This window comes from Phoca vitulina, unplaced genomic scaffold (genome assembly GCF_004348235.1).
Source record: "Phoca vitulina isolate PV1807 unplaced genomic scaffold, GSC_HSeal_1.0 scaffold51, whole genome shotgun sequence".
NCBI lineage: Eukaryota > Metazoa > Chordata > Mammalia > Carnivora > Phocidae > Phoca > Phoca vitulina.
In genome coordinates, this window is record NW_022589754.1 from 7,706,042 (window position 1) to 7,778,130 (window position 72,089).

Genomic DNA, 72,089 nt, shown 5'->3' on the forward strand with positions numbered 1-72,089 from the left:
TGCAGGTTATTGGTCTGTTCAAGTTTTTTATTTCTTCCTATTTCAGTTTTGGTAATTTATATATTTCTAGGGATTTATCCATTTCTTCTAAGTTGTCCAGATGGTGTCATATAGTTTTTCATAATATTCTCTTATAACTGTTTGTATTTCTGTGGTGTAGGTTCTTATTTCCCCATCCCACATTTGTAATTTTTTGGGGTCCTATCACTTTTCTTTTTGATAAGCTTGGGTAGAAGATTATCAATTTTATTAATTTTTTTCAAAGAAAGAGCTCCTTGGTTCATTTATCTGTTCTATTTTTTTGTGTGTTTTGGGTTTTTTTGTTTGTTTTAGTTTTTATATTTATTTCTCCTCTAATCTTTATTATTTCCTTTCTTCTGCTGGCTTTAGGCCTCATTTGCTGTTCTTTTTCTAGTTTTTTTAGGTGTAAGGTTATGCTGTTTATTTTAAATTTTTAATACTTCTTTTTTAAAAAATATATATCTTTTATGTATTTTTTTTAAAGATTTTATTTATTTATTTGAGAGAGAGAGCACATGAGAGGGGGGAGGGACAGAGGGTGAAGCAGACTCCCCGCCGAGCAAGGAGCCTGATGCGGGACTCGATCCCTGGACTCCAGGATCATGACCTGAGCCGAAGGCAGTTGCTTAACCAACTGAGCCACCCAGGCGCCCTCTTTTATATATTTGAGAGAGAGAGCAGGGAAAGGGGCAGAAGGAGAAGGAGAGGGAAAGGGAGAAAATCTCAAGCAGACTCTGGTGAGGAGCATGATGCAGGGCTCGATCTCACAACCCTGAGATGATGACCTGAGCTGAAATCAAGAGTGGAACACTTAATTGACTAAGCCACCCTGGTGCCCCAGATTGTTCTTGCTTCCTGAGGTAGGCCTGTATTGCTATATACTTCCCTCTTTGGACCATTTTTGGTGCATCCTAAAGATTTTGGACCATTCTGTTTTCATTTTCATTTGTTTCCATGAAATTTTTTATTTCTTCTTTTATTTTCTAGTTTATCCATTCATTGTTTAGTAGCATGTTATTTGAGCTCCATGTATTTGTGGTCTTTCCAGATTTTTTCTTGTCAACTTCTACTTTCATAGCATTGTGGTCAGAAAAGGTGCATGTTATGACTTCAATTTTCTTGTATTTGTTGAGGCTTGTTTTGTGGACTAATGTGCGATGTTTTCTAGAGAATGTTCCGTGTGGACTTGAAAACTTGAAATGAATGTGTATTCTGCTATTTTAGGATGAAATATTCTGATTATATCTGTTAAGTCCATCTGTTCCAGTGTGTCATTCAAAGCTTTTTTTTCCTGGTTGATTTTCTGTTTAGATGATCTGTCCATTTATGTGAATGGGTGTTAAAGCCCCTACTATTATTGTATTATTATCCATTAGTTCATTTAGGTTTGTTATTGTTTTATATATTTGGGTTCTCCCATGTTGGGTGCATAAATATTTATAATTGTTATATCTTCTTGTTGGATTGTCCCCTTTATTATTATATAGTGCCCTTATTTATCACTTGTTAGTCTTTGTTTTAAATCTTATTTCCCCAATATAAGTATTTCTACTCTGGCTTTCTTTCTTCATCCATTTACATGAAAAATATCTCTCCTTCCCCTCAGTTTCAATATGCAGGTGTCTTTATGTCTAAAATGAGTCTATTGTAGGTAGCATATCCACAGGTCTTGTTCTTTTTATCCATTCTGACACCCTATGTGCCTTTAAAACAAGATTTATTTATTTATTTTCGATAGAGAGAGAGCATGAGTTGGGGGGCAGAGGGAGAGGGAGAGAGAATCTCAAGCAGACTCCATGCTGAGCACAGAGCCCAATGCAGGGCTTGATCCCAGAATCCTGAGATCATGACCTGAGTCAAAACCAAGGGTCAGATGCTTAACTGACTGAACCACCCAGGTGCCCCACTAAAATGAGTCTATTGTAGGTAACGTATAGATGGGTCTTGTTCTTTTTATCCATCTTGACACCCTATGTGTGTCTTGACTGGAGATTTTTGTCCATTTTTACATTCAAAGTAATTATTGATAGATATGTATTTATTGTTATTTTATTACTCATTTTGTGGTTATTTCTGGAGATTTTCTCTGATCTTGTCTTTCTTTTGTGTTTTGTTGATTTTCTTTATTGACATACTTGCATTTCTTTTTCTTTATTCTTTTCAAGTTTATTAGCGGTTTTTGATATATGGTTACCATTAGGGTTGTGTATAACCTCTTCTGCATATAGCAGTCTATACTATGTTGATGGTTGTTTAATTTTGAACCCATTCTTTTCTCCTCTTCTCCCCACGTTTTAGGTATATGTTATTATATTTTATAACTGTTTTGTGTTTGTGTGTGAGTTCCTTAACTGACTTTTTACAGAAATATTCATTTTTACTGCTTTTGTGTTTCCTGTCTTTATACTGTAAATTTTGGTCTCTCCACTCAAGGATTCCCCTCTAATATTTCTTGCAGGGCTGAGTTAGTGATCATGAACTCTTTTGGTGTTTGTTTGCCTGGGAAATTCTTTATCTCTCCTTGTATTCTGAATGAGGGCCTTGCTGGATAGTGTATCTGTAGCTACAGTTTTCTCCCATTCAGCACTTTGAATATATCATGCCACTCCCTTCTGTCTTGCCAAGTTTCTATTGAAAAATATCCTGCCAGCTTTATGTTTTCTCTTGTAAGTTAAGGATATCTTTTGTTTTCTTGCTATTAAGATTTTTTTCTTTATCAGTGTAGGTTGAAAATTTAATTACAATATGTCTTGGTGTGGGCCTGCTTTTGTTGATTTTGTTGGGAGTTCTCTGTGCCTTCTGGATCTAGATGCCTGTTTCCCACCCCAAATTAAGGATGTTTTCAGCTATTATTTCTTCAAATGAAATTCCTGCTCCCTTTTCTCTATCTTCTTCTGGGTTCCCTATAATATGAATATTAGTACACTTGATAGAGTCACTGAGTCCTAGGTGTTCTCATGTTGCATAACTCTTCTGTTTCTTTTGTTCAGTTTCATTGCTTTCCATTACTTTTCTCCTAGGTCATTAATTCATTCCTCTGCTTCTCCAAGCCTACTGTTCATTGTATCAAGCTTGTTTTATTTACTGCATTCTTCATCATCTCTGATTGATTCTTTTTTAACTCTTTTATCTCTGTGGTAAGGGTCTCACTGATGTCTTCCATTCTTTTCTCAAGTCCAGTGAGTATCCTATGATCATTGCTTTAAATTCTCTATCAGGCATGTTTCTTATATCTGTTTTGCTTAGATCTCTGGCTATGATGTTATCTTGTTCTTTCATTTGGGTAAATTCCTCTGTCTTCTCATTTTGTCTGTCTCTGCTTACTTCTTTGTGTGAGAAAAGCCAGTTATGTCTCCTGCTTCTCAATATAATGGCCTGATGAAGAAGAGGTCATGTAGTGCCCAGGGCCTGGCACTTCAGGGAGTGTCTCCAGAATGTGTGTTGCATAACCTCTGCTATTGCGTTCTTGCTTCTCTGTCCTTCAGACCAATTATCTGCAGAGGCTCTCCTTTCCTGCTGTGGGCTTTGTTTGGTCCTTGACCTGAATGTGGCGAGTTTTAACTAGGTTTGCCTTGGTCTGTCTGTTTGTGAAATGAGACCTGACACCACCTCCACCAGAACTGAGGCCCTAAAAAACTCTCTGGTAGGGAGACATTGTGTGGACAGGGGTTTGTGCTGGTATTCTGGGAAGGGTCCTCCACAGTGGGATTGAGGTAAGTGTGATTGAGAAAGGTAGTCCACTGGAACACAGGGGGATGGGGCTTAGTGTAAACAAATTAGGCAGTCAGTGCGCCACTGTGATGCTTCCCAGAGATGACTCTGTGTTTATGCTGAGTGGCAGGGGAGGGAAATGTTGCCAGTCAGATCCTTTATTCTTGGAGCAGTCTCTCCACAAATGCTGCCTCTCAGGGGCATGATCTGAGAAGATCAAATAATCTCCCTACTGTGTGCCCAAGATGCTCTTCAGATCACTTTTTCTATGCTGTATTCCCCATGTTGTTTGCCTGTCTTCTTTTCAAGAACAGCACAGTGCCCTCTAGGCTCTATCCCAGCCAAGCCCACTGACCTTTAAAATTCCAGGCTTTAAGCCCTGCTGATTGCAAGAACTCATGAAATTCAGCCCCTCTCGTTTTCTAAGCCAATGGTTATGGGGAAACTTTCTCCTTGTGCATTCCCCTGTGTGCTCCTCTCTCTTTCCCTTCTCCAGGACCACGGCTTCCTCCCCTCCCTAGTAGCCAGTGTCCTTTTCTCCCCTAAACCAGTTCTCTGCACTTCCTACCTTCTTTGATGTGGCCTCTTTTCTCCCTTTATTTGTGGAGTTTTTTCTGTCAGTCTTCAGGTCAATTTATGGGGTATTTAAGATGATTTGATAGTTATCTAGTTGTATTCATGGGACTAGGTGAGCCTAGGGTCCTCCTACTCCACCACCATCTTCCTGTCTTCTATTTTGTATGTTTTGAGGAAACTCCATACTGTTTTTCTCAGTGATTGCATCAGTTTGCTTTCCAACCAACCATGCACGAGGATTCCTTTTACCCCACATTCTTGCCAATGATTGCTTCTTGTGTTTTTGATTTTAGCCATTCCAACAGGTGTGAGGTGATATTCCATGGTTTTCATTTGCACTCCCCTGATGATTAGAGATGTTGAGCATTTTTTCATGTGTCTATTGGCCATCTGTATATCTTCTTTGGAGAAAGTTTTTGCTTGTATATAAATCTATGCTCTAATGTTGGGTGCTTAATTATTTACAATTTTTAGATCTTGTTGGTGTGTTGACCACTCTATTACTATATAATGACCTACTTTGTCTCTCTCTCTTTTTTTTTTTTTTTTATTATGTTATGTTAGTCACCATACAATACATCATTAGTTTTTGATGTGGTGATCCACGATTCATTGTTTTCTTATAACACCCAGTGCTCCATGCAGTACATGTCCTCCCTAATACCCATCACTGGGCTAACCCATCCCCCCACCCTCCTCCCCTCTAAAACCCTCAGATTGTTTCTCAGAGTCCATAGTCTCTCATGGTTCATCTCTCCCTCCGATTTCCTCCCCTTCATTTTTCCCTTCCTTCTCCTAATGTGCTCCATGCTATTCCTTATGTTCTACAAATAAGTGAAATTATATGATAATTGACTTTCTTGGCTTGACTTATTTCACTTAGCATAGTCTCCTCCAGTCTCATCCATGTTCGTGTATGTTAAAGTTTATTTTGCCTGATATAAGTATGGCTATTCACATTTTTTGCCCAAAATGTCTTGTTTCCATTTTTTCACTCTCGTTTATGTGTGTCTCTAATGCTAAAGCAAGTCTCTTTTAGGCAGCATATTGTTTGATCTTGTTTTTATTTTGTTTTTATCCATTCAGCCATTCTATGTCTTAGAATTGGAGAATTAATCTATGTTTAAAGTCATTACTGATAGTAAAGACTTACTATTGCCATTTTGTTATTTTTCTGGGTGTTTTATAGATTTTTTTTCCTTGCGTCTTATTCTGCTCTGTGTGTGTGTTCATGTCTTTTGGGTTCAGTATACTTTGACTTATTTATTGTGTTCTTTTGTGTAACTTTTGTAGGATTTTCCCTTGTGGTTACCATGAAGCTTATATAAAATATCTTAAACTTGTAATACCTTCTTTTAAACTGACAACATCTTAAATTCAATAGAATTTGTAAATTTTATACTTTTACTTCTCTTCCCCCTCCCATTTTAAGTTATTGCTGTTATAATTTACAAGTTTTTTTTATATTGTGTAATGAACAACATATTGCTGTAATTATGGTTATTTTTATTATATTTGTTTTATTTTTTTAACTTTTACACTGGGGTTGTAAGTAAATTATGTACCACTCTTAACCATAATGCATAATCTAATTGGGACTATATATTCACTATTACCAGTGAGATTTACACTGATGTTTTATATTTTTATAATGTTAATTAGTGTTTTTTTACTTGACTCAAAATACTATATCATTTTTTTGTAGAACAGGTCTGGTGGTAATGAACATCCTCAGTTTTTGCTTGTTAGGGAAAGTCTTTATTCCTTTTTTTTTTTTTCTAAAAGACTACTTTGCCAGGCATGGAAATCTATTTTGACAATTATTTTCTTTCAATATTTTGGAAAATATCATACTATCCTCTACTGTTCTAAAATGTTTCCTCTATGAAATATGTTAATAATCTCATGGGGATCCCCTACTATGTAACTTATCTCTTCTCTTTTTCTGCTTTTAAAATTATTTCTTTGTCTTTGACTTTGACAATATAATTATAATATGTCTAAGCATAGCCCTATTTCGTTTCAACCAATTTGGTATCCTTGGGCTTCATGGATCTGAATGTCCATTTTTCCCCATGTTTGGGAATTTTTTAGACATTATTGCTTTAAATATACTTTCTTCCCTTTTCTCTTTCTCTTCTCTTTCTGAAATCCCCAAAATGTGCATATTATTTATTTTCTTTGTGTTCCACAATTCCCCTAGGCCTTCTTTACTCCTTTTTTTTTCCTTCTCCTGCTAGATGAATTTCAATGTCCTATCCTTTCTTCTGCATGATCAAGTCTACTTTTGAAACTCCTGAATTCTTCAGTTCAGTTATATTTTTCAACTCTAGGATTTCTGTTTTTTTTTTTTCTTCTTTTTGATGGTGGCTATCTCCTTGTTGAACTTCTTGTTTAATTTATGCATTGTTTTATTAATTGCATTTAGTTGTATGTCTGCATTTTAACCTTTCTTAATGGGATTATTCTAAATTCTTTGACAGTTCACAGATCTCCATTTTTTTAGGGTCAGTTATTGGAGTTCTATTAGTGTCATTTGGTGGTGTCATTATTTACCTGATATTTTTTTATGATCCTTAATTACTTACCTTGATATCTGAGCATTTGAGTAACTGGCCCCTTTTCTACACTTTATATGTTTGCTTTGGCAGAGACAGTTCTTCACCAGTCAGTTCAGTAGGGTTTCTAGGTGTGACTACTGATAATGTCCTTGGGCAGATGAGGTCTACTATTATGGTCTATTTTTGGTTGAAGAAACTGTTTGAGCTCTGAGAGTGGGGATCTGGGGTGTACCACTGGCTAAGAATGAATGGGTAGGGCTGCTGGCTTTGTTCCTTACCCAGGCGAGGTTATAGGGTAGGCTCCACAATTGTTTGCATTCTCTGTTAAGACTTATTGGATGGTAGGGACTGGGTACTATATTTAGTAGTAGGTGGGGCTATGAATTAGCTTACCTGCCCTGGCCAGGCAACAGCATGGGACCCAGAGCCTGTACAACTTGTCTGGGGATCTGAATCAGTCAGTGTGCACTTAATTTCCTAGTCAGAGAGGGGAAGGCACAGGCTGTGTTCTCAGTTTAAGTGCCATTGTATGCACAGCTTTTGAATGGGCTATGCAGTTTTCTGTATGCTCTGGTTATGTTCCCTGGTTGGACAGCTAGAGGTTTATTCAACAATGAACAGAGCTACAGATTAATTTCTTTGCCTGGGCATAGAAGGAAAAGCAGGTCTAAGCTTGTAAAGCTCTTTGTTGTCTTAAGTCAAGCTGACCCATAGCCCATGTTCCTTGATCAAAGAGGGCCACTGACTTTGCTCTGAAAACTATAAGCTTTTGGCTCATGTGGCACTGGGCTGCACAACTTCCAGGAGATGCACCAGCCCTTCAGTTGGAGCTGAAAGACACTTTCCACAGTGGGTGGGACTATGTCACAGATTCCTTACCTGGGCAGGAGGGGGAGGTACTGAGAGCTATTCTCAGCCTTGGCTATGAATTAATTTCCCTGCTTGTACATAGCACAAGAATGATCCATACCTAGTACTGGCTTTGCTCTGGGAGCAACCAGTTCTGCCCTCCTGCCTCTCAGCTTGAGTGCTTCTGAGCTGCATTGCTTCCAGAAATTGTTGCCAGGCTTTCTTGGGGCTTAAAGACATTCTACATGCAGATGGGGTTGTGATTGGTTCTTGCTTGGGCATAGGCAAACCAGGTTCTAGGGCCAGCAAAACTCCTCATCTGAGGATCCAAATCAGGCATATCCAAACCTTGCAAAGTTCCTTAGTCAGAGTGTGCCCCTGACTTGGCTCTGCAGATCAGCAAAGCTACTGGTTAGGATTACTTTTCGGGCACTTTGTATATGATCTTGGTCTGCTAAGATCCACGTATTGGTTGTTGCAAACCCCTCCTGTCTTCTCCATCACAGTCAGATGCCCAGGGGTTGAGCCCTGCAGATTCTCCTGCAATCCTCATGGTGCAAAATCAGATTAGGGGCTCCCACAAAGCAACCCACAATGCTGAAGCGGGGTTGGTTTTCCCCTAGGTTGTTTCCCATTGTAAAAGCCAGAGACTCAGGGGAAACCTCTCAGTGTGGTATTCTGCTGGCCTGGGGAAAGGACAATGTGGTCAATGTGTAGCCATTTCTCTTACTCTTTTAATGTAGTCTGTCTTGGTCTCTGTGGTGCAGAAGAGTGCTTCAGTCTCACCCCAGTGATCTAAGATTCTCTCATTTTTCTTAAATAATTGTTAGTTGTTTTTCTTGTGAAGGGTCGTGAAATCAGAAACAAGTTATGTCACCATTTTGGTGACATTACTCCTACTATAAGTTTTTGCTTTGTGGTTACTATGATGATTTCATGTAACAACTTATGTTTATAATTGTCTATTTTAAGTTGATAACAACTTAAGTTTGAATGCATTCTAAAGCTCAAAACTTTTACTCTCCCCCCCCATGTTTTATGTTTTTGATGTCACATTTTACATCTTGTGTATTCCGTAACTAATCATTGCAGTTATAATTATTTGTACTACTTTTGTCTTTTAACCTTCATACTAGCTTTATAAGCAATTAATCCACTATATTTACCATATTTACATTTACCAGTGTGATTTATACTTTCATGTGTTTTCTTGTTACTGATTTGTGTCTCATCTCTTCAGCTTAAGGAAGTCCTTTTAATGTTTTTTGCAAGTCTGGTATAGTGGTGAAGAACTCCTTTAGCTTTTGCTTGTATGAATAACTATTTATCTCTCTTTAAATTCTGAATGATGACTTTGACAGATAGAGTATTCTTGGTTAGGATTTTTTTTTCTTTCAGCACTTTGAATATATCATGCTACACTTTCTGATCTGAAAAATGTCTGCTGAAACATCTGCGTATAGTTTTATCATTTTTTTGTATGTAACAATTTTTTTCTTTTGCTGCTTTTAAGATTTTTTCCTTATCTTTAACTTTTGACATTTTATCAAGATAAAAAGCTTCTGCACAGCAAAGGAAACAGTCAACAAAACAAAGAGGCAACTCACAGAATGGGAGAAGATATTTGCAAATGACACTACAGATAAAGGGCTGATATCCAAGATCTATAAAGAACTTCTCAAACTCAACACCCAAAAAACAAATAATCAAGTCCAAAAGTGGGCAGAAGATATGAAAAGACACTTCTCTGAAGAAGATATACAAATGGCTAACAGACACATGAAAAAATGTTCATCATCATTAGCCATCAGGGAAATCCAAATCAAAACCACATTGAGATACCACCTAATGCCAGTTAGAATGGCAAAAATGGACAGGGCAAGAAACAACAAATGTTGGAGAGGTTGTGGAGAAAGGGGAACCCTCTTATATTGTTGGTGGGAATGCAAGCTGGTACAGCCACTTTGGAAAACAGTGTGGAGGTTCCTTAAAAAGTTAAAAGTAGAGCTACCCTATGACCCAGGAATTGAACTCCTGGGCATTTACCCCAAAGGTACAGATGTAGTGAAAAGAAGGGCCATATGCACCCCAATGTTCATAGCAGCAATGTCCGCAATAGCCAAACTGTGGAAAGAGCTGAGATGCCCTTCAACAGATGAATGGATAAAGAAGATGTGGTCCATATATACAATGGAATATTACTCAGCCATCAGAAAGGATGAATACCCAACTTTTGCATCAACATGGATGGGACTGGAGGAGATTATGCTAAGTAAATAAATCAAGCAGAGAAAATCAATTATCATATGGTTCACTTATTTCTGAAACATAAGGAATAACATGGAGGACATTAGGAGAAGGAAGGGAAAGGGGGGAAATTGGAGGGGGAGACGAACCATGAGAGACTATGGACTCCAGGAAACAAACTGAGGGTGTTAGAGGGGAGGGGGGTGGGGGGATGGGTTAGCCTGGTGATGGGTATTAAGGAGGGCATGTATTGCACGGAGCACTGGGTGTTATACGAAAACAATGAATCATGGAACACATCAAAAACTAATGATGTACTGTATGGTGACTAACATAACATGATAAAAAAAAGAAACATCAAAAAAGAAAAAAATTTTTGACATTTTAAATTATAATGTGTCTTGGTGTGGGTTCATGTTATTTGGAACTCTTTGGACATTTTGTATCTGTATGTTTCCTTCCTCAGGTTAAGGAAGTTTTCAGCCATTATTTCTTGAAATAAATTTTCTGTCTCTTTCTTTCTTCTCCTTCTGGGACTCCTACAATGTGAATGTTAGTCTGTTTAGGCTTTCCCATAAATTCCTTAAGCTATTCACATTTTTTCTTTTTTGCTGCTCTGATTGGGTGAGCTTCTCTTCCTTGTCTTTGAGTTCACTGATCCTTTCTTGCTTCATCTAGTCTGCTGTTGATCCCCTCTAATGTATTTCTCAGTCCAATCAATATATTCTTTAGCTCTGTGACTTCTGTTTGGCACTTTCTTATCTCCTTGTTGAAATTCTCACTTTGTTTATTTATTTTTCTCCTGAGTTCAGTCAACATCATTTTAAAAAAGATTTTATTCATTTATTTGAGAGAGACAGAGAGAGAGAGAGCAAGGGGAGGGACAGAGGGAGGGAGAGAGAGAATCTCAAGCAGACTTTGTGCTGAGCATAAAGCCCAATGCAGGACTTGATCTCACGACTCTTGAGATCGTGACCTGAGCTAAAATCAAGAGTTGGATGCTTAACCAACTGAGCCACCCAGGCACCCTAGTGAGCATCTTTACAAACATTACTTTGAACTCTTTATCAAGTAAATTACTTATCTCTGTTTCATTAAGTTTTTTTTTTTTTCCTGAGGTTTTATCTTTTTCTTTCATTTGGAACATGTTCCTCTCTTTTTTCATTTTCCTTTACACTCTGTTTTGGTCTATGCATTAGATGAAACAGCCACCTCTCCCTGTCATGAAGGGTTAGCCTCATATAGGAAATGAACCCTATTGTTCAACCCTGCCCTAGCTCTTGGTTGTGTCTCAAACCTTTGTGATTGTCCAGGCAGCCTATTTTATTTTTAATAGCTCCTAGTAGTTGAGGGTGTGCCAAGATGTCAGTGTCCCAAAGGGGAGGATCTCAATCACCATCTAGCTTCAGTCTGATTAGAAACCAGACCCTCAGACAACAGCTTTTAAAGAATGCAAATATATACAGTCCTGTAAGACTACAAGTGTGAGCCCCCACTGGACACTAGAGCCAAACTAGAGTTGTTCCCTGAGCAGCAGTCACAAAACTTGGGCCTCCACATAAGCATATGGGCTTTATTCTGGAAGATGCCAATGAGCTATAGTGAGGTAGAGGGACAGCACAATGGTAGTGTGCCCCAGGTTATGTTTTCCGAGAGCAACTTTATAGCTCCTAGATGTGTGCCAAACCTTAAACCTGCCCCTAAGACTGAAGTTCCAGGACAAGCAAGTAGGCCTCTTTAACAGAATAGCTGGGTGTGTATTTCAGTCTGCTGCTTGTGCAGTGCCTTGGGGGTAGTAGCCTTCCAAGAACTATTTTTCTGATTGTTACAGACCTGTGGGGCCCAGAAACATAAGATTCCCTGGCCACCAGAGCCAGGTATTCAAGGATTATCTCCTGGGTGGCAGCTGCAAAAACCAGGGCACCATACATAAAAACTGGGGCACCAGATACTTATATACACTACCTCAGAGATGTTGGCACTCTGAAGCCTGGCAAAGGAAGAACATGAAAATAGTGCCACCCTCTAAGGTCTCAAGAAAGGTTTACACTCAGGCCTTAGATATATGCTTAATTAGAAACTTAATGTTCAGGCTGCAGCTATGATAATAAGCTAATTAAACCGCTTTCACAGAAAGAGTGAGGTCTTGGGTCTGTTGTCCCTTGCTGTGCCTTCAGAGTGGTAGCTGTTAAAGAATGCTTCCTCCATTGGATACAGTTCTGTCGGACTAGTGAGTGTAAGCCCTGCCAGCCACCAGAGCCAGGCAATGTAGAGGTGCCCTCTGGCAGCAGCCACAAAAATCATGGCACCAGAAATGGTATAAACTCCTTTATGTAAGATACCAATGAGCTGGAGCAAGGCAAGGGAGTATAAAGATCACACCCAAGTAGTTCTCTTTCTCAGAAAGACTAAGTGTGTATTTCAACCTGATAATCTGTGCAGTATCCTGGTAGTGGTAATATACCACAAACTGTCTCTTCAATTAATACAATCCCATGGGACTTAAAATTGCAAGCCTGCTAGGTCTCCAGAGTCAGGTGATCAAGAGACATCCCTTAGGCAACAGCCACAAAAGTCGGGTCACCAAATGTAAAAACTTGGGCACCAGATATGTGTGGAAGCTTTCTTCCAGAAGATACTAGTGCTCTGGAATGTGACAGAGGGAGAGAGCAAAAATTGTTTCCACTGGCTGCAGTGAGGTAAAGAAGGAGTACAAAGGTAGAAACTGCTGTAAAAAGAAAAAAAAAAAAGGAAAAAACAGAAACCTAAAAAGTAACAAGGGAAAGGAAAATAAGGAAAGTAAGAATAAAAAAATAAAAAAAAGATGGTGCCCTCTGACTTTAGTAGGCCTGAGGGAGAGCAGGAAGATATTGTCTTCTTGCCTCGGTCCCTAAAGAGTATTAAGAATATTTCAGCAGATACCTGACCCTCAGACCAATGTTCTAAAATTCGCAAATTAATCTGTTTCACATAAAGTCTAGACACTTTTCAAGGGGCTGCTTTGTACTGAGCCCTAAAATGGGTGACTGTGCAAAGGAGGCCTTTAAGAGCTGTTTCTCAGTTTGCCACAGCCCTGAGGGTCTCATGGAGTTGAGGCTTGTTGACCTTCAAAGCCAGATGTTTTTGAGGCTTGTCTCTCACATATCAGTCTTAAAAATTGGGGTGCCCAATATGGGGTATAAACACTTTGCTCCTCAAGTTGAAGCTCCAGATTTTTGAATCCCTCCCCACCTCAATTGTGGATCACTGAGCCAGGGTTAAGAGTTTATGGTGAGATTGCATCTCAGCTTTCCTTACCACTTTGATGTGGTTTCCCTACACTTTCAAATGTAAAGGGGTCACTCTGCCAGTGTTTAGTTTTTATTTTTGTTTTTGTTTTCCCCATAGAAAATTATTCTCTATATAGCTCTAGATTTGATATGTCCTTGGGAGGAGGTGAATTCAGGTTCTTTCAATGTTGCCACTTTGAACTGGAACCAAATCTGTAAAATTTACCACCTCATTACTTCCTACTCCCCTGTATATTTCTAGCCAAACTATAGTATTCAGTATTAGTCACCTCTCAGCTTTATTTCCCTTTCTACCTTTGGCTCAAGAGGGTTTCCAATAAGAATGTTTACTCTTCCTCTTTGGCAACAACTTGAAAACATTGCCATCATGTAAGACCCAATTCAGATGGAAATTCTCAGGTCATGGAAACCTACCCCCAACTCCAAAAGATCAGGAAATCTGCTAGTCTATAATAACAGCTACTGCAATTTTGCTACTTCCTTTCCCCATAGTAGCCGATTTGGAATTCAGCTTCTGTAAACCAGTTGTTCCCTTTCCACTTTATCAATTCCGTACATTGAAAATTCTCAAAATACCTTAATTATTCATGTGTGGTAAATTTTGAACCCTGGGAGATTAATTAACTCTTTCAGAGCCTTAGAGGATAATAGCATACTTTTACTTGTAATTACATATTGAATTTGTAATGCACCTAAAGTCTTAATATTTGGTCAGAGTTAATATGATACCTAAATACTTACTACTTAAAAGTGGAAAGCAGTTTTAAGTTTATATTCATAAGCACTAATTTTACTTTTATGTTGGGTTATAGTCCTATAAAATGTGCAAAAGAATGTAAGGAAAAACGATTTACTTACAGTAGCAATTTTATTGTAGGGAAGTTAAATTTTCAAATAAGAGTATTATGCTTAATATTTTTATAGAAATGACCACATGCTACATAAAAATAATTTATTTAATCTATGATAAGTGTTATATCTGTACTCTGCTCATATTTAAAACTTTCTAAAAGTGAACAGCATAATCAATCATGCATAAACTGCATTTAAGGTCATATAGATTATTGTACAAAGTTATTTTATCTCTCAAAACTTCTTCCTTCTTTTTACTGAAACTGTCAGGTTAAGGAATCTTTTATCAGTATTATAAGATTCTGAATGGTATCTAAGTGAATTTTGACAAGCATCTTGCAGAGATATGGAGGCAAATATATAGATTTTTTTGGTGACTTTTTAGAAAAGCTGATTCAAGGAGATATATTTTCCTGTCTTATTTGTCTTGCATCATGTCTCTGTAATAAGCATACAGATAAATGTTAAAATTGTTTGTTGTAATAACTTAAAGCAATCTCACTGATTTACTGAGCTGTTATCTCATAAAATCAAACACTGTCATCTTTATGTCAGCGTTGTATAAGGCATGCCAGCCTTTAAAATTCAAGAACCAGCCATCACTTGCTTTGATGTTATATTTTTCTCTCTTATTACAATAGGAATTCATATGTCAAAAAAGCCCAAAGATTCCACTTTAATGGTGGCCAAATGAAAAGTACATATATTAATTAGCCCACTTATCTACAAATCCTGTGTTCAAAGCTCTATCTCTAGGCAGCAACTTCAAAGTAAGTGTGAGTATTTAGAACTGAAATACCTTTTCTCTGCAAACAGCAGGATGTGTACTTCCAAATAGTTTTCTTTCAAAATTATATTCTTAGACCATGAGAGACGATGGACTCTGAAAAACAAACTGAGGGTTCTAGAGGGGAGGGGGTTGGGAGGATGGGTTAGCCTGGTGATGGGTATTGAGGAGGGCACGTTCTGCATGGAGCACTGGGTGTTATGCACAAACAATGAATCATGGAACACTATATCTAAAACTAATGATGTAATGTATGGGGATTAACATAACAATAAAAAAAAATTAAAAAAAAAATTATATTCTTAGAGTGGGGCCGTCTAGACAGTCATTCTGATAATGCTTCCATTAACTCCAAACATATCTGGAAATCTTCTTTAAGCAGTGCTTTCAGAGGTAGGTTAATAAAGCACAAGAAAACCAGTTTCATTAATTTATAATTACAGAACTCTCTTCTTCCCTAGAAACCTTGTTCTTCTTTTAATTTCTCTGTTTTAGTTTTCCCTCCTTCCTTCACCTCAGCCAGTCTGTTCAAATGGATATACTGAAGACATCCACTTCCCTTCTCCTTCTGGCATGCAAAGTGCTTGTGCTATTTAAATTTCAGGCATAAGTGATGAAAGTGATGTATTGAGTTTCATAAATGCCAAACTGAGAAGCTGAGGATTGCTTATATTCAAATCCTCCATAATGGCTCTGAAATAATAGATATAACCACTAGAAAAATGAAGATAAAGAGATTGCCAGAAGGAGGACAAATGCTTTTCTTCCCATTCATTTATGATGTGATAATGTTTTTTGTTTCTAATGAATATCTGTGAGCTCTACTGACAGAACTTTCTTAATAAACACAAATTTATTCAGTGATGTATAGTAATATTTTAAAAGAAAGAAGTTGGGCAAGCTCCAAAAAAAATCTAAATTTCACAAAATGTTCATCTCTCAGATTTTTTGCCGCCACCCAGCAACATTAAATATGTCAATTAAGTCAAGAGAAACAAAAACAAAAATAGCCTCTTGGGACTATCAAAATAAAAAAGATTTTGCACAGTGAAGGAAACCATCAACAAAACAAAAAAGCAGCCTACTGAATGGGAGAAGATATTTGCAATGATATATCCAATAAGGGGTTAATATCCAAAATATATAAAGAACTTCTACATCTGTCAGTTTCTTTCTTTCTTTATTATTTCATCTATTTATGGGTTTTCTATGACCTACATTAAGCCTTAAAATATCTTTGGTAGGGAATAATGAACTATTTGGGTTTCCTATATCTCTAATCATTAAACTGTAGATTGGGACAGTATTAGTAAAAACTATCTATTTATCATTTGATGCTTTGTAGCTGGAAGCCTGATCTGCCATTCCCATAACCCAGACTTTTCAGATAATCTCAAGCAAATTGTGTAGAAATGGTCTTGGTCTCATGCAGCTTAGCTTTGGTCTGTGTCTTCACCATTTAAGTCAAGTTTAATATTGACTTAGTAAAAGTAACAACACAAATAGAGGGAATAACTTAAGCATATGTGGTGTATACAGGACAAATTTTAGATTACCACTGTTTATCCTGAGGCAAGTTACTTCCCCTCTCTGAGGTTCTACTTATCATTTGTATTGGAAACTTCCACAAGTTTATTAGAAGGGCCAGATGAGATGCTTGCTATATTGTGAAAGTACCCAAGAAATTGATAACCCAAAATACAATAGGCATTCAATACATTTTCGGTGAATGAACAAATTCCCATGCCCTTTATTCAGTAATAGGTTTGTGGCCCTGAAATTTATGCACACATTATTTCAATCGTCACTCCCCCTTGCCTGTGCATTTATCTCTTAGAAAGACTGAAGAATTTTATTCTCATTCACAAGTAAAAGTCTTCATATAAAAGAGATTTGCATTTAAAGTTTGGAAAAAGATTCATGTATTTATTGTATCTTATTAACAATATATTTTCTAAAGAAATTTTTAAGATAAAATAATCCAATTTTCATTTGCTTGAAAACATCTGTCAAAACTTGAGCTAAGTTTCTTAAGAAAGTATCTTGAATTTCAAAGAGGAAACAGGCAAATTCTATCTTCCCTACCTCTCCCACATTTCTTACACACTGTCACCCCCATTACATCCCTGTGACCACAACTATCACACAAGATTTCCATTGTTCCAAAACTTCCATTAAACCAATTGTCTGGCTGGTCATTCTGGTCTTTGGGAAAAGCTAGGAAACATAGTTAAAGTCATAATTGAAGAGTTATTTTATTTTTAGCTAATCATTGATGAACCACTCTCCCTGCTCATAAGGCGGGAACGGGTCACAGAGCTTCCATGGCGAGATAGTTGGTCACGAAACTCTGAGGCCATGAAATAATAGAGAATTGGATCCAAAAGACAGCAGAGACTTGCAAGGCATAGACAAAAAGGGTGGAAATACAGTGTGCTTTGGACAATGGGACAACTACTAATGATGGTTTCCTTCACCATAGTGTAAAAAATAAAGTTGATATGATAAGGAGTGAAGCAGATGAAAAAGACTGCAGCACACATAAAAACCATCCGCAGTGCTTTCTGCCGCTCACTGATTCCTTGGAAAGCCATTGGTGGCTGTCTCAAGGATATAGTAGTTTTCCAAGTACACCATGCGATGATTACTACTGGGACCACAAATCCTGCCAGCTCAGCAACTGTAATCATTCCAACCAAAGCCACTGCATTCATTTTCTTATAACCAAGATCAGCAAAACAGGACTCAGTGTTGTTGGCTAAGTAGGTGCTTCTCAGAAAGGGAAATGGCAAGCAGGCAGTTCCCACGATGATCCAGATGGCAGCACTGATGCCCACATCATACCTACGCTTCCAGTCTCTGGCCCTAAAGGGCTTGAGGAGAAAGAAACATCTCTGTAGGCTGATGCACGTCAGGAAACAAATGCTGGCATACATGTTGAGATACTTCAGGTAGAAGCACAGCAGGCAAAGGGCCTTCTGGAAAGGCCAGTGGTGGCTGATGTAATAGTAAATCCGGAGGGGTAAGGACAGCACGTGAGCAAGGTCAGCCACAGAGAGGTTGATCATGAAAATGATGGCTTTATTTTTCTTGCTGATGAAGCGGCACAGAACCCACAAGGCTGCACTGTTGGCCAGAAGACCAGGGATGAATATGAGGATGTAGGTGGCTGCATAGAGGGAGTTCTGAAATGTCACATCAGTAGCATTGCAGTCAGTCTCAGCATTGCTGGTACTGTTGCTAACCATCTTGAATATTTCAGTATACTCATCAAGGTAAGCCGTGGAGTTATAATCCCTGCTTAATCAAAGAAAAAGAGTATAATGACTAACCAGTTCTATAGCCAACACCCAGATTCCTTTTTATACTTAAAGAAACAGAGTATTAGAATTAGAAAAGACCTGTTTTCAGATGAAGAAGCAGATGCTCAAGGAATATATACTACTGATCCAAGGTCACCTAATGAATCAGGAAACCATGGAATTGTCTCCAAACTGCCCTCCCAAATTGTCTAAGTTGTGTCTTGTAGGCAAGGATGTCCTGAAATATTTAGTTTATTGTTCTTACCACAACAAAAAGGGTATGGCATTTCAGTCTGTTCTTTTTGCATCCAAATTTTTCTTGCCCCAAGCCCTGCTCATTTACAATTGCAATGATAGAAATCCAGCCTTACCTTTTACATCCCCTTTCTTCTCCTTTGGGTTCTGACTTCCTACCTTCCTTCCTACAGCACTTGGAAAATGGCCCTGCATCTTTAGCCCACATTGCCAGTATACTGGCTGAATTTCAGGACTTGGAAGCACTAACTTCTTATCATTCTATCACAATAGCATAAGTGGTTCTCATACACTTTGTCTCTCTCTCTCTCTCTGGCTTACGTCTTATTCCAATTTACATGAAAAACATCATTAATACATGAAATCAGAATCTGAACTAGGAATTCCCCTTCGTGATCTGAAAGGGAAGAGACTAATTTTCTCCCTAAGAATTCTGTACTGGTGTGACATCATGTACATGGCAGATGATCCAAGGGTCACAGTAAACATTGATTAGGGAACCAGTAAAATAGGCCACAAAATCATTTTTTGGAAACAATTTAAAGCTTAATGCTTTTTTCATTAAAATAGTCATCATCATAAGAAAAAATATGAATGTCCTTAATTTTATTTTATGCTTTAGTGTGGTTTTTATTATGTAATATATATAGAACATGGGTAAAATAAAGTAATCTTTAGGGTTTCTCAAAGTCTGGTCATGGATTTACACAGGCTGCCTGCAAATAATAAGAGAGCAACGACTTCATTATTTTAGTTTAAAACTCTTGTAGAATTTTAGACTGAAAAATACCTTTAAGAAATCATTTAAGTCAACCTTCACATAATACATGTAGAAGTAAGACCAAAAGAGGTTTATTAAGGCCAAAAAGATACTAAACAGAAGATCTGGGACTTCAAATGGGATTACAAGGTGCCTAATCCTTATAAACACCCTTCTCTTCATTTGTTTTCCTCCCCCAAACAAATTTTACAAACATAGCTTCTGTTCATATTGCAAGAATGTTTACTGCATTTAGGGCTAGAAGTGGAATACAGTAGTGAGGTTGCTTCTTAGGTGAAATAACATTTTTGTTGTTTTAATTGTTTCTGTTTTTTTTAAGTAAGTTTACAAAACAAAGAAGTGGTTGCTTTTAGATTCTCCTCATAAGTAGCAGAATGACTTCTTATAGCATTTTAAGTCCTATTCCAGGGAATAGAAATGTGAATTAAAAACAGAACCCCAAATGATTAAATCACATACAAAAAAGTCAACATTCTGAGCTACCATTATTCTAAAGAGTACTTTCACTTTCCCTCCCCTATTTCATCCTTGCTACTTGGCTTGTGACATGTTCTAAAAAGTCATGCAGTCATCTTGCTTATGTATGTATGACTTTGAACAGAAGGTGGAGTGTTGTTCACAGGTGAAAAGAGAAAATAATTATCATGGTGTGACTATCAAGAATGCACCCCAGAATCTGCAATGAAATTTTTCACATGCATTATCCAATTTCATTCTCATAGCTATCATCAGAGGTAGGTACTATTATTACTCTTGTAGTGCAGATGAAGTAACTGAGGTTCAGAGAGATACAGTAAATTTTCTGGAGTAACAAACCTAGAAAATAGTAAAAATGGGATATACTATTATGGCTTCTTTTCTCCAAAGCCTATGCAATTTCCACTACACCACTTTCTTCTCTCTGCTTAGGAGGGGCTACTTAATAGAATGGGGCTTATGACATCTGGAGGGCACATTATAGAAGAACCTTTCTAATCCCATAGTGGGACCTTATAATCTTATAACACTAGGATTACTCTAGTTAGGCTATTATAATATAACTAAACACCTGTCCCCACACATGACACCCATCCTTCCTCAACACCCACTTTGAGTTCATTAATGGCAATGTTTCTACTATTATCTATTATCCATGCAAAAACTGTGAGAAACCAAGGGAAGATTCATCAAGTTCACTACAGTTCCAAGAACTGAGAACATCTCACACCCACCCAAATCACACTTCTACTTTTGTACTTTATAGACATGGGTATTTGTTCCTGCTTCACTGGTGTAGAAAGTTTCACTTACTAAAGGGGGATGTTCCATTCACAATTCTGTGTTAAATAACAGAAACTTATTAAGCGAGAACAGCGAGCTAGAGATCAAGTTCACACCTTCTGTGTGTGTGTGTGTGTGTGTGTGTGTGTGTGTGTGTGTGTGTGTGGCGGGTGGGGGGATTATGCCTCTGCAATTCACAGTTTATTGTGAGCTTAGAGATTTGCATGCTCTGCTTTCCAAAATCTCTTTTCCAGACTGAAGGGAAGATAGGATGATTTTGCCCCAAATCTGGTGACAATTAAATGTAAAATTCCCATGGTAGGGTGAAGCTGGGGGAATTTGGTTTGGGTAGCACAGAAATATAAGCTCTCTCAGGAAATATTTAGCTTACTGTGGACAATCTGTGACATTTCTGAAATTTAATAAAGGAGAACAACCTAAGAAGCCACTAATAGAAAAATGCTGAATGGAAGGGTTAAGGTTGAAGTACATTCCTTCTGTCTCTGCTTCTGCCACTGTCTCTGTTTCTCTCTCTTTGCCTCTAGTTCTGTTGTTGACTATTTCTAGTTGGCTTGTGCCACCTATGTTGCCAATTTTTCTCCCCTTAAATCTAGATATATCTTTGGTTCCTGTCTCAGAAAAATGTGTAAGATTGGTGATTCATTCCTGAATCTGAGCCTCCCTTCTCAATAAGTATCATGACTTTCCTTGGACACTCAAGCTGGAAAGTAACAATTTCGCTAACCCTTATCACTACATTTCCCCCATATCCAATCAGAAACCAGGTGATTCTCCCTCCTGAATATCTCTCCAATCCATCTATACTTCCACTGTTGCCATCCTAATCTAGGCCACTGTCACCTTTCCTCTTGACTATTGAAAGAGATTGATTTACCATACTCCCTGCACTCCAGTCTTAACCCCTGCAATCCATTCCCCATACTGTATCTAACACTAACATTAATTTTCACTACCATTTATTAAGGGCTACCATTTATTTACAGGCAAAGCACTCTTCATATATTATCTCATTAATCCTCATAGCAGCCCTATGATTATTTCCATATCACTGATGAGGAAACTGAGACCAAAAGAGGTTAAATAAGTTGCAACAGTCACAAAACTTGCTTTGTGTAGAGGTAGTATATTAGAATTGGAAACTACCCTTGTTTCCGTACTCCCTTACCTTTGCTGTGGCACTTATTAACCCCTTCTAACACTTTCTATACTGTGGCCCAAATAATCTTTCTTTGAAATATGTCATTCTCTTCCCTAAAATCCTTTGCTGGCTTTCTATTGTATGAAGGCCAAACTTTTCACCATAGCTTAAAGGCTGTAGCTAATATGTCTCCTGTGCCCTTCAACATCACTTCATTCCATTCTCTTCCTCATTCTCTATGTTTCAACTACACTGAGATGTTTTCAGTTTCTAGAACAAGCCAAGTTTTTTCCTGACGAAGGCCTCTGCACATTTATTCTCTGTCTGGAATTACCTCCCTCCAGGGCTTCACCTGTCTGGTTCCTTTTAATCTCAGTTTGCAGGTCAAAGAGACCTTCACTGCCAATACTATCTAGGTAAACATGCACATCATTATATACTCTCAAACTTTCAGTTCCTTCCTTCATAGCATCAACATTTGTAATTTAAATGTTTACTTGTCTGTTGTCTTTTTCACCCATTGTGCCATTAGCTTCATTAGTACCATAACAAGATCTGTTATGTTAATCACCATATTGCCAGGGCAGCCAGCTACTTAGGAAGCACTCACAGAAAAGTCGCATAATTGGATTGGACTGTAGACAGTAGTTTAAAGTCCCTGTTTGGAAGCATTAAGCAAAAATGCAAACTTGGATATGTTAACTAATACATTTCTGCTGCTTGCTATTTCCCTATGATGTTGTCTTCTGATTTGGGTTATTATCATCAGTGTTCCTTGCACCTACCCTTTTAACTCAGAAAGTTCATACCTGTAGAAACTTGAGAGAAATGCAAAATAATTTAGAAAGCCCAAGTGGTCAGACATATTCTATGGGTAGAAACCAGCACCACCCAAGGTCTCAGAGTATCATTAAGACTATTATCTGGAACTCAGAAAGAAGCTAGTCCTGTGGTCTACTTCTAAATGTATCTCAATCTTTTATTTTTCTTGGCTGCCATTCTGCAAAGAGTAAAACTGCCTTATCTCATCAGCAAATAGCTTCTTACTCGCCTATGAATAGGAACTTAAAGGAGAGTGAGAAGGCTTCATCTGTAGTCACTAAAGCTCTCCAAACATTAAAAGTAAACATAAAGGAAAAATAACTCTATTTAGTTTTGTTTGTTTTGTTTTGTTTTGTTTTGTTTTGTTTTTTGCCATGGCTTTTTGAGGACTCTGGCTGCCTTAATCAGCATATATTTAATACACATAATCTTATAAACTCTGTGCTAGGTCCTGTGGAAAATACAGAACTATCTGCCATAATCTCTGTCCCTGAGAAGCTTCTGGTCTGGTGGGAGAAATATTTTTAAAATCTCCAACATCATAAACAGTGCATGACAAGAAATGTAGTAAATGGTATAGGTGATAAGAAATCCTCATATTATCATGGCATCATCCCTGTAGGTAAGTGAGACAATACCAGTAATACCCCACCATAGTGTTTAACTGACAAAGAGATTTATTCACGAACAATTAAATACCTTGTTCAAGGTCACCTAGTAAGAACATGATGGAACTGAGACCAGAAGTCAGACCTGTAGACCTCTTAATGCTCTTTTTACAATGTCAGGCAGCTTTTATTGAATTCTGAGAGATAGAGCACCTCAAGCCAGAAGAGATAGTACTTGTTCCAAGCCATCTGAATTTTCTTATTGGTCCCTGTAGGGACAGGGTTGGAAAGAAAAACAGAGATGGTGACTGAGGAAGAGATAAAATTAACTTACTTTTCCTGAAGTATACACTATTTAATTTAAATCCTAATAGCTCTCTAAAGTTTTGGTCAAGTTTCATCTATTCAAGAAAGCCTGCACTGAGTATGACCAATGCTATTCATCTGGGATTCAGTGGATTATGATTTCATACAGCAAATTAAAATTCTGCTATGGGTGTATCCAGTATGTTGACTGCTAAGAATAGTAGAGCGAGGTGGGAAATTTCAGAGAAGAATAATGCATGACTGTTGTCCTCAAAATGTTTATAGTCATTTAAGAGAGATAGACATAAGAATAACTAACCATAAAGATTTTTGAAACTTGCCATGAAGAGATAATAAAGAAGTTTTTATGGGAGTAGAAATGAATCCTGCACAGAAGAGGAGGATTGGAAGTTCAACTTAAAGGTAAATCCATTTTCAACAAGCAGTTTGGGTGGGCAGGGTACTGGAGAAGAAAGGGTGGGAGAAGAATGACAGCAATGAATAGATAGCATTCAAACATCCTGAAGTTAATAAAGGACCTATAGATAGCAATAATAGGTGTTCTAGTCTAGCTGGAAAACAGAGTGAGATGGTGGGAAAGGTAGAATGAGAAGTAAGAATGGGAGAAGGTAGTAAAAGGAAAAATAAACTAAAAAAGTAGATGCAACCCAGTCATGGAAGGTTTTAGGAGGAGTCATAGAAGGATTCTGGGAAGATATGTCACATTACCATACTGATGGTTTAAAACAATCACTCTGGCAGAAGTGTAGAAGATGGATTGGAAAGATGGGACATCAAAGACAGGAAGTCCATATCAGCTGGGAGTTTGTAGAGTTACCATCAGTTTTGTTTGCTTAAGACTGAGGGTTTCCTGAGACAGGATTTTCAGGGCTAAAACTATGAAAGTCCAAGGGAAACTACAGTTGGTTACCCTACTGGTGCAACAGTTGAGGTAAAAACAGCAACAGCAATGAATTTGGCATGGCAGGAATAATGAAATTACAAGAAAAATCATGTATGGAATTAGCCAGTTTGAGATACCATTTGACTGAGGAGTCAAAGATACATTCAGTTATAGAATGTGTGAAAATTTATAAAAAGATATCACAGTTTTGCACTTTTCCAAAGCACTTTCAGATTATCCTTATTACAGGACTTTTGAAGTTTGTACTCTCTGCCAAGCATCATCAATTCTTGACTCTCTAACATTATAATTACTAAGTTTCACCATACTAGCCTGCATCATACATTCCCAGAGACTTCAAATATTTAAATCCCTCCAATTCTGATGGTCCAACCCAGCACCCACCCTTATCCTACTTCCTCCCTCACTCAGCCTACATTAAATGGTCAAACCAACTACTCTCACACAAGAAACCTCAACTTCCTTGTTCACCATTCTTCTGCTGTACCAGACTGGCAACGCCTTAATCCCAGATCAAGTCCACAATCCATTTTCTTTTTTACTATCCAAACTGCTGAATGATCCTATTAAGAATACTAGGGTTTATTTGGAATGCCAAAACTAGAAATTTATGATCTCCAGCCTAAGATTTTTTCGCTCCAGACTCTCCTTGCACATCCTTGATTAGTATGTTTTTCCATTTCCATGGTGGCCATTCAGCACCTTTACAACTTGACTAAAGCTTCTTTTCTCCTATTCTCCCATCCCTCACCTTTCTCAACAAAGAGTGTTTTTTAGGGGTTTTATTTAAATTCTAGTTAGTTAACATAAAATATAATATTAATTTCAGGTGTACAATATAGTGACTTAACACTTCCATACAACACCCAGTGCTCATCACACGAAGTGCACTCTTTAATCCCCATCACCTACTTTACCCATCTCCCCACCTACCTCCATTCTAGTAACCATCAGTTTGTTCTCTATAGTTAAGAGTCTGTTTCTTGATTTGTCTCTCTCTTGTTCCATTTGTTTTCTTTCTTAAATTCTACATATGAGTGAAATCATATTGTATTTGTCTTTATATGACTAACTTATTTTGCTTAGCATTATACTCTCTAGTTCCATCTACGTCATTGCAAATGGCAAGATTTCATTCTTTTTTATGGCTAAGTAATATTCCATTGTATATATACCTATATCACATCTTCTTTATCCATTCATGAGTCAATGGATGTGTGTGCTGTTTCCATAATTTGGCTATGATAGATAATGCTGCTATAAACATCTGGGTGCATGTATCACTTTGAATTAATATTTTTGTATTCTTTGGGCAAATACCTAGTAGTGCAATTGCTGGGTCATAGGGTAGTTCTATTTATAACTTTTTGAGAAACCTCCATACTATTTTCCAGAGTGGCTGCCCCAATTTGCATTCCCACCAACTATTCAGCAGAAAGTCTTAACTTCTCAAATCACAGAGAAAATTGAGGTTATTGGGTGAGAAGTAACTCAAGTTCATCTACTGTCTCCCCCCAACACATATAATCTTAAGTACAGCTACATCTTTCTTACTTTCCAACACAGCTGCCTTTCTTGTTGCTCAAGATGAATTCCCATGCTCTCAATTTATTTTATCTCTCTCAGGATCTTCTTTCATTAATTGTTCCCTTTTACTCTAGATCATCATGCTTTCCTCCGTTCTCAGTTGGATCTTTTTCATCAAGTCTCACCAACCTCCAAAATAATTCTTTTGTGTATTCATCCTACTCTATCTCTTTGTTACTTTTTTCTCTTCTTAAATAAACTTCTCAAAATAGTTGTTTACACTGATTGTTTCCTTTTCTTCACTCTCTTCTTTATGCACTTCAAGGTGGTGTATATACCCTCACAACCTCACTGAGACTGCTTAGCGAAGTGACAAATGACCTTCATGTTGCTAAATCATGCAGGGCTTCTTTGTTGCCCCAGACACAATCTGCCCACTTCCATCTTTTTGCAAAGTTCTCTTCCTTTGGCTTTCAAACAAGAATTTCTTAATTCTCCTCTTAACTATTTGTCCATTTATACTGAGTTTCTCTCATGGTTTCTTTTATTCTTTCACATCCGTTAAATGATTGTTTTCCCTAGTTCTGCATCTTCTCTTCTTATTCATCATCTTCGTGCTGAGTAACACCACCTACATTAATGGCTTCAGTTACCACCCATATCCTGATGACTTTCATTTCTCTATGTCCAGGCCTGGTCTCTCCTAAGATATTAAACCCATTTGTCCAGCATCCAGCTGAAATTTCACATATTAATATGTGTAGGCATCTCAAAATGAATATGTCCAAAACAAAAGTCATCATAGTCCCTGACCTTTTACTTACCCACCACTATCTATCAGACTTCTTAGAATAATCCTAGACTCCTCTCTCAATCATGTTTTCTCTCCCTCCATCACTGTCACACTCTCTCTTCCCTTTCTGAATTATTGAAACACTCACTAACTGATCTATTTCCCTTGAGGATTGCCCTGTTAAAATCTATTAACTACTCTGCTATCAAAATGATGTATTAAAAATGCAAGCTGGGGCTACCATGTCACCATAGGAATTGCTTTAACAATACACTCACTGCATTATATCAAATGTTTCCATTTATGTCCATATTTCTAACTAAACTATGAGCACTTTGAAGGCAAAAACCACATCTCACTCTTTTTAAATCTCTAGAATCTAGCAGAATGACTGGTCATTCAGTAGATATTTTTAACTGAAAAAAATACTTTGCTTTGTGACAACTCATATTGTTTAACTATTTATGGATCTTTCTACATTGGGTTGTGAAATCAGAGGTCATACTCTAAATTTCATTATCTATTTTTCTCTAACTCTAGAACAAAGCTAACCATACAGCACTATTAAAACAATTTTAATTGGCTCATGGAGAGATTAATTCCAAGGACTTAATCTCATTGTTGTTGTATAATCAACTCAGCTCAGCTAACAAAAACCATACTGACAATAAAGTCCAGGCAAAATTATAACCTGTGAAAATGCCACATTCTCAGCATATACTTCAGCCCTTAGCTCTGTAGATGTGAACCACCTAGATAAAGATAAGAGCAGAATTTCCAGTGCCTCCAATATCACCCTTATCAAAGTAAATGCCTTTTGGTCACTCCAGTGTGCAGTGCTCTGTCCAGAATACATGCTTCTTACACCAAAGGCCAGGACCATGATGGGAGATGCCTCTTCTCTTCAAAGAGGGATCTGATGACAGGAGCCAATCCCTAAAGGGAAGTTTCTTCCTGGATCCTATCTCAGAGGCCAATATTTTACTTTTTCTCAGGGTTCTCTCTCAACTCTCATCTTTTCCTTGCACTGGAAAACTCTGTTATGACTGTATCCTTCTTTGTACACATATGGTACTTTTATATGGACTTAGAGCCTACACCATAACAATGTAGTCTCTCTGACAAAGGACTCTGTATCTTAGACTTTTATATTCTTCACTTTACTTAGCAGAGGGTTAGGCATGCCCTAAGTGCTCCATTCATATACATTCATTTGTAAAGACAAGAATATATAGAATAAGCACATATAGGTAGAGCCTTAGCTTTACTTCTAATATCTATCTCATGAGCAACTCTCACCATCAATGGTCATAGTCTCCTCTGCTACTGAATATATGGTCAAAGCAAGGATAATAAGGTTGGAGTCTAATAAATCTGGACACCTAAGAATTCCAAAGCATGCCACCCCAGATTTTTATTTACAATCCAACAGGAACCCCAAAAGCTTAAGTAGGAATATGGTCATTAAACATTAACTTCACAGAAATAACTAAATTTTGTCTCAGAACATAAAGGTATGTCAGGTCTTTAAATATAACTCAGTGGAGCTGAGTCCAAAAACTTAGGAGGTACCAGTAAGATCTAACTGAAGGTAGTTTTGCTTCCCAACCAACTACCTAAATGCTAGATTTCACAAATGTGAAATTACATATGTCATCAGAATTTGTACCAGATTTCTAAGTTTCAGTGAAATGCTAAGTCCAAGAAGTTTCCACATGCATCCTGTCAGTCACTGTCCAAGTGTTATTCATATGTTACGTTTAATCCTTGTAAGAGCTCTGAGGAAATTATTATTATACTCCTTTTACAGATCAGAAAATGGAGGCTCAGCAGGATTAACTTTCTCAAAGTCAGCTATTATGATTTCCATTGTAATTAAGCTGTTTATGAGCAGAGAAAGCTAAAACTTTTCTTATACAAACAATGTTTTCCACAAACAAAAATTTATTTTAAAGTGGCATTTTTATGGATAAGACTGTTCATCAAAGATGAAGCTATTATTCTCAGTTCTAGTTCTAGCACTTTTATATCTATGCATATATGGCAAATGATTGCCTACCAGGTGTCAGGGTAAGATTGCATCAAAACCAAGGATCTTTAGGAAGTTTTGCCTATGAACCCAAATCATAACAGATCTGTGAATAGAGTACTGAGACAATTTCTTTATAACAGTAGTAAGCTGAATGTGACAATATTTGCTATAGGTTGGGGAAGACTTAAAAGCAGTAGGATATATTGAAACAAGTACTGGATTTGGAGCTAAGACATTTAGAGTCTAGTAACTATTAGATTGTTCTTTTGTTGCCCTGCTAGGCCTCTTCCCTTCTGTGGTTTTCATTTCCCTCATTATTAAAATAGACAGTTTGAACTGCATGATTTTTAACTCCCTTCCAGCCCTAACTTGCTATTATTTTATGGGCATGGCCCCTTTCAACGCCTGCCTCTAAATAATACTACCAGCACTGCCACTGTCATCATTAATGCAGCAACCACCATCTTAAACCAACTACTGATTTATAATTTACAAACTATTATTATACCTATAATTGCAGTTAATCATTAGTAGAGGTATATATTATGAATGATCAGGTCAGAGAATATCATCCCCATCTCACAGATCAGAAAACTGTGGCTCAAAGAGTGACCTTATTTACCTGAAGATATAAGGTTTGCAAGTGGCACAGTGAGGAGAGTGAAACCTAGGCTTCTGGTATCAAGGTGACTGCTCTTTTCCTATACAACTCTACAAATCTTCACTCTCTCAGTCCTTCCCCTCTTTTCACCCCTCATCATTAAGTCATTAATAACACTAAGTGAACATGTTTATCAAATTTGTGTCTCTTATTTTCTTTGATAATAGGGCCAGTATGTGAGGTTGTCATCTTTGAAGGAGAAGGGCAAATCAAATAGAGAAAGGTTTCTGAGGGGGGCCCTCCCATTCCCTAAGGGACAACCTTTACAAGTCATTTGGGAACCTAACTTGATTTGCCTTACTTGACCTTTTTCTTCTTTAAACCATGAAAGTCTCACATGTATTACCTAAGCCAGTCTGACCATGACCATAGTGCTCTTCATTCAATCACAATCACAGCCAAAAAAGAACAACTGGAATTTGGAACTCTGTTATTTGCTGAATTGATTAGAATCAACTCTAAATCACTTGATATAAGAAACACTAAGATTTAGGGGCGCCTGGGTGGCTCAGTTGGTTGAGCAACTGCCTTCAGCTCAGGTCATGATCCTGGAGTCCCGGGATCGAGTCCCGCATCAGGCTCCCTGCTCAGCAGGGAGTCTGCTTCTCCCTCTGACCCTCCCCCCTCTCATGTGCTCTCTCTCTCCTCTCATCCTCTCTCTCAAATAAATAAATAAAATCTTTAAAAAAAAAAAAGAAACACTAAGATTTGGATATATTCTGTAAGTCTAGACAAGACATTTTTTCTATAAATTAGAGGAAGTAAAAATTATTTTTCTCCTGAAAAATGAATTAAAGCAATTAGACTATTCATAAACAAAATCTTAAATGTTTGAATTTAACTTCCATGCATGCATCTTTATTAGATTTTTAATCATTTAAGAACGAGGCCTAATTAGATATCATTTTTGCAGTGGGGGAAGTATTTTGGAGGTGGAAAGAATCACCTTCTTTGGGCAGAACTGGGGTCATATCTTAAGTTATCAGCTGACTAGCCTGAAGCAACTTCTTCATATCTTTGGGCTTCAGTTTCCTCATTTATAAAAGTAAGATCATAGTCCTTGCAACATGGATTGCTGTAAAGACTAAATGGAAAATGTACAAGAAATGACATATTTTCATGTCTGGTACACAGTGACATTAAATAAATGTTAGTTCATTTCCCCTTTACTTGTACAGAAAGTAATCTCCACGGGTTTTTGATTGGATCCTGTACTTTTCTGGGTTTAGAAAATCCCCAAAAATGTATGGTTATGGCTAACAGAACTAAAATAATAATTCTTAAAATGGAAGGCTTGGAAGCGTGAGTCATCTGAAAAAAAGAATATTCCTTATTATAGTAAACATATTTGGGAATCAAAATCATTGTTTCTATAATACAAACTGTTGAAAGTACAGGTCTATAAAATCTTTGTAGCTGTTGAACACATAGTACTCGAAAATGTCAATGTAATGGGTAGGTTTTTCTAGGAGCCTGGGGTCTGGTTCCTAGGGAAGCAAGTCCACGATAACCTTGTAGTGACATTTTTAGGTTTCTCAAAGGGAACTTTTGTTTTGGAAGATTGAGAAATAGTGATTAGGTGACAATGTCATTGTGGAAATCAAATTTCAGAGCTATTTCCCTTGTTTGTTGTTTGTATTTTTCATTAAAAAAAGGAAATTGCTTACAAAAAAAACTTGCCTGTGGTCTAAAAGTTGAATTCTCATGACAATATTATTCTGGAAGAAATATAATGGCCCTTGACAAAGTTTACTGGGTTCCATTTATGATCTAGGTTATATTTCCAGAAAGTCTTCTCTAGTTAGATTTTCATGCTATGGCCTTATTATTTACCACTTAATGATATACAACTCTTCTCAGGTACCTAGGAGCCTAGAGTCAAGTCATTGTGTTGTTATGAAGGAAAGTAAAGACCATCAATTCTAAGCTCTCCCACCTAATTACAGGTGAGAATATTGAGACCTACCAAAATAAAACTTGCCAAAGGCCACACAGTGAATCATTAGCAAAACTTGAACTAGGACCAAAACTTTTTGATTCTGTGTTTATTGATCCATCTACTTCATTACTCTGTCTGTGATACATGCAAACTAATACTAGATAAAAATTTCCTTGCAAAATATTCTGGCCTGGATGTAAGTAGACTTCTTGACCAAAAGTTTTACAATAAAGCACAGACTACCTACCGGTCATTGTTCTGACTATTGGAACTCTTAGAGTGGTTTCACAACAGACAGCTCTGTCCTCTTTGCTCAAGCTGTGGCTGAAGTGTAGAGACTGCCCTGCCTATTAAGATATCAGTTGACTTACCTCAAACACAACTGGCCATGAAAAGCCACCCCAAATCACCCAGAAGTATGCTCACTCATTTTTTAGTCTTATGCTCCACCACTGCCAGGGTTTGAACAATCTGTACAAAATGAACTCAATGACTTTCCCAGTTAAGTAAGCTTCATTAGGAACTGCTTTTAACAAAAAAGGACCTGTGTTCAACCTTTGTGTGCAAAGACAATTATCCTGAATGCATTACCTGATTCTTGGTACAGTTCAGGCCATTTCCCACCTCAGTATACCAGCATACCACCTATTTTAGCAATCAATAATTTTACTGTGTCACAATTACTAAGTGATAAACTCCTCAATTAATAGAAATGACAGTGACATCCTGCATCCATTTAAGCAATCAAAATAAAAATTTCCCCACTGGCAGGATCTTTGGGACTGTGACTACTCTCCACCAAAATTACAACAAAGCTTATTATTTTACTCAGAATCATCTTGGTACCAAGAGGCATAGCACAGTCCACCTTTAAGGACTCCCCAACAGAAGTTTCCTTTTGACTCAGTCATCTTGGCTCAGAACCAGAGAGGTTGCTAGCACTCAGAGTAATAAGAACAAAAATCACTTGAAAGATACGTGCCTCTTAAGGGCTCTGCTATCCAGTAGGGCTAAACTTGGGTCAACAAAGCAACTTATAAAAGATCAAGAAACACCTCTGAAAACACTCTTAAATCATTTGTCTTTACTTTTACATTTGTCTGAAATCAAGTGTCTTTGCTTCACTGGCTCTCAGTTTCCCCATCTGTATTGTGGTGGATTTGAATCTCTAAGAGCTCTTTCAACTCCAAAATCTATGATCTGATTCCTTCTATCCTGAAAGAACTTACTGTTTCTGTATATGTGAAAACTAAATTTACCAAAGCAAGAAGCTTATACACAAACTTTTCCTTCATTATGAAACTAGATAAATTATAGAGAGCAAAAATTCAAATACTCTTTTTCTGACTGTATATGCCAACTTGTCTCAATGAGTCTCACAAACACAGTTTTCTTAACATTTTGTGCTCTTTTCCCTGGTGATGGAGAAACAAAGAGCCCTCAGAAAAGAGTGAGCTGCGTCACATACTCCATGCACCTTGAGTAATGGTGGGGACTGATGGCATTAACTGACTTTGTTGTACTCTAGTTAGACTCAAGGGCAATCACCATTGATCCCGCTGTAAGAAGTCTCAAATGAGAAACCAGGGACCATTTTCAATTTGAACAATGGTCCCACAACTTCTTCTATCCTGGATCTTCATGCCCCCACCAATCTTTCCACATGGAACCACCAATTCCCAGATACTAGGCTGTAACTTACCCTGGAGCTTTGTCAGGATTAGCACTCTTGTTTCTTTGCAGAGAGCTGAGGGTGAAAAAGCCTAACTCTGGGTGGCACAGATCCTGCTGATAACTGAAAAATATGTTGTTGAAAGAGGAAGTTGAGTTCATTTGGTGTCTCACCACAGAAACCTTATTTGCACAAACCAAAGGTAAGTCCCTTGAGCAGATGACGGCACTCAAGTTTTATTTCATTTTTATTTCATTTGTACAGAGAAATTCGGAGTTTGGAGCCAAAGTCTGTGCAAAATCAAATAATAACTGCATAATAGCTTTCCTTTCTGTTCTTCACCCTATCTCCTTCCACCAAAACTCACATGTCTATCTGTCTCACTAGAATCTCCGTGGCAAGATAGGATTTTGAGGCAAAATATGAAGAGAGTTTACTTTAGAACAAGAAAGTTGCAACTCCTTCAAGCCTGAGGTCGTAGGGTGAGGAAACCTCAAAAATATAAGTCAGAACTAAGAGCAGTAGAACCATTTTTGCTACACTCTTCTTTCCATATGGCGTGCTCTTCCCTCAACCTCTCATCCCAAAGCTCATAATTTAATGTGTAGTTTAGTTATCTTTGTTGACGGTTTATCCTCTGTGTATACTGCAAACTGATTGAGGGCAAAAATCATGTCTGACTCATCTCTGTATTCCCAGTTAGTCTAGCACAAAGACTTTTTGTGTTTGTTAAATGAATAAGTGAGCTAATGAATGATAAAACTAAATGTTCAAATAATGCATGAATAAATAAATAAATAGTGCTGATTACAGAGTCTCTCTCCAGTGTACTAAGATTTTGATCTTCACGTATAATGTTTATGGGACCTTATAAGTGTGCAAATAAAGGAAAAAAATATACACCTGGGGATTATAGTGTTGGCCAAGTCTGAAAATAGTTATGAAATAAACAAAGCTTGCAAAGCATACAGACCTCTGTGGGCATGTAAAGGAACCACATTCAGAACCCAGGGCCAAGAGCTGCAAAGAGCCTTCCGGGTAATAACCATAGCAAAGGGAAAACAAGAAAGTACAATGGGTTAGGTTGAACAGTAGCATTTTAATTTGTGGATTAAACTAATTAAAAAAGAAAGTGGATGACAACATCTTTGTAGGAGGGCAACCTAAATCTGCAACAAGCTCTCCTTATAAAACCAGAACCATTCAAAAACTATATGAAGCCATGCCTAACACTCAGAGATTTCTAATACAAATTTCAAGGTTACCAAGAGTTGGAAAAGACACACTTTCAGCACTAGAAACTAAGAATTTGAACTGCTTTATGAAAAGACCATGACTTGTGAGGACTGGCAAAAGGAAAGGATACTCATCCTGGCTGAGGTATATCAAATGAAATACACTTGACCTTGCAATTCTCTTCTTAATTCTGACTTCATATATTTATCCAGCTTGAATCTGTTGTCAATTTAGTTTTCTGACTTGACCCCTTCCTAAAAGGAGAATACGCTGACAGTCCAACACACATTTCAGTCCACTTGGCAGTTCTGTTCCTTACTGTAAGTTATTAAATTCTCGTAAAAATACATCCTTTGTGAGTTTGGGCCCACTGTGAGCCAGTTTTCTTAGGGTATGATTATTTTCTGGACAAAGAAATTTCCAGACTTGTTGAGCTTTAAAGCCAAACCCTGAGACAGAAGGAGAAAAAGATCCCTTTCCTGATAATTAGCTATTGTCACTACCTCCCACCTTCATTTCACAGAAAACAAAAACAAAAACAAAACAAAACAAAACAAAAAAACCTTAACATTACTAAGAAAACCTGCCAGCTTACCTCATTTCTCTTTTGCATGCAAGTATCCTCTCTTTTCATTGGTCCTAAAAAGGGAAGTAAAAGTTGCTCAGAAGTCAGTGACCCAGTTTAGACAAAGACAATTTCAACTCAGATAAAGTTTTGAGTATTAATTAAAAGGAGTAAATCTGTGGACAAACCAAAAAAGCAGATAACTGAATTATCTCCAATTAACATTTTGAAGAGAGTTTTTGGTTATTGAATATGACTGACAGTGTAGGAATCAATATCAATTCAAAGTAATAAATATTCAGTCATAAGAGTCTAAAAAATAGTATATGTTTCCTATTTTGCCCATAGTTCTGAGCTCCTCTCTTCTCTGTATATATCCTCTCAATGTTTATTTTTAACTGATACATCATATCTTCCCTAGGCTGGGGTAAATTTATGAGTTGGTGTTTTAAAGTCTTTTGGGTATTCTTTAATAGTATGAGTAGATTAGGAGGGATAACTATCGTTAAGGACATTATTCATTACAACATACTGTGTTTTTTAGGAGGACACAAGACTACTACCTGATTTTAGTATTATGAATAACTAAATATTTCTTAAGCAATTGGTTTGATTTGATTTGATTCTTATAGATACTAATAATTGGGTTACATATGTCTTTTTTATATAGTCTGCTGAAAAACCTAGAACTAATTTACAGTCTACTGGTAGCAAATTTGGAGATCTTTTTATGGTAATTTTTATTATCATCTTTCATGGATCTATTTTTATGTCCTTGCTCATTTTCTCTTTATTATTTTACACATAACATTTATTTATATTATGTTGCTATAGTATGCAGCATTTTAAATGGATTTTCAGTCCTTCCTGGAAAAATAGTGGAACAAATAATTTTTTAAGAAGAGTGAACTGTGATTTCAACTCCTTTTGTGTTACAACTAGTGAATATTAATTGCTTTAGATAACAGTTTCCAATATCTGGAGAGGAAATAATGGGGAAGATAGCAGAGTAGGTCATAAACTCACCTCATCCCATGGATACAACTAGATAACACTCACATAAGTGTATATAACCCAGAAAATTATGCAAAGATTGGCAGAAAAAACTCCACAAAAAGTAGAGAAGAGGCTACCTCAAAAAAGGTAGGAAGGGTGAAGATGTGGTTTGGGAGTGAAATCAACCATGGCAGTCCATGCTCAGGAGAAAGCTGGTGGCACAGAGAAGGGTGAGAAATACACAATCACACTGGGGAGTGTGCATGAGGAAGACAAATCCACAAAATATTTAGCCTTGAAAACAAGAGGGCGAGAGGGGCCAAATTTCATGAATACTGAAGCAGGACTTAAAGCCTAGAACTTTAAAAGTCATCAGGGTCAGCTCTGGATGAGCCTGAAGGGCATCAGGAAGCTGAGTCCCAACTCTTAAAGAGAGAGCACAACAAACAGCCAGGGGGACTAGAGCCTGAAAGGAGAGTTTGAAAAATGCCGGAGGCAGACAGGAAGGAGAGTTATTTACTCATCTAAGTGTGGTCCAAAAAGGCAGGGATCATGGGGACACCCTTCCAGGAACAAAGTAGCTGGCAAATGACATTTACGTTCTCTGCACTTCAGCATAAACCCACAGACACCTGAGAGAACAAGCTCAATGCCAACAATCTCTACCTAATTTGCTTACAGCAGGCTCCATGTCCACATGTTTCAGCAGATCTGTCCTTCCCAGTCACTCTTGCCTCAGTCCCAGTGCTGCAGGTTCCTTTCCCCAGAAGACCTGTGTAAACCCCATCAACAACTTGTCTCCCAACCCACGAGCTTTGTGAAAACTCAGTCCTGGTGACAGTGGCAGCAGCAGGTCTCATTTTGCAAACAGACTGGTGCACACCTTCTTAAAACGTGTTCCACCCGGATGGGGACAAAACACTGCCCACAACAGGCAAAGAAAGGCTCTGCAGACAACTGAACTGAAGGAAAAAGTGACCAGGATTTAACAGGAGGGCATATGCAACATACATAGGCGATACTCCCTGAAGCACCACATCCTGGGGAACAGGGGATACTGCACTGCAGGGAACTACAGGACCTCTTCTTCATAGAGCCATTACCTTCAAGAACAGGAGATTTAGTTGACTTTCTTAACACACAGAAACAGACACAGAGGTTTAGACAAAATGAGGACACAGAGGAATATCTCCCAAATGAAACAACAGGACAAAACCACAGCAAGAGACCTAAGTGAAACAGATATAAGTAATAAGTGTGATAGAAAATTTGAAGTAATGATCATAAAGATACTTACTGGACTTGAGAAGAGTGGAGGACATCAGTGAGACCCTTAATAAAGAGATAAAATGAATCAATCACAGATAAAGAACACAATAAATGAAATTAAAAATACACTTGATGGAATAAATAGCAGGCAAGATGAAGCAAAGGAATGAATTAATGACCTGGAAGACAAAGTAATGGAAAATAATCAAGCTGAAAAAAATGAGAGCAAAAAATTATGCAAAATGAGAGTAACTAAGGGAACTCAGTGACTCCAACAAGCATAATAACATTCACATTATAGGCATACCAGAAGAAAAGTAGGAAGAGGGGGCAGAATATTAATTTGAAGAAATAATAGCTAAAGACTTCCCTAATCTGGGATATCCAGTAGGCATAGAGAGTCCCCCCAAAAAATCAAACAAAGGAGGCCCACACCAAGAGACATAGCAAAGAAAAAAATTAAAAGCAAGAGAGAAGAAGACGGTTACATATGTGGGGAACCTCACAAGGCTATGAAGAGATTTTTCAGCAGAAACTTTGCAGCCCAGAAGAGAGTGGCATTATATATTCAAAGTGCTGAAAGGGAAAAATCTGCAGGCAAGAATATTCTATCCAACAAGGCAATAATTTAGAATAGAAGGGATAAAGAGTTTCTCAAACAAAGAAACTAAAGGAGTTTATGACCACTAAACCATTCCTACAAGAAAAAATAAAGGGAGTTCATGACCACTAAACCAACCCTACAAGAAAAAATAAAGGGGAGTGCCTGGGTGGCTCAGTCGGTTGAGCATCTGACTCTTGATCTCAGCTCAGGTCTTGATCTCATATTGTGAGTTCAACCTCCAGATTGGGCCTCATGTTGGGCATGGAGCCTACTTAAAAAAAGAAATAATAAAAGAGACTCTTTGAGTGGAAAGGAAAGAAAATAAGTGAAACCATGTAAAAAATGTAAAAAAAAACCACAAAAACAGTAAAAATAAATATTTCTGTAAAAATCAAGGTAAGAATAAAATAAAATTATATAAAATGTGACACCATATACCTAAAACATGGAGGAGAGTAGAGGAGTAAAGAATGGCTTCAAACTTAAGTGGCCATCAACTTCATATAGATTGCTATATGCAGAAAATGTTATCTACAAACCTAATGGTAACCATAAATAAAAAACCAGTACTAGATATGCAAAGAATAAAGAGAAAGGAATCCAAGTATACCACTAAAGAAAGCCAAAAAACATGAAAGACCCAAGAGAAGAAAGGATCAGAGAAAAACTACAAAAACAACCACAAAACAAGTAACAAAATGGCAATAAATATGTATCCATCAATACTTATTTTGAATGTGGAGTAGGAAGATGGTGGTGGAATAGGAGGACCCTAGGCTCACCTCACCTGACAAATACAACTATATAACTATCAAATCATCCTAAATACTCCAGAAATTGTTCTGAAGACTGGCAGAACAAACACCACAACTGAAGGTAGAGAATAAGCCACATCAAAGAAGGTAGGAACTGTAGAGACACAGTTTCAGAGAGAAATAAATCCTGCAGGTCAGAGGGAGCACAGTCATGAAAAGCGGGGAGAGACAAACTAGCACACAGGGGACCACATGGGACAATCCCCACAGAAACTGGTTTGGATAGTGGGGGGGGGGTGAATTTCATGAATTCCGGCAACTAGCAGGGCTTTGACCCTGGATGTTTAAAGGTCAGCAGGCTTGACTGGGATAGAGCCCAGAGGGCATTGTGCTGATCTTGGTGAGAAGGCAGGCAAACAACCTGGGGACATACAGCATGGAATAAGGAATCTGAAGAGCACCTGGTGCACATGGTGGGGAAGTTATTCATTCATTTTGGAGCACATCCCAGAGAAAGCATTCATGGACACACCCCTCTGGGAACAAAGGAACTGGCTGGTGCCATTTCCCTCCTCCTATCATTTAACATAAACATGGGGCAACCTGCGAGAACCACTTGCCACTAACTTGCTTACACCAAGGCTCCCCCCACTCCAGCAGAACCGCCATTCCCAGTCACACTTGCCTCAGTCCCAGTACAGTGCGTCACTCCCCAAGAAGACCAACCCAAACCCCTGCAAACATTGTGTCTTCTGATGTAGATTTGTGGAGTCTTAGTTCTAGTGGCAGTGGGGACAGGTCTCATTTCACAGAGAAGAGCACACTTACTTAAAACATACCATATTCAGGCCATGGACAAAACACTGGCCAAAATAGGCAAAGATAGTCTCTACAGATGACTGGCATGAAAGATAAAGCAGCCAGGACAAAACAGCAGAGCACAAGCTGCACATATTGGAGACATTCCTAGAAATGCTAGGCCCTAGGGAACAGTAAACATTACACATCAGGGAACTACAGGACCTCTTCTTCATAAGACAATAACCCTCAAGAACAGAAAATGTAGCTGACTTTCCTAATACACAGAAACAGGCACAGAGACTTAAAGAAAATGAGAGTACAGAGAAATTTATCCCAAATGATGAACAGGACAAGTCAGAGATCTAAGTGAAATAGATATAAGTAACATGCCCAAAAGAGAATTTAAAATAATGATCACAAGGATATTCACTGGACTTGAGAAAAGAGTGGAAGATATCAGTGAGACACTTAACACAGAGATGATGAATAATATAGCCGAGATAAAAGCCTTAACAAACAAAATGAGAAATACACTTGATGGAATGAACAACAGTCTGGAAGAAGCAGAGGAATTAATTAATGACCTAGAAGACAGTGTAATGGAAAGTAATCAAGCTGAACAAAAGAGAGAAAGAAGAATTATGCAACACAATAGACAGGGAACTCAGTGACTCCATTTATGTAATAACAATGTATTAAAGGGATCCCAGAAGGAGAGAAAAGGGGGTAGAAAATACATTTGAAGAAATAATAGCTGAAAACTTCCCTAATCTGGGGAAGGACACAAATATCCAGATCCAGGAGGCAGAGACTACCCCCATCAAAATCAACAAAACCACATAAATACCAAAACATATTGTACTTAAATTGGCAAAATACAGTGATAAAGAAAAAAAATTAAAAGCCACAAGACAAAAGACAGAACTCAGAAGGGAAAACCCAAAAGACTTACAGGGGATTTTACAGAAGAAATTTTCCAAGCCGGAAGAAAGTGGCATGATATATTCAAAGAGTTGAATGGGAAAAATCTGCAGGCAAACATACTCTATCCAGAAAGACTATCACTCAGAACAGAAGGAAAGATAAAGAGTTTCCCAGATAAACAAAAACTAAAGGAGTTTGTGACCCCAAACAAGCCCTGCAAGAAATATTAAAGGGGATTCTTTCAATGGAAAGACCAAAAGTAGTAATACAAAGGAAAGAAACACAGAAGGAGTAAAGAAGACTTTTCTGTAAAAAATCAGTCAAGAAACCCACAAAATAAAAGGATGTAAAATATGACAATATTTACCTAAAACGTGGGAAGGAGAGTAGTAAAGAATATGTTCAAACTTAAGTGACCATCAACTTCATATTGACTGCTATATGCAGCTAATGTTTTCTATAAAGCTAGTGGTAAACCATATATGGAAAACCACTAATAAATATGCAAAGAATAAAGGCAAAGAAATCCAAATATATCACTAAAGAAAATCAGCAAAGCATGAAAGAGAAAGACAAAAAAGGATTAGAGAAAATCATCAAAAACAACCACAAAACAAATAATAAAATGACAATAAATACGTATCTATCAATAGTTACCTTGAATGCAAATGGACTAAATGCTCCAACGAAAAGACATAAGATGTCAGAATAGATTAAAAAAATAAGACCCATTTGTATGCTGCCTATAAGAGGCATATTTTAGACCTAAAGACACCTGCAAATTGAATGTGAGGGAATAAAGATTCATCTATCATGCAAATCATTGCCAAAAGAAAGTCAGGGTAGAATTACCTACACAGAAAAAAATAGATGTTAAAAAAACAACAACAACTATAACAGGAGACAAAGAAGGACTCTATATAATAATAAAGGGGACAATCAAAAAAAAGATACAGAATTGTAAATATTTATGGAACCAACATAGGAACACCCAAATACATAAAACAGTTAATAAGAAACATAAAGGAACTAGTCAGTATTAATATAATAATAGTAGGAGACTTGAATATCCCACTTACATTAATGGACATATCATCTAAACAGAAAATAAATAAGGAAACAATGGTTTTGAAAGACATTTTGGACCAGGTATATTTAACATATATATTTAGAACATTCTATCTTTAAACAGCAGAATACACACTCTTTTCAAGAGCACATGGAACATTCTCCAGAATATATTACATTTAGCCCACAAAACAAGCCTCAACAAATTCAGAAAGATTGAAATCATACCATGCAACTTTTCTGAAAACAACACTATGAAACTAGAAGTCAACCAAAAGAGAAAAATCTGAAAAGACCACAAATATTTGAAGTTTAAATAACATGCTACTAAACAATAAATGGGTCAACAAGGAAATAAAAGGAAAAATTAAAAAGTACATTGAAGCAAATGAAAATAAAAATACAATGGTCCAAACCTTCTAGGATGCAGTAAAAGTGGTTCTTTTTTTTTTTTTAAGATTTTATTTATTTGAGAGAGAGAGTGAGAGAGAGCATGAGAGGAGAGAGAATCAAAAGAGAAGCAGACTCCACGCTGAGCAGGGAGCCCAATGTGGGACTTGATCCTGGGACTCCAGGATCATGACCTGAGCTGCAGGCAGTCACTTAACCAACTGATCCACCCAGGCACCCAGTAAAAGTGGTTCTAAGAGGGAAGTTTATACCAATACAGGCCTACCTCCAAAAGAAAACAAATCGTAAATAAACAACCTAACCTTATACCTAAAGGAGCTAGAAAAAGAACAAACAAAACCTAAAACCAGCAGAAGGAAAGAAATAATAAAGGTTAAAGCAGAAATAAATGATAAAGAAACTAAAAAAAAAAATTGGATCAATGAAACCAGGAGCTGGTACTTTGAAAAACTAAATAAAATTGATAAAACTCTAGCCAGACTTATCAAGAAAAAAAGAGAAAAGACTAATAAATAAAATCACAAATAAGAGAAGTGAAATAGCAACTAACAGCACAGAAATACAAATATAAGACAAATATAAGACCATATTATGAAAAATTATATGCCAACAAATTGGACAATCCAGAATAAATGGATAAATTCCTAGAAACATATAGAGTATCAAAACTGAAACAGGAAGGGGATGCCTGGGTGGCTCACTCAGTTAAGCATCTGCCTTTGGCTCAGGTCGTGAACCCAGGATCCTGGGATCAAGTCCTGCATCAGGCTCCTTGATCAGTAGGGAGCCTTCTTCTCCCTCTGCCTGCTGCTCCCCTTACTTGTGCACTCTCTCTATCTCTCTCTCTCTCTGACAGGTGAATAAATATATATTTTTTAATTTTAAAAAGTAGGTTTGGAAGGAACTTACTTCAACATATTAAAGTCCATCTATGAAGAAAACACAGATAACATCATCCTTAATGGGAAAAATTGAGAGATGTCCATGTTTATCACTTCTGTTCAACATAGTGGAGGACGGCCTAGCCACACCAATCAGACAACAAAAAGAAACGAAAATCAAGTCAATAAGAAAGAGGCAAAACTTTCACTCTTTGCACATGACATGATACTATATACAGAAAACCCAAAATACTTGACCAAAATACTGCTAGAACTGATAAACAAATTCAGTAAAGTTTCAGGATACAAAATTAATGCACAGAACTTAGTTGCATTTCTATACACCAATAATGAAGCAGCAGGAAGAGAAATTAAGAAAATAATCCCATTTACAATTGTAGCAAAGTAATAAAACAACTAGGAATAAACCTAACCAAAGAGGTGAAAGACCTATATTCTGGAAAATATAAAACACTGATGAAAGAAATTGAAGATGACACAATAAATGGAAAGAAATTCTATGGTCATGGATTGGAAGAACAAATATTGTTAAAATGTCTTTACTACCCACGAACCATGAGAGACAATGGACTCTGAAAAACAAACTGAGGGTTCTAGAGGGGAGGAGGGTGGGAGGATGGGTTAGCCTGGTGATGGTTATTGAAGAGGGCACGTTCTGCATGGAGCACTGGGTGTTATGCACAAACAATGAATCATGGAACACTACATCTAAAACTAATGATGTAATGTATGGGAATTAACATAACAATACAAAAAATTTTTTAAAAATGTCTTTACTACCCAAAGCAAGCTATATATTTAAAGGAATCCTTATCAAAATACCAACAGCAGTTTTCATAGAATTAGAACAAACACTTCTAAAATTAGTACTGAACCACAAAAGACCCAGAATAGCCAGACAAATCTTGAAGAAGAAAAAAAAAAGCAATGCTGGAGGAATCACAATTCTGGACTTCAAGTTACATTACAAAGCTGAGGTAGTCAAAATAGTATGGTGCTGGCATAGAAATAGACACATAGATAAATAGAACAGAACAGAAAATCAAGAACTAAGCCCAAAATTGTATGGTCAATTAATCTTCCAAAAGGAGGAATCTTCCAAAATGGGAAAAAGACAGTCTCTTCAAAAAATTTGGGGAAACTGGACAGCAACAAGCAAAAGAATGAAGTGGGTCAATTTCCTACACTGTATACAAAAATAAATTCAAATGGAGAGACCTAAATGTGAGGTGGGAATCCATCAAAATTCTAGAGGAGAATCAGGCAGCAACCTCTTCAACTTCGGCCACAGCAACTCTTGCTAGACATGTCTCCAAAGACAAGGGAAACAAAAGGAAAATTGAACTATTGGGACTTCATCAAGATAAAAAGCTTCTGTACAGCAAACAAAATAGTCAACAAAACTAAAAGGCAACCTATGGAATGGGAGAAGATATTTGCAAATGACATACCAGATAAAGGGCTAGTATCCAAGATCTATAAAGGACTTATCAAACTCAACACCCAAAAAACAATCCAGTCAAGAAATGGACAGAAGACATGAACAGACATTTCTCCCAAGACATACAAATGGCCAACAGACACATGAAAAAATGCTCCAAGTCACTTGGCATCACACAAATACAAATGAAAACCACAATGAGATACCACCTTACACTAGTCAGAATGGTTAATATTAACAAGACAGGAAACAACAAATGTTGGCGAGGATGTGGAGAAAGGGAAACCCTCTTACACTGTTGGTGGGAATGCAAGCTGGTACAGCCACTCTGGAAAACAGTATGGAGATTCTTCAAGAAGTTAAAGATAGAGCTACTCTATGACCCAGTAATTGCACTACTAGGTATTTACCCCAAAGATACAAATGTAGTGATCTGAAGGGGCACCTGCACCCCAATGTTTATAGCAGCAATGTCCACAATAGCCAAACTATGGAAAGAGACCAGATGTCCATTGACAGGAATGTATAAAGAAGATGTGGTGTATATATATATAATGGGACATTACTCAGCCATCAGAGAGGATGAAATCTTACCATTTACATCAATGTGGATGGAACTGGGGGGTATTATGCTGAGTGAAATAAGTCAATCAGAGAAAGACAATTATATGGTTTCACTCATATGTGGAGTATAAGAAATAATGGAGAGGAACATAGGGGAAAGGAGGGAAAACTGAATGGGAAGAAATCAGAGAGGGAGACAAACCATGAGAGACTCTTAACTATAGGAAACAAACTGAGGATTGCTGGAGGGGAGGTGGAGGGGATGGGGTAACTGGGTGATGGTCATTAAGGAGGGCATGTGATGTAATGAGAACTGGGTGTTATAAGCAACTGATAAATTGTTGAACTCTACATCTGAAACTAATGATATACTATATGTTAGCTAACCGAGTTTAAATAAAAAATAATAAACCATCACCCCACCCTACAGCTCACCACACCTACAGCAACCCACAGTTTTTTCACTCTAGTTAAGAGTCTCTTTTCTGATTTGCTTCTCTGTTTTTCCCCCTATGTTCATGTTTTGTTTCTGAATTCCACATATGAGTGATATATATTTTTGTCTTTCTCTGGCTGACTGAATTCGCTTAACATAATGCTCTCTAGCTCCATGAAGTCACTGCAAATGGCAAGATTTTGTTCTTTTTTATGGCAGAGTAATATTCCACTCTATATATGTACTACTTCTTTATCCATTCATCAGTCAATGGACATTTGGGATCTTTCTATAATTTGGCTATATTGATAATGCTGCTATAAACATCGGGGTGCACGTAACCCTTCAAATCAGCATTTTTGTATCCTTTGGGTAAATACCTAGTAGTGCAATTGCTGGATTGTAGGGTAGTTCTATTTTTAAATTTTTATGAAACCTCCATACTGTTTTCCAGAGTGTCTGAACCAGTTGGCATTCCCACCAACAGTGTAAGAGGGTTCCCTTTTCTCCCGCATCTTTGCCAACAATGGTTTTTTCCTGGGTTGTTAATTTTCACCATTCTTACAGGTGTGATGTGATATCTCACTGTAGTTTTGATTTGTATTTCCCTGATGATTGCTGTTGAGTATCTTTTCATGTGTCTGTTAGCCATTAGGATGTCTTCTTTGGAAAAACGTATATTCGTGTCTTCTGCCCATTTCCTAAACAGATTATTTGTTTTTGGGTGTTGAGTTCTATCAGTTATTTATATATTTTGTATGCTAATATGTCAGATATGTTATTTGCAAATTTCTTCTCCCATTCTGAAGGTTGCCTTTTAGTTTTGGTAATTGTTTCCTTATTTTGCAGAAGCTTTTTATCTTGATGAAGCCCCAATAACTTATTTTCCCCATTGTTTCCCTTGCCTCAGGAGACATACCCAGTAAGAATTTGCAACAGTCGATGTCAGAGGTTACTGCCTGTGATTTTGATGGTTTCCTGTCTCATATTTAGGTCTTTCAACCATTTTGAATTTATCTTTGTGTATGGTGTAAGAAAGTGGTCCACTTTCATTCTTTTGCATGTTGCTGTCCACTTTTCACAAAACCATTTGTTGAAGAGACTGTCATTTTTCAATTGGATGTTCTTTCCTGCTTTGGTAAAGATCAATTGATCATATTGCTGTGGGTCCATCTACGGGTTATCTATTTTATTACACTGATCTATGTGTCTATTTTGTGCCAGTACCATACTGTCTTCTTGACTACAGTTTTGTAATATAACTTGAAGTTTGGAATTGTGATTCCTCCAACTCTGTTTCTTTTCCAAGATCGCTTTGGCTATTTGGGGTCTTTTGTGGTTCCATACAAATTTGAAGATTGTTCGTCCTAGCTCTGTGAAAAATGATGGTGGTATTTTGATAAGGATTGCATTAAATGTGTAGATTGCTTTGGGTAGTATAGACATTTTAACAATGTTTCTTCTTCCAATCCATGAACATGGAATGTTTTTCCATTTCTTTGTGTCATCTTCAATTTCTTTCATCAGTGTTTTATAGTTTTTAAAATATAGGTCTTTTAACACTTTGGTTAGGTTTATTCCTAAATATCTTACGGTTTTTGGTGCAATTGTAAATGGGATTGATTCCTTGATTTCTCTTTCTACTGCTTCATTATTGGTGTATAGAAATGAGCAGATTTCTGTGTATTGATTTTGTATTCTATGACTTTACTGAATTCGTGTATCAGTTCTAGCAGTTTTTTGGTGGAGTCTTTTGGGTTTTCTTTCTATCTTTCTTTCTTTCTAATTTATTTATTTATTTTTAAATTTATTTATTTATTTTTTATTATGTTCAGTTAGCCACCATAGAGTACATCATTAGTTTTTGATGTAGTGTCCAATGATTCATTAGTTGCTTATATAGGTTTTCTACATAGAGTATCATATCCTCTGCAAATAGTGAAAGTTTGACTTTTTCCTGTCTGATTTGGATGCTTTTTATTTCTTTTTGTTTTCTGATTGCTGAGGTTAGGACTTCCAGTAATATGTTAAACAACAGTGTTGAGAATGGACATCCCTGTCTTGTTCCTGACCATAGAAGAGAAAGTCTCAGTTTTTCCCCATTGAGGATGATATTAGCTCTGGAATTTTTGTATATGGCCTTGATGATGCTGAAGTATGGTTCCTCTAAACCTACCATGTTCAGTTTTTATCATGAATGGATGTTGTAATCTGTCAAATGCTTTTTCTGCATCTCTTGAAAGGATCATATGGTTCTTATAATTTCTTTTATTAATGTGGTGTATCACACTGATTGATTTGTGAATATTGATACACCCTTGCAACCCAGGAATAAATTCCATTCAACTCTGAGGAATGATACTTTAATTTACTTTTGGATTCAACTTGTTAATATTTTGTTGAGAATCTTTGCATCTATGTTCATTAGGGATATTGACCTATACTTCTCTTTTTCTGTGGCATCATTTGGTTTTTAATTCAGAGTACTGCAGATCTCATAGGATGAGTTTGGAGGTTTTCTTACCACTTCTATTTGGGGAACTAGTTTGAGAAATACAGGTATTAACTCTTCTTTAAATGTTTGGTAGAATTCACCTGTGAAGCCATCTCTCCCTGGACTTTTGTTCGTTGGGAGATTTTTGATTACTAATTCAATTACTTTGCTGATTATCAGTCTGGTCAAGTTTTCTTTCTTTCTGTTTTAGTTTTGGTAGTTTTTATGTGTCTAGGAATTTATCCATTTATTCTGATTTGTGCAATTTGTTGGCATATAATTTTTCATAACATTCTCTTATAATTGTTTGTATTTCTGTGGTGTTGATTGTGATCTCTCCTCTCTCATTCATGATTTTATTTATTTGGTTCCTTTCTTTTTTCTTTTTGATAAGTATGGCTAGATGTTTATCAATTTTATTAATCTTTCAAAGAACCAGCTCCTTGTTTCATTGATCTGTTCTACTGGTGTTTTCTTTCTTTCTATATCATTTATTTCTGCTCTAATCTTTAGTATTTCCCTTCTTTTGATAGCTTTAGGCTTCATTTGTTGTTCTTTTTCCAACTCCTTTAGGTGTAAAGTTAGGTTGCATATTTGAGATTTTTTTGATTCTTGAGTCAGGCTTGTATTGCTATATACTTCCATTTTAGGAATACTTTTGCTGCATCCCAAAGTGTTGGACCATCGTGTTTTCATTTTCATTTATTTCCATGTATTTTTTTTAAACTTCTTGTCTAATTTCCTGGTTGACCCATTCATTTTTTAAGAGGATGTTCCTTAACCTCCATGTATTTCTGGTGTTTCCAATTTTTTTCTTGTAGTTGACTCTAAGTTTCTTAGCATTGTAGTCAGAAGGCATGCATGGTATGAGCACAAGATTTCTGTACTTTTCAGTCTTGATTTGTGACGTAGTATGTGATCTATATCAGAAAATGTCCCCTGTGCACTTGAAAAGAATGTGTATTCTGCTGCTTTAAGATGAAATGCTCTAAACATATCTGTTAAGTCCATCCGGTCCAGTGTGTCATTCAAAGCCATTGTGTCCTGGTTGATTTTCTGCTTAGAAGATCTGTCCATTGCTGTAGATGGGGTGTTAAAGTCCCCTACTATTGTTGTATTATTATAAATGAGTTCCTTTATGTTTGTTATTATTTATTTTATATATTTTGGTGCTCCCAAATTGGGGACATAAATATTTACAATTGTTAAATCTTCTTGTTGGATAGACTCCTTTATTATGAGGTGGTGCCCTTCTTCATGTCTTGATGAAGTCTTTGTTTTAAAATCTAGTTTGTCTGTTATAAGTATGGCTACTCTGGCTTTCTTCTGATATGCATTTGCATGATAAATATTTCTCCATCTCTTCACTTTCAATCTGCAGGTGTCTTAATTCTAAAACGAGTCTCCTGTAGACAGCATATACATGGTTCTTGTTTTTTATCCATTCTGACACCCTATATCTTTTGACTGAAGTTCTTGGTCCATTTACATTCAGTGTAATTATTGACAGATATGTATTTACTGCCATTTTATTATTTCTTTTGTCATTGTTTCTGGAGATTTTCTCTGTTCCTTTCTAGTCTTTGTTGTTTTTGGTCTTTCTTTCCCACTCAAAGAATCCCCTTTAATATTTCATGTAGGGCTGGTTTAGTAGTCATTAACTGCTTTAGCTTTTGTTTTGCTGGGAAACTCTTTATCTCTCCTTCTCTTCTGAGTGATAGCCTTATCAGATAGAGTATTCATGGCTGTAGATTTTTCACATTCAGCACATTGAACATATCATGTCACTGTCTTCTGGCTTGCTAAATTTCTGTAGAGAGTTGTGCTGCTAACCTATTGGTCTTCCCTTCTAAGTTAGGGGCTTCTTTTGTCTTGGTGCTTTTAGAATGTTTTATCTCAATATTTTTCAAATGTAACTACAATACGTTTTGGTGTTCACCTGCTTGTTGATTTTTATGGGAGTTCTTTGTGCCTCTTAGATTTGGATGTCTGTTTCCTTCCCCAGATTAGGAAAGTTTTCAGGTATAATTTCCCCAAATAAACCTTCTGCCCCTATTTTCTCTCTCTTCTTTTCAGACTCATGTGATATAAATGCTATTACATTTGATGGAGTCACGGAGTTCCCTAAGTCTACTTTTATGACCCAAGATTTTCCTTTCCATTTTTCATTCAGCTTCATAATTTTCCATAATTCTATCTTCTATATCACTTATTCATTCCTCTGCTTCTTCCTTCCTTGTAGTCATTATATCCAATTGGTTTAGTTTCTCAGTTATTGTATTTTTCATTTCAGACTGATTGGTTTTGATGTCTTTTAACACTGTGGTAAGGGTCTTTCTGATGCCTTCTATGCTTTCTTCAAGCCCATCTACTATCATTATGAATGTTGCTTTAAATTCTGGATCAGGTATGTTACTTATATCTGTTTTGATTAGATCCCTGGCTATAACCTTTTCTTTTTCTTTCTTTTGGGATCAATTCCTCCATCTTGGCATTTTTTTCTAGGTCTCTGTGTCCTTCCCTGTGTTAGTAAAGCCTGTTATGTTTCCTGCTCCTGAGAGTAAAGGCTTTATGAAGAAGAGGTCATATAATGTCAAAACGTGGGGCTTCAGGAAGTGTCTCTGGTGTGTGCTGCATGTACTCTGCTGCTGTTTTGGATGCTCTGTCCTTCAGGTCAGTCATCTATAGATTTTCTCCTTTCCTGCAATGGAGAGTGTTTTGACCTTGGGCAGAGTGTGGTGAGTTTTAACTAGGTGTGCTCTGGTCTGTTTGTTAAAAGGGACATGATGCTATTTCCACTAGAACTGAAGCTTTGCAGAGCTCTATGTTCAGTAGACATGGTGTGTGCAGGAGTTTCTGCTGGTCTTCTGGGGGAGAGACCCACTGTGCTGTTCCTAAGGCATATTTGCCCTAGAAAAACAGTACCAGCAGAACACAGGGAGGGGGAGGAGAGAGAACTTTGTATAAGCAGGTTAGGCAGCCAGTGTTGACCAAGTACTATTTACTGAAGTGGTTTATGCTGAAGAGTGGGGAAAGGAAATGGTGCCAGCCCTCTCCTTTGTCCCTGGAGAGGGGTGTCTGTGTTTGCTGTTCTCAGGGAAGCACTTTCACAAAAGTGCATAATTTTCCCTTGTGTGTCACAGGTGTTTTTCAGATCAGTGTTTTCACACTTTTGGTCTCTGGGTCATTTGCCTTCCTGGAGCAGCACAGTGTACTTTGCTCTTTACCCTAGGCAGGCCTGTTGACTTTTAAAATTCCAAACTTCAGGGACCTGGTGTGTTGGGGACCTACACTGGTCCTTTGGGACAGGGTCTCACCACATTGGGACAGATGCAGGTTTGACCTAGGACAAATGTACCAGAACACATGGGCATGTGATTTGGAGCAAGCAGGCTAAACAGCCAGTGTCTTGGTTACCTGTACTCAGCAGGTGTCTCTGCACATATGGTGGTAGCAGAGGAGGAAAATCGCACCCACCAGTTCTTTTGTCCCCAGAGTGGCAATGCACTCTCACAGATGCACTCCAAAAAGAGTGAATGGTGTCTCCCTGTGCCACTAGGCAATCTTCAGATCACATAGTCTGCCCCGGGGTTGTTTGCCTGATTCTACTCCAGGAATAAGGTAGTGTCCTCATGTTTCTATCCCAGCTAAACCCAGGGACCTCTGAAACCCCAGTCTTTGAGCCCCACTGGTTCCAAAAGCACATGAAATTCAGCCCCTCTCACTTTCCCAGCCAATGGCTTTGGACAATTGTTCTCCTGGTACATATCCTTGTGCATTCCACTCCTCACATTTTTCTCTGACCAGGGCTCCCTCCCTTCCACAGCACCTACAATCTGTTTCTCCCCCAAACCATGTCTCCACCTTCCTTGAAATGGCTTCATCTCTCCCTCTAGTTTTGCAGTTTGTTCTATCAGTCCTCAGGTTGATTTCTTGAGTATTCAGAATGATTTGATCATTATCTAGCTGTGTTCAATGGATGAGTCAAGCCTAGGGTCCTCCTACTATGCCACCAACTTAGCTCCCTGAAGAGTTTTAATTTTTGCATATTTTTCACTAAAACTTTTTTGAGCCTTACACTGAAGTGTCTTTCTTCAAATAGAAGAAATATTTTGTAGAAGAGTTAAGATGGTAGAAGATTATCAGGACCCTAAGCTTGTCTCGTCCCTCAAACACAGCTAGATAGTTATAAAATCATTTGGAACAACCAAGAAATAAACTGAAGTTTTGCGAGAACAAAAACTGCAAGTCTACAAGTAGAAAAGCAGCCACCTCTGGGAAGGTAGGAGGTATGGAGACTTGAATTGGGGGAGATTTAGCTATGGAAATGGTAGTGGGGAGGGAGCCTGCTTACAGAGGCAACCCCAAACTATTATAAACAGCAAAGAGTGCAAAATCTGGACTTGTAAAAGTCTGCTACAGTGAGGGATGTGCCTAGCTTCTAGGTCCTCAGGTAGCAAAGTGGGATGGAATCCTAGGTATGACACCATGGTCTGAGGATCCCCTGGGTTGCAAGAAGAATGGGTAGCACTTAAGTACTACACTGTTCCCAGGCACAGGAGCTCAGAAGCTGGATGAGAACAGCGAGTCCTAGTGCTGGCTTTCTGCTCTGTTTTGCCATAAACTGTGATCTGCTGTACAGTTGTGTGACCACTTTCCTGAGATGGGCCCAGCAAATGGCAAAAGCTTGGCAAGACCATCCCCTGGAGGAACAGTGCAGGTCTGCTCCTCAGGGGTCCTTAAAATTTGGAATGTTAAAAGTCATTCATGTGCCTGAGGGGGGTGGTGGAAACTCGGTCACAAAGCAGGGTGAATGCAGCATTCTGACAGAAACCAGAAACACAAGAGTGATTGATTGCTTTTCTGGAAGAGCTCACTGAAGAGTGGGGGGCATGGACTTTCAGCTCTGGATCTAGCAAACAAGGTGCTGCCATATTCATCCCACCCATCAGTGCTGAAAGCCTTCAAGGAGCAAGAAAGTGCCACCTAGTGGGTGTCAGAGCTGCTTACACCAAGTCTTGACCGCCTTTGACCTGGAGGGGCATTTCCTTTTTTTTTTTTTAATTTTATTATGTTACGTTAGTCACCATACAATACATCATTAGTTTCTGATGTGGTGATCCACGACCCATTGTTTTCATATAACAACCAGTGCTCCATGCAGTACGTGCCCTCCTTAATACCCATCACTGGGCTAAACAATCCCCCCCGCCCCCTACCCTCTAAAACCCTGTTTGTCTCTCAGAGTCCATAGTCTCTCATGGTTCATCTCTCCCTCCAATCGCCCCGCCCCTCATTTTTCCCTTCCTTGTCCTAATGTCTTCCATGCTATTCCTTATGTTCCACAAATAAGTGAAACCATATGATAATTGACTTTCTCTGCTTGACTTATTTCACTTAGCATAATCTCCTCCAGTCCCATCCATGTTGTTGTAAAAGTTGGGTATTCATCCTTTCTGATGGCTGAGTAATATTCCATTGTATATACGGACCATATCTTCTTTATCCATTCATCTGTTGAAGGGCATCTCGGCTCTTTCCACAGTTTGCCTAATGAGGACATTGCTGCTATGAACATTGGGGTGCATATGGCCCTTCTTTTCACTACATCTGTGTCTTTGGGGTAAATACCCAAGAGTGCAATTGCTGGGTCATAGGGTAGCTCTATTTTTAAATTTTTGAGGAACCTCCACACTGTTTTCCAAAGTGGCTGTGCCAACTTGCATCCCACCAACAGTGTAAGAGGGTTCCCCTTTCTCCATAACCTCTCCAGCATTTGTTGTTTCTTTCCTTGTCCATATTTACCATTCAAACTGGTGTAAGGTGGTATCTCAATGTGGTTTTGATTTGAATTTCCCTGATGGCTGATGATGATAAATATTTTTTCATGTCTGTTTGAGGCCAACACAGGCATGTGAGCCCTCTGTGGCCGTGATTGTTTGTGTGCTGTGGCGCACGCAGGGTAAGGTCGGGAACGCCCAGGTCTGAGAGGGGGAAAAGTCTCCCTCGCCTTGTTGTGTGCCTATGCCTCAGGCATCCGGTCAGCTGAGAAATGGCTCATGATGTTTTGAGTAATCTTGGGCACATTGTTCCTTGTGACGCCCACCGAGGAGAGTGGCTTCGTGTGCGGGAGTGTAATGATCAGATAACATCCTGCTTCAAATGTATATGCGGGGTGTTGTCTGATCCCAGCATTCCTGCATAGGATTTGATTCTATCTCTATGTAGTTTCGGGGAATGGGTCATGAAGTACCTTTGCACAAAAGCTGATCAGAGAATGAGATTTACTTAAGATATGTAATTATTCCGGTGCAACTGGAGTTGATTTGTTTTTGTCCTCTCTTGCGTAAAGAAGTATCGGGATATCTTAATGCTTACATTGTCAATCAGTAACAATATATTTTGATTGTAAAGAGTATATAAGATGTCAAGAAATAAACGGCAGTATGCAGTTGCAAGTGCTGCCTTTGCTCTGCATCCCCTGTGTCCTGGTGATTTCGCGACCCTTACCCAGGGACCCCAACGCACTAGACGTTGACATCTGTTGGCCATTTGTATGTCTTCTTCAGAGAAGTGTCTTTTCCTATCTTCTGCCCACTTTTTGACTTGATTATTTGTTTTTTGGTTGTTGAGTTTGAGAAGTTCTTTATAGATCTTGGATACCAGCCCTTTATCTGTAGTGTCATCTGCAAATATCTTCTCCCATTCTGTGGGTTGCCTCTTTGTTTTGTTGACTGTTTCCTTTGCTGTGCAGAAGCTTTTTATCTTGATGAAGTCCCAAAAGTTCATTTTTGCTTTTGTTTCACTAGCTTTTGGAGATGTATCTTGAAAGAAGTTGCTGTGGCCGATGTCAAAGAGGTTACTGCCTATGTTCTCCTCTAGGATTTTGATGGATTCCTGTCTCACATTGAGGTCTTTCATCCACTTTGAGTTTATCTTTGTGAATGGTGTTAGAGAATGGTCGAGTTTCATTCTTCTCAGTGGCTGTCCAATTTTCCCAGCACCATTTATTGAAGAGACTGTCTTTTTTCCATTGCATGTTTTTTCCTGCTTTGTCAAAGATTATTTGACCATAGAGTTGAGGGTCCTTATCTGGGTTCTCTATTCTGTTCCATTGGTCTATATGTCTGTTTTTATGCCAGTACCATGCTGTCTTGGTGATCACAGCTTTGTAATATAGCTTGAAATCGGGCAACGTGATGCCCCCAGCTTTGTTTTTCGTTTTCAACATCTCCTTGGTGATTCAGGGTCTTTTCTGATTCCATACAAATTTTAGGATTGTTTGTTCCAGCACTTTGAAAAATGTCATTGGAATTTTGATTGGGATGGCATTGAAGGTATAGATTGCTCTGGGTAGCATAGACATTTTAACAATGTTTATTCTTCTGATCCATGAACATGGAGTATTTTTCCATCTTTTTGTGTCTTCTTCAATTTCTTTCATGAGTGTTCTGTAGTTCCTAGAGTATACATCCTTTACCTCTTTGGTTAGGTTTATTCCGAGGTATCTTATGGTTTTTGGTGCTATTGTAAATGGAATCGTTTCTCTAATTTCTCTTTCTACAGTTGCATTGTTAGTGTATAAGAAAGCAACTGATGTCTGTGCATTGATTTTGTATCCTGCCACATTATTGAATTGCTGTATGAGTTCTAGTAATTTGGGGGTGGAGTCTTTTAGGTTTTCTGCATAAAGTATCATGTCATCTGCGAAAAGAGAGAGTTTGACTTCTTCTTTGCCAATTTGAATACCTTTTTGTTGTTGTTGTCTGATTGCTGTTGCTAGGACTTCTAGTACTATGTTGAACAGTAGTGGGGAGAGTGGGCATCCTTGACGTGTTCCTGATCATAAGGGAAAGGCACTCAGCTTTTCCCCATTGAGGATGATATTCACTGTGGGTTTTTCATAGATGGATTTTATGAACTTGAGGAATGTTCCCTCTATCCCTATACTCTGAAGAGTTTTAATCAGGAATGGATGTTGTATTTTGTCAAATGCTTTTTCTGCATCAATTGAGAGGACCATATGGTTCTTCTCCTTCCTCTTATTAATGTGTTCTATCACATTGATTGATTTGCGAATGTTGAACCACCCTTGCATCCCGGGGATAAATCCCACTTGGTCGTGGTGGATGATCCTTTTAATGTATTGTTGGATGCTATTAACTAGGATTTTGTTGAGGATTTTGGAATACATATTCATCAGGGATATCGGTCTGAAATTCTCCTTTTTGATGGGGTCTTTGCCTGGTTTGGGGATTAAGGTAATGCTGACCTCATAGAATGGGTTTGGAAGTTTTCCTTCTGTTTCTCTTTTTTGAAACAGCTTTAGTAGAATAGGTATTATTTCTTCTTTGAATGTTTGGTAGAATTCCCCAGGGAATCCATCAGGCCCTGGACTCTTGTTTTGGGAGGTTTTGGATCACTGCTTCAATCTCGTTACTGGTTATTGGCCTATTCAAGTTGTCAATTTCTTCCTGTTTCAGTCTTGGCAGCTTATATGTTTCCAGGAAGGCCTCCATTTCATTCAGATTGCTCAGTTTATTGGCATGTAGTCGTTGATAATAATTTCTAATAATTGTTTCTATTTCCTTGGTGTTAGTCATGATCTCTCCCCTTTCATTCATAATTTTATTAATTTAGGTCCTTTCTCTTATCTTTTGGATAAGTCTGGCCAGAGGTTTATCGATCTTATTAATTCTTTCAAAGAACCAACTTCTAGTTTTGTTGATCTGATCTACTGTGTTTCTGGTTTCTAATTCATTGATTTCTGCTCTAATTTTAATCATTTCTCTTCTAATGCATGGCTTAGGCATCATTTGTTGCTTTTTCTCTAGTTCTTTAAGTTGTAGAGTTAGTTGGTGAATTCGGGATTTTTCTATTTTTTTGAGTGACGCTTGCATGGCTATGTATTTCCCCCTTAGGACTGCCTTTGCAGTATCCCAAAGGTTTTGGACCGATGTGTTTTCATTCTCATTGATTCCCATGAATTGTTTAAGTTCTTCTTTGATTTCCTGGTTGACCCAAACATTCTTGAGCAGAGTGGTCTTTAGCTTCCAAGTGTTTGAATTTCTGCCAAATTTTTTCTTGTGATTGAGTTCCAGTTTTAAAGCATTGTGGTCTGAGAATATGCAGGGAATAATCTCAATCTTTTGGTATCGGTGGAGACCTGATTTGTGACCCAGTATATGGTCTATTCTGGAGAAATTTCCATGCGCACTCGAGAAGAATGAGTATTCTGTTGTTTTAAGGTGGAATGTTCTGTAAATATCTATGAGGTCCATCTGGTCCAATGTATCATCCAAAGCTCTTGTTTCCTTGTTGATTTTCTGCTTAGATGATCTGTCCATTGCTGAGAGTGGAGTATTGAGGTCTCTTGCAATTAACATATTGTTATCAATATGACTCTTTATTTTGGTTAACAGTTGGCTTATGTAGATGGCTGCTCCCATGCTGGGGGCATAGATATTTACAAGTGTTAGATCTTCTTGTTGGATAGACTCTTTAAGAATGATATAGTGTCCTTCTGTGTCTCTAATTACAGACTTTAGTTTAAAATCTAATTTGTCTGATATAAGAATTGCTACCCCAGCTTTCTTTTGAGGTCTGCTGGCATGGAAGATGGATCTCCATCCCTTCACTTTCAGTCTGGATGTATCTTTAGGTTCCAAATGAGTCTCTTGTAGACAGCATATGGATGGGTCCTGTCTTTTTATCCAATCTGCAACCCTGTGCCATTTTATGGGAGGATTTAGACCATTCACATTGAGATTGATTATTGAAAGATATGAATTGTCATCATGTTGCCTGTGAAGACGTTGTTTTTATAGATTGTCCCTGTAAATTTCTGTTGTAGATCACTCTTGGGGTCTTTCTCCTTTTATAGAACCCCCCTTTATATTTCTTGCAGGGCCGGTTTAGTGGTCACATATTCTTTCAGTTTCTGGCGGGCGTGGAAGCTCTGCATCTCTCCATCCATTCTAAATGACAGCCTTGCCAGATAAAGTATTCTTGGTTGCATGTTCTTCTCATTTAGTACCCTGAGTATGTCTTGCCAGGCCTTTCTGACTTGCCAGGTCTCTGTGGATAGGTCTGACATTATTCTGATGTTCCTCCCTTTGTACGTAAGGAATCTCTTCCCCCTAACTGCCCTTAAGATGGTTTCCTTGGTTCTAAGATTTGCAAGTTTTACTATTACATGCCGGGGTATTGGCCTGTTTTCCTTGATCTTGGGAGGGATCTTCTTTGCCTCTAGGATGCGAATGTTTGTTTCATTCCCCAGATTAGGGAAGTTCTCAGCTATGATTTGCTCAAATACATCTTCTAGTCCTCTCTCTCTCTCCACTCCCTCCGGGATTCCAATTATTCTGACATTGGAATGCTTCATGGTGTCACTTATTTCTCTGATTCTATTTTCATGCATTCTGAGTTGTTTTTCCCTGGCCTCCTCTTTTCCCTTTTTATCCATTATATTGTCGTCCAGGTCGCTTATTCGTTCTTCTGCCTCACTTACCCTAGCTGTTAGATTATCTAGATTGGATTGGATCTCATTGTTAGCATTTTTAAGTTCTGACAATTCACCTTTTATTTCTGCCCTTAGAGACTTTATGCTGCCATTAATTGATATCTCCATTCTAGCGATTGTCTTCACAATTGCTAGCCTGAATTCCATCTGACATCTTGGTTATATCTGCATCCATTTGTAAATCTGCAGCATAAGTCATAATCTCTGAGTCTTTTCTATTTTGGGGGCTCCTCCTCCTAGTCATTCTGTTGATGGGTGTTTGAGGGAATGTATAGAGTGCAAATTATTGACCAGAACCCATGCAAGATGCACCTGTTTTCTTGGGACCTTAGGGTTGCTGGCCTCTTTCTTTCCCAGCCTGTCTTCTGGGGGAGGGGCCTGCCGTGCTGTTACTCAGGCAACCCTGTTTGGGCGGAGTTGCCCTGCTTCCCTGTGGCGAGGGATGGGCTCAGCGGGAATCAGTTTTTGGAGCTTCTGTTCTCTGGCAGCTTTCCACGTCTTTTCCGCAAGTCAGAGCAGGAAAGACCATTTCCAACCCTCTGCCTCAGAGCAGAGAGACCGCAGTCTGTTCTTTAGTGAGCTCTCCAGGCCACACTGTCTCCGTTTCTGTCCGTGCTGCTATAAACTGCAGCATCCTGGGTTGTCCACCCCTCTGCACTGCCCCCAGTCCTGCTTCCAGGTCGGGGCATGTCTCTGCCCTTTGTGCTTCTAAAACTGCCAGCCGCTCTCAGTTCACATGCACAACCCTGCCGCTCTGGGTTTCCACCCCCGCAGCTGCCCTAAAATCCCTTCCCCACCACTACCAGTCTGTGAGTCTGTGCTCTGTCACTCACTGAGAGTGTAGGATCCCCACGGCCAGGCACCCTCCTGCTGCCATTTATCCTCCGATATGCCCGGGGAATCAGGGCTCCCTGCTTTGTACCTCCAAACCAACCGCCTGCGATATTCTGCTTGTAGAGATCCAGATCTTCTTATATATCAGGCTTGCTTCGTGGGTGCTCAGAGTAGTCTGGTAGATATCCAGCTCAATTCCGGGGACCAGTTGAAATAGCGTCCCCTATTCCTCTGCCATCTTTCTTTCCTCTGGGGCATTTCCGCTAGGGAAAGACCACCTGAGAAAAAGTGCAACGGGCTCCTCCCCCAGAAGACCAGGAAAAAAACTCACTTGCACCAAGTTTACTGATCATACAGTGCTGCAAAGCGTCAGCTCTAGGGGAAAACAGGATCTAGCTTCCTTTTTCCTTTTATTTTTTGTATTTCTTTATTATTACTTTTCATTTGTTTTCTTATTTTTTCAATTCCTTCATTTTTAAAATTTTTTGTTTATATATAAACTTTATATATTTTAATATTTGTTTTTTTACTTTCAATTTATTTATTTATTTTTATTTTGGGGAAGGGGGAATCTCGATTCTATTAACGAGCAGAACAAAACACAATCAGGATCTAGTTTGTTTGTTATTTTTTTGTTTTGTTTCTTTTTCTTTTTTTCTTTTCTTTTCTGGACAAAAAGAAAAGATGGAGAAATGCACCCAGAAAGAAAGAACAGGAAGTAGAACTCATGGTCAGAGATTTAATCAATACAGATATAATTAAGATATCTGAACCAGAATTTAAAACAATGATTATAAGGAACCAGCTGGCCTTTAATAAAGCATACAAGACCACAGAGAATCTCTGACTGCACAAATAATAAAAACTAAAATCTAGTCAGACTGAAATAAAATATGCTATAACTGAGACACAGTCCCAAGTGGAACATATAAAAATGAAGATGGATGAAACAGAAGAGCGAATCAGTGATATAGAAGATAAAATGGAATATAATGAAGCAAAAAAAAAGGGGGGGAGAGAAAGGTATGAACCATGAAGGTAGACTTAGGGAACTCACTGACTTATTAAAATGTAATAACATTCACTTCATTGGAGTCCCAAAAGAGGAAGAGAGAGAAAAAGGGGCAGAAGGTTTATTTGAACAAATTATAATTGAAAACTTCCTTAATCTGGGGAAGGACACAGACATTAAAATCCAAGAAGCACAGAGAACTCCTATTACATGCAACAAAAGCCAAACATAGCCAAGACATATTATAGCCAAATTCACAAAATACTTAGACAAGGAAAGAATCCTGAAAGCAGCAAGTGGGAAAAAAGTCCTTAACCTACAAGGGAAGACAGATTATGTTTGCAGTAGATCTGTCCACAATAACGCGGCAGACCAGAAAAGAATGGCAGAAAATATTCAATGTACTGAATGGGAAAAAAATATGCAGCCAAGAATTCTTTACCAGTAAGGCTGTCATTCAGAATATAAGGAGAGATAAAGAATTCCTAGACAAACAAAAGCTAAAGGAGTTCCTGACCATTAAACAAGCCCTGGATGAAATTTTAAGGGGGACTCTTTGGAGAAAAAAAAGACTAAAAGCAACAAAGACTAGAAAGGACCAAAGAACACCACCAGAAACACCAAATTTATAGGTAACACAATGGCACTAAATTCAGATCTTTCAATAATCACTCTGAATGTAAATGGAATAAAAGCTCCAGTCAAAAGACATAGAGTACACAAGAGACTCATTTTAGACGTAAAGAAACCTACAGATTGAAAGTGAGGGAATGGAGAAACAACTATCATGTTAATGAACATCAAAAAAAAAGAAAAAAGAAAAAAAGCAGAGTAAGAATACTTCTATCAAACTAGATTTTAAAAACATAGAAAGACTGTGACAAAAGATGAAGAGCATTATATCATAATTAAAGAGTCTATCCATCAGGAATATCTAACAATTATAAATATTTATGTCCCCAACTTGGGAGCACCCAAACATATAAATCAATTAATAATAACCATAAATAAACTCATTGACAATAATACAATAATAGTAGGGTACTTTAACACCCCATCTACAGCAATGGACATATCATCTAAGGAGAAAACCAACCAGGACACAATGGCTTTGAGTGACACTCTGGACCAGATGGACTTAACAGATATATTCAGAGCATTTCATTCTAAAGCAGAAGAATACACATTCTTTATGAGTGCACATGGAACATTCTCCAGAATAGATCACACACTGGGTCACAAATCAGCCCTCAACAAGTAGGAAAAGATGGAGATCATACCAAGCATACTTTCAGACCACAACATTATGAAACTTGAAGTCAATCACAGAAAAAATTTGGAAAGACCACAAATACATGGAGGTTAAAGAATATCCTACTACAGAATGAATGGGTTAAATAGTAAATTACGGAAGAAATAAAAAAAAAATACATGAAAGCAAATGAAAATAAAAACATGACAGTCCAAAACGTTTCAGATACAGAAAAGGCAGTCCTAAGAGAGAAGTATATTGCAATTGCCCTACATCAAGAAGGAAGAAAAGTCTTTGAACACATAACCCAACCTTATGCTTAAAGGAGCTAGTTAAACAGCAAATGAAGCCTAAAGACAGCACCAGAAGGGAAATAATAAAGATTAAAGAAGAAATAAACAATATAGAAACAAACAAAAAAATCATAGAACAGATTAATGAAACTAAGAGCTGTTTATTTGAAAGAATTAATAAAATTGATGAACCCTTAAACAGACTTATCAAAAAGAAAAGATAAAGGACCCAAATATATAAAATCATGAATGAAAGAGGAGAGATCACAACCAACCCTGAAGAAATACAAACAATTATAAAAGAACACCATGAAAAATTATATGCCAACAAATTGAGCAATCTGGAAGAAATGGAAAAATTCCTAGAAACCTACAAACTACCAAAACTGAAACAGGAAGAAATAGAAAATTTGGACAGACACATAGCCAGCAGAGAAATTGAGTTAGTAATAAAAAATCACCCAACAAACAAAAGTTCAGGGCCCAATGGATTCCCAGGAGAATTCCACCAGCCATTTAAGAGGAGTCAATACCTATTCTCCTCAAACTGTTCCAAAAAATAGAAATGGAAGAAAATGTCCAAACTCCTTCTATGAGGCCAGCATGAGCTTGATTCCACAACCAGACAAAGACCCCACTAAAAAGAATTACAGGCTAATATCCCTCATGAGCAAGGATGTAAAAATTCTCAACAAGATATTAGCAAATTGAATCCAACATACATTAAAAGAATTATTCACCATGATCAAGTGGGATTTATTCCTTGGCTGCAGGGATGGTTCAATATCTGCAAATCAGGCAATGTGACACACCACATTAATAAAAGAAAGGATACGAACTATATGATCCTTTCAATAGATTCAGAAAAAGCATTTGACAAAATACGGCATCCATTCTTGATAAAAACCTTCAACAAAGTAAGAATAGAGGGAACATACCTCAACATCATAAAGGCCATATAAGAAAGACTGCAGCTAATATCATCCTCAAAGGGAAATACTGAGATCCTTTTTCCTACAGTGAAGAACAAGACAAGGATGTACACTCTCACCATTACTATTTAACATAGTATTGGAAGACTTAGCCTTGGCAATCAGACAACAAAAAGAAATAAAAAGCAATCAAATTGGCAAGGAAGAAGTCAAACTTCTGCTATTCGCAGATGACATAATATTCTATGTAGAAAATCTGAAAAATTCCACCAAAAAATTGCTAAAACTAATACATGAATTCAGCAAAGTTGCAGGATATAAAAATCAATGTGCAGAAATCTGTTGCATTTCTAAACACCAATAATCAAGCAGCAGAAAGAGAAATCAAGGAATCAATCTCATTTGCAATTTCACCAAGAACAATAGGATACCTAGGAATAAACCTAACAAAAGATGTAAAAGACCTATACTTTAAAAACTATAAAACACTTATTAAATAAATTGAAGATGACACAAAGCCATGGCAAAGCATTCCTTGCTCATGGATTGGAAGAACAAACATTGCTAAAATGTCTATACTACCCAAAGCAATCTACACATTTAATGCAATCCCTATCAAACTACCACCAGCATTTTTCACAGAGCTAGAACAAACAATCCTCAAATTTGTATGGAACCAAAGAAGACCCCTAAGAGCCAAAGCAATTCTGAAAAAGAAAAACAAAACCAAAGGCATCAGGATTCTGGATTTTAAGCTATATTACAAAGCTGTAGTCATCAAGACTGTATGGTCCTGGCACAAAAACAGATACATAAATCAATGGAACAGATTAAAAAACCCAGAAATGGGCCCACAGCTATATGGTCAACTAAACTTTGACAAAGCAGGAAAGAATATCCAATGGGAAAAAGAGTCTCTTGAAAGAATGGTGTTGGGAAAACTGGACAGCAACATGCAGAAGAATGAAAGTGGACCACTTTCTTACACCATACACAAAAATAAATTCGAAATGGAGGAAAGATCTAAATGTGAGACAGGAAACCATTAGAATTCTAGAGGAGAAGACAGGAGGAAACCTTTTTGACCTGGGCCATAGCAATTTCTTATTAGACATGACACCAAAGGCAAGGGAAACAAAACCAAAAATAAAACTATTGGGACTTCATCAAGATACAAAACTTATGCCCAGTGAAGGAAACAATAAACAAAACTAAAAGGCATCTTACGGAATGGGAAAAGATATTTACCAATGACATAGCTGATAAAGGATTAGTATCCAAAATCTATAAAGAACTTATCAAACTCAACACCCAAAAAGCATATAATCTGGTTAAGAAATGAGCAGAAGACATGAATAGACACTTTTACAAAGAAAACATCCAGAGGGCTTATAGACACATGAAAATATGCTCAACATCACTCATCATCGTGAAATACAAATCAAAACCATGATGGGATACCACCTCACCCCTGTCAGAATTGCTAAAATTAACAAAACAAGAAACAACAGATGTTCGTGAGGATGTGGAGAAAAGGGAATCCCCTTGCACTGCTGGTGGGAATGCAAACTGGTGCAACCATTCTGGAGAACAGTTTGGAGGTTCTGTGAATGTTAAAAATAGAACTACCTTATGATCCAGCAATTGCACTGCTAGGTATTTACCCAAAGGGTACAAAAATACAGATTTGAAGAGGTATATGCTTCCCAATATTTATAGCAGCATTATCAACAATACCCAAACTTTGGAGAGAGCCCAAATGTCCATTTAATGATGAATGGATAAAGAAGAGGTGATTATGTATTCTATTATATAATAGAATATTACTCTGCCATCAAAAAAATTGAAATCTTGCCACTTGCAATGATGTGGATGGAGCTAGAATGTATTATGCTAAGTGACATAAGTCAGTCAGAGAAAGACAAATACCATATGATTTCACTCATATGTAGAATTTAAGGCAGAAAACAGGTGAACATAAGGAAATGGGGAAAAGAAAAAAAGCAGAGAGGGAAACAAGTGATAAGAAATTATTAATGACAGAGAACAGAGGATTGATGGAGGGAGGTGGGTAGCAAATGGGTAGATGGGTAATGGGTATTAAAGGGAGCACGTTTTGTGATGAGCACTGGATGTTTTATTTAAGTGATGAGTCACTGAATTCTACTCCAGAAGCCAATATTGCAATGTATGTTAACTAAGTAAAATTTAAATAAACAAAGAAAGAAAAAAAAAAAACACTTTGTAACTGGAAGAGGGGTTCATTTTCTTCAACCCCAGAGGCTTGTTTTGGAGACAGGTATTAACACAGGGCAACTTCTTGAGATTCCCTGTGAGGAACTGTAGCCCTGAAAATGAAAATGGTTAGTATCACAAAATGTGAATTTAAAGAAATGTATTTCAGAGAATTTTCATAATAAGAGATTTTCTTCAACTAAATAACTAATTGGTAGGGTATACATGTTGTGAATTAACATGAATTATGAGGTTTCTGCAAATTGATGGTGGTTTGTTTGGTTTCTATAGAGTCAAAGCCCTGAAAAATTGGCAAGAGTACAAGGAATGAAGCAAAAGGTATATCTTGAATCAGTTTCTTATTTCAGATTCTTGCTTTGGGACTTACTTTCTGTCATTAGGACTGATCATTGGAAAAATGGTGGAATAGGTAAAGACTGTATTTGTGCCCCATCTTCCTTTGCTGACCTTTTTGTCCAGCTTTCTCTTCAAAGATACGGTCCTTTTTCAGACCTTCTGGGTTCCTGTTGTCAAAATGGAATGTGATCTGAGTGGTAAATCCTTACTACTATAACAGGTACTTTTTTTTTTAGTGAGCATTGCAAACACAAAAGAATAGATTCCAAATGTCTGGAATTTCAAACATTGACAGCAAGCAAAAGATTCCCCAAATCAGTAATTGTCAAGCTTTTTGGTCTCAGATCCCTTTGCACTCTTAAAAATTATTTAGGATTCCAAAGACCTTTTTATTTATACGGATTGTATATATCAAAATTCACCATATTAGATATTAAAAACTGTTTTAAAAACATCCATTTATTAATACATTTACAAATAATAAATTCATTATGTGTTAATATAATAGCAAATACTTATGAGATATAAGTAATTTATCAAAAAAACAATAAGAAGAGTGACATTGTTTTACATTTTTTCAAACCTTTTTAATATCTGGCTTAATAGAAGACAGCTGGATTCTCATATCTGTTTTTTTCATTCAATCTCTTGTGACATATTATTTTAGTTGCAATACGGGAGAAAAAAATTGGCCTCATACGGGCATATAAATGAGAAAGAGAGGAACATTTTAATAACATTTTCACTTAAGTGTACATATTTTTCATTGATACAACACTACACTAGGCAAGTAGTAGCTTTCTACAGGATAATTGCAATTTGGATTCTGAAAGCATATCAAGGAACTTTTCCTATTCCATTTCACTAAAATTCAGTGATCTATCATGTACTTAGAATGGATCTTTTAGCCATGCAGTATTTGTAACAATATGCATTGGTATTTTGGAAAATATTGGTTCACCGAGTTATGTAACTGTTAATATGATTCACTATGCATAATCAAAAATGCATCACATTTATTACTACCATCACTGGTTTCTTCAGAAAGTCTATAAGTAATAGGAAGTCTTCAAGCACACAGAGACAGGTGCAAGTTGTCCAAAGTTTTAATTTTTACTTAAAAATTCAAATTTTAACATTGGCAAAAAATACTTGTCAGTGGTTTTTCCTTGAAGTGACAGTTTTACCTTGTTAATGTCCAAGAAATGTCTACCAAATACCTAAATTTGAATAGCCATAATTTTCTTTCAGTCATTCTTTCAAGTAAAAATGGTGTTCCATGAAAAAAGTGTCTAGTTCAATGCAAAGCTTAAATAGTTTTACAAGTCCTTTTCTTTGAGACAACCATTATACTTCAGTGTGCAGCAGAAGTACTTTACATATACTTCTCATTTTTTTCACACAAAACATTAAAAATATGTGTACTCGGGGGTCAAGATTTAATAAAATTTTTATTTGTTTACTACAGTAGTCCCCCCTTATCTGTGGTTTTGCTTCCCATGGTTTCAGATATCTGCTGTTAACTGTCATCTGGAAGCAGATGACCCTCTTTCTGATATATTATCAAAAGGTCAAAAGCTATATCACAATTCCTATGTCATTTACCTCACTTCATCTTATCATGTAAGCATTTTATCATCTCATGTCATCATAAGAAGGGTGAGTACAGCACAATACGATATTCTGAGAGAGAGATCATATTTACATAGTTTTTATTACAGTAATTATTATAATTGTTTTATTTTATTATTAGTTATTGTTATAAAAATTTTTTGTGCTTAATTTATAAATTAAACTTTATTACACATATATATGTACAGAAAAAAATAGCAATATATATGGTTTAGTACTATGCATGATTTCAGATGACCACCGGGGATCTTGAAACATATCCTCCATGGATAAGGGATGACTACTTTGCTTCATCAGAGACATTCTTTTTTTTAAGATTTATTTTTATTTATTTGAGAGAAAAAGAGGAGGGTCAGAGAGAGACTGTTCAAGCAGACTCTCCACTGAATGTGGAGCCCGACTCCGGGCTGGATCTCATGACCCTGAGATCATGACCTGAGTAGAAACCAGGAGTTGGACACTCAACCAACTGAGCCACCTTGGCGCCCCCATCAAAGACATTCTTAAATGAAACTGCTTTTTGGCTCATAAACGTATGACAGTAAAGAATACTAGTATACTTTGATACAATTGCCTCAATTTGTATTAAGGCACCAGAAGTTTTACCCTCCATGGCTTTTGTACCATCAGTGCAAATATCAATACAGTGTAAAAGGTAAATGATATCTTAATATTGTTTTTAAGTAGTTTTGACCTTGAGGGCTTACTAAAAGTGTCTCAGGGCCTCCAGGGATCTGCAGACCACACATTGAGACCCCTTGTTTCAAACCATGTTTCATAAGGGAATGTTTAAAAATTCAATCAAAATGTTGCTCAAATACCTACAGACACAGTTATATAACATTTCATGCTGAGAATCAACTTATAACATACTATGTCATATTATTCTAACATTAACTTGAAAGTGACCAGTTTTCTGTAGAGCTATTTGGGCTGTTTTCAAATGTACTTTCGGTACTCTTTTACCTTTGCCCTCTGTCATTATTTTCCCCTTATTCATTTTAATTCAGATTAGTTCCAAATTAGCTAAAATCAATTGAGCATTTACTAATTGCAAGACCCTGTGCTGGGTTATGCTTGGGTAGATTAAGTGATCAATAAGTCCTTGCTCTGGAGGAATTTAAAATTTAATTTGGAAAGTTAGGAATATCCCTACAGTATCCAACTTGCAATGGTTCAACAAACAATTTTTTACTTTATGGTGGTGCAAAAGTGATATGCATTTAGTAGAAATTGTATTTTGAATTTTGATCTTTTCCTGGGCTACCAATATGTGGCATGATACTCTCTTATAATCCTGGCCAGCAGCAGTGGGTTGCATCTTGCAGTCAGCCACATGATCACAGGGTATACAATCGATACACTTACAACTGTTCTGTACCCATACAACCATTCTGTTTTTCACTTCCAGTATAGTATTCAATCAATTATATGATATAGTCAATATTTTATTATAAAGTAGGTTTTGTGTTAGGTTATTTTGCCTAACTGTAGGCTAATTTAGGTGTTCCGAACATGTTTAAGGTAGACAAGGCTAAACTATGATGTTCAGCAGTTAGATGCATTAAATGCATTTTTTACTTAACAATATTTTCAACTTACAGTAAATTTATCAGCGACATAACCCCACTGAAAGTCAAAGAAGATCTGTATACACTTAGTTCTAGAACATAATGCAGACTGAAATCAGAGTTCCCAGTTTCCCTTTTCAGAGGCAACTACTATATTTAGATTCTTATCTATGCTTCTACAGATATTCTATGCACATACAAACACATACATATATAACCTTTATTTCTTATTTTTAATACAAGAAAGCAGTAAACCATATACACTGATCTTCACCTTGATCTTTCACTTAGTAAAATATCTTAGATGTAATTGCTTATGAGTAAAAATAGTTATTTTTGATACTTATTAACTATCTAATAATTAATTTAATTTTCCTCTATTCATGATCATTTAGGTGGTTAATAATTTTGGTTTTGCTATTGAAAATGGTCCTGTAAAGAATATATCATTTTCAATGTATGAATGGATAAAACAAGATGATAAAGTGGTCTGGGTTTGAATCCCAGTCTTCTTACTTTCTAGCTGTGTGACCTTAGGCAAGTTTCTTAAACTTTTGGATCCTGTTTCTTTCATCTGAAAATGAGCACAAGTTAATGTATATGAAGTGCTTATTTTAGTACCTGACATACAGTAAACATTTGACACATGTAAGTTATTATTTTTAACTTTCATGGGATCAGTAAATCCACTGAAATTATCTTTAAAATGTGTACATATATAAAATTTTCTGAGAAGATTTACAATGTTCATCAGATTCTGAAAGAAGTATGTAATCCCCCAAAAAGTGTAGGTACCACTACTGGGAATAATAATAATAATAATAATAATAATAGCTCTTGGGTCAAATTTTTCAGATTATGCCTTATTATAATACCAGCCTCTTTTGCATAACTCTTATCTCAATCCCTTCAGTGAATAAATGCCTGAAATATATAAAGTGCTTTACATCCATTATTTGTAATCCTCATAACATTCCTGCAAAGTAGAGATTTCCATTTTACTCATGAGAATCCTGAAAAAGAAGTCAGTTAATAGGCCCAAGGTTAAATGACTGGGAAAGCCAGTATTTGGACTCAAGTGTAGTTTGGCTGTAAAGTTCTCTCAATTATATATTGCTAATCTTTTTTCCTCCTAATTTGAATAATCCCATTTTCCCCATGCCGATAACCTTTCCTGTGCTCATTTCCCAAATCAAATACTTAAAATCTGACTTCTACTTTTTCTCCTTTACTAAAATTGGCTTATGAAAAGTTACCAAATCCATCATAATCACCAATTCTGATGGCTCTTTATTTACTATTTATTGTTCTTGGACTCTGATATTTAAAATAGTTAACCAGTATGAAGACACCGTGGAAAGAAACTAGGTTTAGTTTCAGATAGACTTAGGTTCAAATCTATGTTTTGCCACTTATTGGCCAGGTTATTTTAGATGAGTTAAATGACTTACCTGAGCTTCAGTGATTTCATCTATAAAATGGACATAATGTATTTACTTCTTAGGCTGATTTTGATAATTTGAGGTTATTGCTTATTAAAAGTTTTAACACAATAACCTTACAATAAATGCTAGTTGTCTTTCTCCACATTCCATAGAATGCTGTCTTTGGTTTGTTAATACTGCAGTATCCTGGCTGCCCTACCTCTCTAGTTGCTCTTTTTAAATTATTATAATTATTGCTGGCTCCTCTTTCTTCTCCAGGCCTTAAATCTCAGTGTTCCAAAACATACAATCTGTAGGCCTCTTTTCTTCTCTTTACTCTTCCTTGGTAATCTCACCAAAAATTAAAATCTGTACTCTTATAAGTAGAAATAAAGCCCCCAGAACAGATTTGCCAACTGTCTACAATATATTTCCACCATAGGTTCAATACATCCCAAATCTCAGTGAATATGCTACTCTTAACCAGTCTACTCTGACTGATGTGATGTCCTCCAAATTTTCTAGGGTAAAATCTAAGGAACCCTAGTGATAAAAAAGACTATATGTATGCCTAAGACTGTACCTTCTGAGGAGAACTTCTACTTCACATTGTAATGGAAATAGAATTCACTGAACTAACCTAATCAACTCACTAACAAATAAGCAAACAGACAACAAAACGTAAGGGAAAGTTTTCAGCATCCAGAGTTGCTACAACATACTATCTAAATTGTTCAGTTGTAAGCCACTACACAAAAAAAAATAATAATAATAAGATGCATGCAAAGAATCAGAAGACTGTGTCTTCTGATAGGAAAAAGAGCAGGCAATACAGAAATTTCCTTTGAGGGAGGCAAGATGTTGGACTTCTCAGACAAAGGCTTCAAAACAGCTATTATAAATATATTCAAACAACTAAAGGAATCTATGTTGAGGTAATTAAAGGAAAGGGTGATGACAATGACTTATAAGATAGAAGATATCAATAAACTATTGAAATTATATTTAAAAATGGAAATTCTGGAGATTAAAAATGCAATAAACAAAAAGAAAAATCACTAGAGGGACCCAAAAGTAGGTTTAAACTGGCAGAAAAAAAAATGAAAAGTAAAACTAAAGGAAGACTGATAAAAAGATTATACATTTGAAGAACAAAGATGATAAATTAATAAGCCTCAGAAAATCTGGGATATTATTAAGTGCATAACACAAAATGAGATTACTGGAAACAAAGAAGAAAGAAATGATTTTAAAAATATTTAAATAAATAATGGCTGAAAGTGTCCTAAACTTGATAAAGAACATTAATCTACACATTTAAGAAGGTCAATGAACTCTAACTGCAATATAAAATGGTGGAATAAAGACTCCTGAAAGTGCTCTCCTTGATAAAAGCAACAAGAACACTGGAAAAAAAAATTGTCAAAATCAACTTTTTCAGTACTCTTGAAATTGACTAAAGGCTTTCAACAATCCAAGGAATGTTTATTAGAGAAAAATGGTTGAATATTGGAAAGAATAGTGAGCTTTATGATGTTTAACTTGCTCTATTCCCATAACCCTCTCCTAAGATCTGCAGTAGCCTTGAAAGCCAATAGCCTGGAAACAAAGTTGAAAACCAGCACCCTGACAGCCACTGGAGAGATGTGAATTAGGTTCAAAGCCTTCCAAAACCATATTCCCAGATTAATTGTCATTATTGGAGCTATCTGGATATTTCCTGGAAAATGACACTAACAGGGCTTATATGACTGACTCATATCATGCAGTGCAAATAGAATTTTACCTGGGACATTTTTTTCAGAAACATTGGTATTAATTGTATAAGATTGCAGGTTCCTGGAGTGGTAAATAACAATTGGGACAGACAATAGCCAAATCAAAATGTTTAGAAGGATGAAAGATGGAATAGTAATTTCAAAAGGAGTTTTGAAAAACTTTATTACATTCCTAGATATATAGGGCTATATGCATGCCAAGAGTTGTGCACGTGTTCAAGAGAGAACTGAGAAGACCATAAGCCCCCACCTATGGCCAAACATAAGACTCTGAACAAGGAAAGCTAAGGCAGATTTGAAACTATCTGGATGAGTGTTGCCACAACAAGCACACAGATACATTTAACAAAAACTGAGAGGCCTATTGGTTCCAGGCAATTTCTTTTCAATCATCACATGATCACTAGGCTAACTGAACACAGACATCAGTGACCATACACAACATATAATTTACAGAATTCACATTAAAATGCACATAATTAGTTTAGAAAACTAAAACAAAAACAATAAATAGCAACAACAAACTCAAGGGAAGGAAATAATCTAATTTCTACATTAGCCACATATTATTATTGTAAATATTCAGTTTACAACACAAAATATTAGAAGTGTAAACAATCAAGAAAACATGGCACATGAACAGAAAAAAAATAAAGCAATCAAAGAAACTGTGCCTGAGGAATCCCAGAGAGTAAGATACTAAAATAAAAGTTTAAATCAGCTATTATAAATATGTTCAAAGACTTAGAAGAAAATATATCTAAAGAACTGAAGAGGAGGGAGAAGGAAGATGGCAGAGGAGTAGGACACCTGAATTTCGACTGGTCCCAGGAATTCAGCTAGAT

General features: G+C 37.2%; 1 protein-coding gene across 3 annotated transcripts; it reads right to left on the reverse strand.

Moving 5' to 3' along the window:
• Positions 1–16,821: 16,821 nt before the first annotated feature.
• On the reverse strand, positions 16,822–33,113 carry LOC116621885 (putative P2Y purinoceptor 10). Of its 3 annotated transcripts, none has more exons than XM_032387912.1 (2): positions 32,967–33,113; positions 16,822–18,191 (listed from the first exon to the last, which is right to left on the reverse strand). In XM_032387912.1, the coding sequence occupies exons 1-2, from the start codon at positions 33,095–33,097 to the stop codon at positions 17,156–17,158; spliced, it is 1,167 nt and encodes a 388-aa protein (XP_032243803.1). In that variant the 5' UTR covers positions 33,098–33,113; the 3' UTR covers positions 16,822–17,155. The 3 variants fall into 3 exon arrangements, with proteins under 3 accessions (XP_032243803.1, XP_032243804.1, XP_032243805.1); XM_032387913.1 differs by having other exon boundaries at positions 16,822–18,194; positions 32,967–33,022; XM_032387914.1 differs by lacking the exon at positions 32,967–33,113 and adding an exon at positions 19,984–20,009.
• Positions 33,114–72,089: the final 38,976 nt, after the last annotated feature.

Bases quoted from the DNA above. Each gene is read 5' to 3' on its own strand.
- LOC116621885 (XM_032387912.1), bottom strand. From the start codon at position 33,097: ATGAACTCAACTTCCTCTTTCAACAACATATTTTTCAGTTATCAGCAG. The intron at 18,192-32,966 runs GTAAGTTACAGC...TTGATTAAGCAG, and splicing joins AATCCTGACAAAGCTCCAGG to GGATTATAACTCCACGGCTT.